General features: G+C 37.5%; 4 protein-coding genes and 2 long non-coding RNA genes across 8 annotated transcripts; 1 reads left to right on the forward strand and 5 right to left on the reverse strand.

The window, feature by feature from the left end:
• Nucleotides 1-9,025: 9,025 nt before the first annotated feature.
• On the reverse strand, nt 9,026-9,716 carry LOC103454393 (calcium-binding protein KRP1-like). Its single transcript, XM_008393991.4, has one exon. The coding sequence runs from the start codon at nt 9,524-9,526 to the stop codon at nt 9,167-9,169; it is 360 nt and encodes a 119-aa protein (XP_008392213.1). The 5' UTR covers nt 9,527-9,716; the 3' UTR covers nt 9,026-9,166.
• An 8,968-nt stretch (nt 9,717-18,684) lies between these two features.
• Nucleotides 18,685-20,845, reverse strand: LOC139189650 (uncharacterized). Its single transcript, XR_011573477.1, has 3 exons — nt 20,233-20,845; nt 19,891-20,016; nt 18,685-19,665 (listed from the first exon to the last, which is right to left on the reverse strand). It is a non-coding gene; the product is annotated as an uncharacterized lncRNA (long non-coding RNA).
• Nucleotides 20,846-36,649: 15,804 nt separating this feature from the next.
• On the forward strand, nt 36,650-41,559 carry LOC114819637 (BRCT domain-containing protein At4g02110-like). Of its 2 annotated transcripts, none has more exons than XM_029088972.2 (4): nt 36,650-36,985; nt 37,113-37,202; nt 37,347-37,451; nt 40,715-41,559. In XM_029088972.2, the coding sequence occupies exons 1-4, from the start codon at nt 36,902-36,904 to the stop codon at nt 40,772-40,774; spliced, it is 339 nt and encodes a 112-aa protein (XP_028944805.1). In that variant the 5' UTR covers nt 36,650-36,901; the 3' UTR covers nt 40,775-41,559. The 2 variants fall into 2 exon arrangements, with proteins under 2 accessions (XP_028944805.1, XP_028944806.1); XM_029088973.2 differs by having other exon boundaries at nt 36,660-36,985; nt 37,113-37,198.
• On the reverse strand, nt 39,380-40,515 carry LOC139189649 (uncharacterized). The gene is made up of 3 exons (XR_011573476.1): nt 40,314-40,515; nt 40,127-40,232; nt 39,380-39,503 (listed from the first exon to the last, which is right to left on the reverse strand). It is a non-coding gene; the product is annotated as an uncharacterized lncRNA (long non-coding RNA).
• Nucleotides 41,560-42,292: 733 nt separating the features above from the next.
• LOC114819636 (G-type lectin S-receptor-like serine/threonine-protein kinase At4g27290) lies at nt 42,293-45,888 on the reverse strand. Of its 2 annotated transcripts, none has more exons than XM_029088970.2 (7): nt 44,481-45,888; nt 44,090-44,164; nt 43,876-43,997; nt 43,601-43,811; nt 43,215-43,452; nt 42,971-43,121; nt 42,293-42,871 (listed from the first exon to the last, which is right to left on the reverse strand). In XM_029088970.2, exons 1-7 carry the CDS (start codon nt 45,751-45,753, stop codon nt 42,560-42,562), a joined length of 2,382 nt encoding a protein of 793 aa, XP_028944803.1. In that variant the 5' UTR covers nt 45,754-45,888; the 3' UTR covers nt 42,293-42,559. The 2 variants fall into 2 exon arrangements, with proteins under 2 accessions (XP_028944803.1, XP_028944802.1); XM_029088969.2 differs by having other exon boundaries at nt 44,090-44,218.
• Nucleotides 45,889-51,206: 5,318 nt separating this feature from the next.
• On the reverse strand, nt 51,207-52,442 carry LOC139189536 (S-locus-specific glycoprotein S13-like). Its single transcript, XM_070808506.1, has 2 exons — nt 52,436-52,442; nt 51,207-51,778 (listed from the first exon to the last, which is right to left on the reverse strand). Exons 1-2 carry the CDS (start codon nt 52,440-52,442, stop codon nt 51,207-51,209), a joined length of 579 nt encoding a protein of 192 aa, XP_070664607.1.
• Nucleotides 52,443-72,089: the final 19,647 nt, after the last annotated feature.

Raw genomic sequence — 72,089 nt, forward strand, 5'->3', positions numbered from 1 at the left:
AAAGGTGGGAAAAAGAGAGAGGGGGAAATGAAATAATATACTTTTAAAAGGCTTTTTAGCCAAAATAGTCCCTAAGATTTGCATAACTTCTCACTTTGGTCCCTGAGATTTCAAATCAATACAAGTGGTCCCTGAGATTGTCCACCATCCATCATTTTGGTCATTCTATTAAAAACTCCGTTAAGTGTTTCGGAGCTCTTGGCCAGAAGTTTGGGCAATTTTCAAAGCTTCATAACTCAATCGTTTCTTAACCAAATTCGACCCATAATATATCAAAATGAAGATAGGAAAGTGTAGAATAAGATTATATCTATTTGGAAGCCCAATGGTTGCCGGAGATGGTAGGAAAATAGCCTCAAAGTTGACTAGTTCGAGGGAAAACTGGAAAACTCGCTAGAAACTAGGTAAACTTTAAACGTTCATAACTTCTTCAATACTCAATGAAATTAAGTGATTCAAAAACAAAAATCATACTTCTCAACGAGACAAAGAGAATGGTATGTTTTGCATTGGCTAAATAGCCATGGTTTGGCCGCAAAATGGCTCGAAACTGGCTAACTCGAGACTAAGACAGCCACTTTCGAGCCGTTTTCAGGCCAAACCACGGCGAGTTAGCTGTTGAAAAAGGTACCACTCTCTTCGTCTCGTCGAGAAGTATGATTTTCGTATTGAATCACTTGATTTCCTTGAGTATTGAAGAAGTTATGAACGTTTAAAGTTTACCCAGTTTCCGGCAAGTTTTTCAATTTTCCCTTGGACCAGTCAAATTTGAGGCTATTTTCCGACCATCACCAGTAACCATTGGATTTCCAAATAGGTATAATCTTATTCTACACTTTCCTATCTTCATTTTGATATATTATGGGTCGAATTTGGTTAAGAAACTATTAAGTTACGAAGCTTTGAAAATTGCCCAAACTTCTGACCAAAAGCTCTGGGACACTTAACGGAGTTTTTAACAAAATGACCAAAATGATGAATGGTGGACAATTTCAGGGACCACTTCTAATGATTTGAAATCTCAAGGACCAAAATAAGGAATTATGCAAATCTCAATGACCATTTTGGCTAAAAAGCCTTTTTAAAAAGAAAATAATGATGCATGAGTAGGTAGAGACAGTGAGAGAGAGTCTTGTAAGGGACAAAGGAAAAAGTGATGGAGAATTATGATGTTTGATGGAAATGATGTCAAAAAACTTGTGGATTTTTAACCTATTAAAATATTGGCTAAATAGCCAAAATGGTCCCTGAGATATGCATAACTCATCACTTTGGTCCCTAACATTTCAAATCGATAAAAGTGGTCCCTAAGATTGTCCACCATCCATCATTTCGGTCATTCCGTTAAAAACTCTGTTAAGTGTCCCAGAGCTCTTGGCCGGAAGTTTGGGCAATTTTCAAAGCATCGTAACTTAATCGTTTCTTAACCAAATTCGACCCATAATATATCAAAATGAAGATAGGAAAGTGTAGAATAAGATTATACCTAATTGGAAGCCCAATGGCTGCCGTATATGGCCAGAACATAGCCTTAACGTTGACTGATCCGAGGAAAAACTCGTCGGAAACTGGGTAAACTTTAAACGTTCATAACTTCTTCAATACTCAACGAAATCAAGTGATTGAAAAATAAAAATCATACTTCTCAATGAGATGAAGAGAATGGTATCTTTTTAGATGGCTAAATCGTCGTGGTTTGGCCGAAAAATGGCTTGAAAGTGGCTAACTTGAGACCAAGACAGCCACTTTCGAGCCGTTTTCGGCCAAACCATGGCAAGTTAGCCATAAAAAAAGGTACCATTCTCTTTGTCTCATCAATAAGTATGATTTTCATTTTTGAATAACTTGATTTCATTGAATATTGAAGAAGTTATGAACGTTTAAAGTTTACACAGTTTCCGGCGAGTTTTCCAGTTTTTTTTCAAACCAGTCGATTTTGAGGCTATTTTCTGGCTATCTCCGGCAGCCATTGGGCTTTCAAATAGGTATAATCTTATTCTACACTTTCCTATCTTCATTTTGATATATTATGGGTCGAATTTGATTAAGAAACGATTGAGTTATGAAGCTTTGAAAATTGTTCAAACTTTTTCTCCCTAATACTTAATGGAGTTTTTAACAGAATGACCAAAATGATGGATGGTGGACAATCTCAGGGACCACTTTTATTGATTTGAACTGTTAGGGACCAAAGTGATGAGTTATGCAAATCTCAGGGACCATTTTGGCTACTTAGCCAATATTTTAATAGGTTAAAAATCCACACTTTTGTGACATCATTTCCATCAAACATCATAATTCTCCATCACTTTTTCCTTTGCCCCTCACATGACTCTCTCTCACTCTCTCTACCTACTCAGACATCATTATTTTCTTTTTGAAAAGGCTTTTTATACAAAATAGTCATTGAGATTTGCATAATTCCTCATTTTGGTCCTTGAGATTTCAAATCAATAGAAGTGGTCCCTGAAATTGTCCACCATTCATCATTTTGGTCATTCTGTTAAAAACTCCGTTAAGTGTCCCGGAGCTCTTGGTAAGAAGTTTGGGCAATTTTCAAAGCTTCGTAACTCAATCATTTCTTAACCAAATTCGACCCATAATATATCAAAATGAAGATAGGGAAGTGTAGAATAAGATTATACCTATTTGGAAACCCAATAGTTGCCGGCGATGGTCGGAAATAGCCTCAAAGTTGACTGGTCCGAGGGAAAACTGAAAAAAACTCGCCGGAAACTGGGTAAACTTTAAACGTTCATAACTTCTTCAATAGTCAATGAAATCAAGTGATTCAAAACGAAAATCATACTTCTCGATGAGATGAAGAGAATGGTACCTTTTCAACAGCTAACTTGCCGTGGTTTGGCCAGAAAACGGCTCGAAAGTGGCTGTCTTTGTCTTCAGCTAGCCGCTTTTGAGCCATTTTTCGACCAAACCATGGCAATTTAGCCATTGAAAAAGTTACCATTCTCTTTGTCTCATCGAGAAGTATGATTTTTGTTTTTGAATCACTTAATTTCGTTGAATATTGAAGAAGTTATAAACGTTTAAAGTTTACCTAGTTTCTAGCGAGTTTTCCAGTTTTCGTCATTTTAACAGTGTTTTTTAATAATAAATTTTTATTTTGTACATTTTTTTTAAATAATTAGTACCTCACAATAAGCTAGTAATAATGTAATTCAATCAATTGTTTATTAAATTTTTTTTTCTCTATTTTTAAACACATTCAAAACATCTTAAGAGACGTGTAATGCTGATTATAAAAAAAAAATCTTTCGCACGCAAATAATAATGTGATTAAATTAGTTGTTAAATGATTTTTTTTTTTTGAACAAACGAAATAATCTATACTAAAGGAGATAGTGTTGGCTTAGCCTCATAATGAACTAGTAATAATGTAATTCAACCAATTGTTTATTAAATATTATTTTCTCTATTCTTAATATAAATTCAATAGAGACCGATTTTATTATGTGGATTCAGTTGTTTTAATTAGTTTATGATGAGTTTCTTCTAGCATGATCTAAGATTATTCATTTACTTCAAATGTTTGATTTTTTTGTTTGTTAATTTACGCATATAAATATATTTAAAACATGTAAGACACGTGTAACATATCATGATTCAAAAAATGTCTTATGCACACACATAAAGGCTAGTGTCTACGCAAATGTAGAATTTGATAACACTCAGATATTCATAAATCATATAAAAAAATCTGTAAAGTATGCAATGATTTGATGTCAGCGAACGGCAATGCTTCCTTCCACTTTCTATGAGGGGGAGCCTTTTATTCAGGGGTCACATAATTGCTGAGACCGTTTAGTAGTTTGTCCTTTTTCCACTTTAGGGCATTATTTCGATTAAGCGGCAATAATATAAAGCCAAATTCCAATGAATAATTAGATAAAAAATACTCCTCAAATAAAAATAAAAAAATTTAAAAGCAACTCAAAATAATGCATTAAATGTCACAGTAATATTTTTGTCATTTAGTATTTTTTTTTTAATAATTAGTAACTCACAATAAACTAGCAATAATGAAATTCAATCAATTGTTAAGTAAATATTATTTTCTCTATTTTTAAACACGTTCAAAACATCCTCCGAGGCGGGTAATGACAGTTATAAAAAAGGTGTTTCATACGCAGATAATAGTGTGATTAAATTAGTTATCAAATTATTGGTTTTTTTTAATAAACGATATTATAAAACTAATGGAAAGGGCTTGCTAACGTTCCTGGAGAACGCCGTGAATTGTCGTGGTATGCTTCCACACTACAAAACGAAGTGTCATTAGCGAGGGTCAAATGTCGTCGAAAAAGGCATTTTGCCGTCGCAAATACTTATTTACGACGGGAAAAACCCTCACTGGGCTTCTTCGCAAATTGATCTATTGGAAATACTTTTTTTCTAACTAGCAGTGGGAATTAATTCATTTTCGACGCACAGGACTTGTCGTTAGTAGTTAGTTTTTTTATCGGAAATGAATTTTCAAAATGGCAAACTTATTTTATTTTCGACATGGAAATGTGGTCGTAAATAATTATAGAGTTGTCAAAATTACTTTTCAAACGAAGATAAATATTTTTTACAATGACATTTTTTTTTCCGACCAAACAATTATGTCAAAAAATCTTTTTTCAACAAAATAATTTTTATTTACGAGAGTGCACAATCATCACAATTACAATTACTGATCATATGAGGTTGTCGAAAATACGTAACAGCTTGACAGAAATAGGCACAAAAACATATTTGCGATGATCAAGCGTTGTCTAAAATATATACTTCCAATGGTGAAGCTTTGTCGGTAATACATATTTGCAATGGCAACCTTTGTTGGGAATATATATATTTTCGACAAAGAAGCCTCGTTGAAGATATATATTTTCAATGGTGAAGTTTCGTCAGTAATATATATTTCTGATGGTGAAGCTTTGTTGGAAATATATATTATTGACCATATTTAGTCGTCACAAATTTTTTCGTAACCAATATTTGGTTGAAAATGGGTATTTCCTATAGGATTGTTTTTGTTAGAAATGTGCACATTAACGAGAGAAATTTACAATCGAAAAAAGTTATTATTCTATTTATAATTAAATTATATATTGAAATTAAAATATGATAAAAATAAGTATATAATCGTTACTAATAAATTAACCAAACCATTGTATTAAATTTCTCAACATCCAAACGAAATTATTCATAAAATTATTAAAAAAAAAGAAAATAGACAATACTTAAATTGGCAAAAAAAAAAAAAAAACAAACAAACAAACAATACCTCACGAATAAAACTTAACAAGTTCAGATATTTGGTAATATCAAAATGAAAGTATGATTCACTACTGATCTTTATGTTGAGCATCTGACAAACTTTCAACATTCTCATGTCAAACAAACAACAAAGAGAGTACTTCAGTAAAGAAATAATATATTATTCAACAGTAAGACAAATAATAAAAATGAAATAAAACAATTTACCATAGAAGCAGATAGTCCTGAGTGCGCATAATTATTTGAGTTGTTTGGCATCAGTCTTTCAACTAATTCTTGCAAAGAGTTCAACTTATCTGTTAAAGTGTTGACTTGGTCCTTCAATTGCTCATGGATTTCTTCAAGTTCTATGCAACTTTGGCTATTTGGGGGACATGCATCTTTAGATCCCCACACTACCTTGTCTAAAACTGAGGTGCGACAAATTATAGATCTTCAGGGCATTCTTAGAGGATGCCGGATGTTTTTACTGATCTAGCAAAGGTGACAAGATCACATATACCTGCTGCAAACGCATCTGCAAGGATAAACATACCTCATGTATGTCGTAATACCGCCTGGGAAGGCCAGACCGTCCCCGAAGATGGGGAGGCCACAACTTCCACGTGGCCTTGTACATTGGCGGCTAGCCAATCATCTGCTCCAACCCTGAAGCATGGAAGACCCCCTGGTTCAAAGGATTCACAACCCCGGATGAGGAAAACGACACCAACTAGTGACCATAGTTTGAATCCGATCATCATTCACTCATGTGTTCCAACGCATGAGGTTATTCTAGATTACGGTGATATCTTCGATGAGACAACTCAACCTCCCAAAAATCACGAGATTTCGATCCACTACGCAATATTGGCTAAGGTTTGGAATCGGAATGAGATGATTGTCGACGATGCATTTGCTTACACAGTAGCTACTGACATCATGCTTAATGATGACATTGAACCATGTTCCGTTGATGAATGTCGACGTAGAACAGATTGGTCAAACTAAAAAAGCAATCCAGGTCGAACTCGATTCACTTACGAGACTTAAGGTATTTGGACCTATAGCTCCTACTCCACCACATGTGAAGCCCATGAGCTACAAGTGGGTTTTCGTGAAGAAGCATAATGAGAAGAATGAAATAGTGCGATACAAAGCACGCCTCATAAAGTAAGGCTTCTCTTAGTGCCCTGGGATTCATTACGAGGAGATGTATTTCTTCATAATGGACATCATAACGTTTCGCTATCTAATCAGTTTGGTAGTCTCCGAAAAACTGAATATGCAACTTATGGACATGGTAACCGTTTATCTATGGGGATCTAGATATGGAAATCTACATGAAAGTTCCAGAAGGACTTCCATTGACTGGTTCAAATAGTTCTAGACCACTGAACACTCTCTCGATTAGATTGAGGAGATCACTCTACGGATTGAAACAATCCAGACGGATGTGGTATAACCGTTTGAGTGAATATTTGACAAGTCAGGGTTATGTGAACAAGAAATTATGCCCATGCGTGTTCATAAAGAAGTCACATTCCAGATTTACAATCGTTGCAGTTTATGTTGACGACATGAACCTCATCGAACTCCTGCAGAGCTTGAGGAAATTGTCGTTCACTTGAAATCGGAATTTGAGATGAAAGATCTTGGGAAAACTCGATATTGTCTCGGCTTGGAGATTGAGCATTGTTCGGATGAAATCCTAGTACATCAATCGAACTACACCCAAATGGTGTTGCAACATTTTAATGAGGATAAAGCGAACTACACCTAAAAGGTGTAGCAACGTTGAGCATTGTTCGGATGAAATCCTAGTACATCAATCGAACTACAAGCAAACGGTGTTGCAACCACGGATTTGAGTTTGTTCTACACCCACAAATCCTCGAGAGGAGCCGCTTCCCCCCTTGGTTCTCGGGTTGATTCCCGCCTTATTGGTTATGCAGATGTTGGATATCTGTCTAACACACATAGGGCACATTCTTAAACGAGCTATGTCTTTACCGTTAGAGACATCGCTATATCTTGGAGGTCTACCAAGAAAACACTAGTTGCGACTTCTTTGAACCATGCTGAGATTCTCGCCCTGCACAAAGCATTGCGTGAGTGCTTTTGGTTGAGAGTAGTCATGGAACATATTTGAAGCACTAGTGGTCTTACTTCCATCGTTGACCTTCCCATAACAATCTTTAAAGACAATGCAGCATGTATTAAACAGTTAAAAAAGGGATACATCAAGGGAGACAACACCAAGCACATAGCGCCACAGTTCTTTTTATTCTCACCAGTAACAACAGCATTAGAACATTGAAGTTTAGCAAATATGTTCCCAGGATAACCTGGCCGATCTCTTTACCAAGTTGTTGCCTAAGTCTACTTTTCAGAAGCTCGTGCAAGAGAATCGGTATGTGTAAATTATCTGAGTTGAATCACTTGTAGTTCTCTTATTTGGAAGTTATGTCTAAATCAGGGGGAGTATCCAGAAACATACTCACTTGATCTTAATATACTATTTTTCCTACGATTAGGAACATTTTTCTCACTAGGTTTTTGCTACGTAACGAGGTTTGAACAAGGCACCCATCCTGGGATGATCATACTCATTTGAGTTTGCTACTTTTGTCCTATTTGACTTTTGTTTTAGACAGTATGTATACTCTCAGTTTTCTCTTTAGTCTATGGATTTTTCTCCCACAATGGGTTTTACCATATCAAGGTTTTGTGAGTTTTACTACCAATGCATACTTTCTTTTAAATTTGAGACTCGCATTCGCCCGTTCTGCCACTGACTTCATCAATTGTTCTGCCATATCTATTGAAGATCTGATGCGATGTTTTTTTTTAGTATTTACACACTCAAGGATGAGTGTTGTAGTCATGTTTAGAATAGAAATGTGATTGTGTAAATCCTAGTGTATCTAGAGATATCTTTGAATATTTCCTTTAGTAGTTAATATTCTATTAGAGTTGTAATCATAAAGGGTAAAGATTTAATATATCATACTACTATAAATAAAGGTACAATAGGATGATACAACACACTTCACAATTAAATTTATCTCTTCTCTCTTATTGTCGTTGGTCTCCCCCTGTCTATTTACTTAGAATAGTTCAGTTAAATAGGTCTATAACAAAAAATATTTTTTCTAAAAATATGTTAATAGTACAATCATTTTATAAGAAACACCTCGGCGGCGTTTGTTGCGCTGGACTATCTCGGACTGGACTAGCTTCAAGGACTAAGCTGGACTGGCTTAGACTAGACTAAGCTGGACTAACTTAGTGAAGCGTTTGGTGCAGTGTTGGACTAAGAAGCTGGATAATAACAAATTCTAATATTATATTATTTAATATATAAATTATTAATATTTTATTATGATCTAGGTGACCGAAGATGACGAAGAGTCTATCGAGAATGGTTGTTGAGCATGACGAGGACGAGAGAGGATAGTCTTAGCTAGTCCCATGGTTATTGGGCGGTCTCGCTAAGACCACTTAGTGAAGGGTTTTGTCCATACTAGTCCCCTTTAGTCTCATTAATGTTAGTCCCAGCATTGAACAAACACAGTATTGGACTACCAGCTAATCCAGTCCAGTCTAGTTTAGTCCCACTTAATAAGAGCAAACAAACGCCCCCCTCAAGTATTCTAGAAGTCAAAAATATTTTCTCTAAAACTCAATCATTTTAAAAGGAAGTCCAAACCAGTGATCGATCAAAACAACTGAAGTAAATCACCCGAGATACAAGAGCAAGTATGTGTCAACTGTCAATTGCATTTCTGTATTTTTATTTCCCAGGTAATTTCATAGGGCCTATAACAATCACCGAAAATAAAAATACAAAAAACCCAAATCAGAAATCAGTATTTATGTGTAAAAGAATAAAAACCCAAAATCAATAATAATGTTTAAACTCTTGTTGAAGAGCGTCTTCAAGCCAGACTTTGGACTCGTCCATAAGCTCAGGACTCAATCTAAACATGAGAACGCAGAACTCCATCTGATTGAGAGCGCCATCGCCGTCGAAATCACCTTCGTCCAACATGGACCGTAGATCGTCGTCGCTCAGATCCTGCAACCCCAGAAGAGCAGAGTTCCTCTTGAGACTCTCGAAGGTGATGACCCCCTTGTTGGAATCCATTAACAAATTGAATCCATTACAGAGCTCGCCTATTAAACCGTCCCCACCAAGCTTGTCGGCCATGGTGGGTAACAAATCTTGGAAACTGGATTGTGGGGTTTGCTGGGAAGCCATTGACAATTTGGAGGAGAGAGAGAGAGAGAGATGATGATGATGAGTGAGTGAGTGAAAGGGTATGTTTGTTGGTGGGGAAAGAGATAAGTGGGAGAGTTTATAAAGGAAGAGGGTGGGGGTGGCAGGGTTTTCCAAGAAAGAGAGACCATGCGAGACAACTCAGTTACAGATAATGGGGAGTCAGTCGGTCTGTTTTGTTGAAGCTGCCATTGGGTTTCTGAGAAGGTGATGACGAGGGGTAGGATTGTCAAAGCGCGTTTAAGGAGCGGATGAGTGGACTGATGGTCTTTGGTCAAGAGGAAGGTGCTCAAGGGTAAATGCGTCAACGTAGTAAGTTAAAGAAAGAACTTAGACTAATTTTTTTTTCTTAAATTAACTTTTTTTATAAAAAAAAAAATTATGTAGACCATCGTAATTTAATTTTATGAATATTTTAATTTAAAAATATTTAAATTCCGATAAATACACATGACAATTAATAAATATATAAATATATTTTTTTACTGTTAGATTTGATTATATTCGATCTAAGCCATTGGATTCAATAAATATATAAATATAAAACTAAAAAAAAACATTTGATCTTGGACTGTTGGATTAGTCAACGGTCCAATTACCACAGTCGTTGGATGAAGAAAAGTAGCCATTGGCTACAGACAACTTCTGACAAGCCGAGGGACACGCCCACGTGGGTAAGGTTCGCCTCGGCTGCATCTCTGCGAGTCTACGCGTGGAGCAAGTCGGGTTGGGCATCTGGCCTTCACAGCCCAGGTTTCAGTCACACAGGCTGGGGTCCACTCCAATTTGTGGCCTAAACTTGGGCTGGTATTTGACCCCCAGATCAGTTTTAGGTTTTAGGTTAATTTTAAGCCATGGGTTGGAGAGTGGGTCTTAATACCCTTGCGGAAGTCGCCGACGAATTTATATATGGTATTATATAGTCTCCAACGCCTGTGAATATCCAATGTGGCGTTTCTATTCATACGCTCTTTGTTTAAACTCTCGTCCCTGTATTATTGTAATAGTTTCGAATTTTCTCTCATCTTTTTTCCTTTCATATAGTAAAAATTAAATTAAATTATATATATATAGTCCCAACAATTAATCATAAAACTAGAAACCTTAGATATTGAGTATACCAAGATGGAAGGATTTGAGTGAACCGTTTGGTTAAGAGTAGTGACTTTCTGTGAAATCCCATCGTTGGATTTCACTATTTAAAATTACGTATCTCGTATTTCGTATTCATATTCGTAGTTTCGACGCTTTCATATTTACAGCGTATATTTTTTTTCAATAAGTAAAAGGACAAAATTACCCCTATTGTATTAAACGGAATTCTTCATGGACGTATTTGATCCTTTCATGATTTTCTAAATTTCTTTACATATTTGGATAGTACTCGTCGATACGAACGCGTAGGCGCAAACAGAATATAATTTAGAGTTATAACGAAGAAGTTATAAATGAGCAAAGGAAAGGGCGAAATGATCATTTGACCATTATCTGGAAGGCTCCAAATTTTCTCGAGCAAGGATCTGTGAAGCCACGTGTATGGCTATGATGGAAAAGAAATGAGAGAAAATGAGGATGTGGCTAATCAGAAAAGGGAGGAAGAGAGAGGAAAGAGAAGTGACCAATGGGGGAAAAAAGAAAGGAGGGGAAGGGAAACAAGCAAGAGGCATGGAATCACCCCAACCCATTACACCTGCAACCCGACACGATTTCGGTGACTTTTCCCGATGGTTTTCCGTCCATTTTCGGCATTTTACAACCTTCCACCCCTACCAAACACCTACCCAACCTCCCCTCTTTGATTTCCACCAAAAACCATAGTCAATTTGGCTCCAATTCTTGGAAATCGAACCCAGGAATTTGATGGGTGTACGGCGGTGATCCACCCATTTCCGAAAGGTTTTCTGTCAACCATCACCACCCTCAAGTGTCTTTGGAGTCCAGGAACAAAGTCCAATCAACATTGGAGATGATGGAGTTGGGTTTGACGTCGAATTGAATTGCACTCAATTTCTAGGGTTCAGACGAATCAATGAGGCTTTCAGGCATTTCCCGGGCAAATTGGACTTCGGCCCAGGTATTAAAGTTGTTCTCATTTGATAATTTTTAGAGTAGATGAAATTTTTTAGCAAGTCTAGGAGGCGGCGCATGGTGGCGGCGCGGGTGCCGAGACCCGATATGCCCATCCAAGGCCAAATTTGATGCCCCAATTCCATATTTGACATCCATTTAGTGAAATCCCGATGTTTTAATATAGTTTCATAGTTGATTGCTTAGTTGGCCATCACTTGATAATAATATGAATTGACGATCCAACCGTTGGATCGACATAGAACTTTAATACGTAATATTTGAGGACAATAGGAACTTAGGGATTAGGAATTTGATGTACGGATATTCCCAAATTGGATTTCTAAGTTTGTAAAATCAAATGTTGACCACCACTTAATCTTAGCAATTGGCGGAGATCCAACCGATGGATCATAATGAAGTTTTAGTATGTTGTTCTAGAAGCATAATGCGGACTTTAGGAAGTTACGAATCAGAAATCCGATGTGGGGATCTTCTGGATCAAATTACGTAAGGTTGTGGACCCTACCATTGACTGATGGTCGACTTTTGATCAACATGTCTCGAAACGTTCTAAATACTAAAATTAGTACTGTTAGATACTAAGGGAAGTCTAGTGGGCCTATTGGATAATGAGTGACTTTAAGATATGTAATATGGTTATTACCTTGATTTCGTATTTAGTATCCTTTGTGAATATTATTTGATTTTATAATGTGACTATTGAAATGTGATTGGTCATTGATCTAAGTTTATTAAACGTCATTTGACTCTTGTATTGACGATATTTGTGAAATGTGATCTGAAGCGCTTGTTGAATTGTTCCATGAAAAGTAATTTGACGTGCATAATTGAAATGTGATTTAAATTGCATGATTGGCCTAATGTGATGAAATGTGAGGGCTACTAGTGGACCATGAACCCATTGTCATGGGGTTTGTTGCTTCGAGACTTATTTCACATATCGTATCATTATTTCATTTCTCATTTCGTTGAGCCGTTTTAATTATGTACCTTGTGCTTTGTTCCATTTCTTGTTTCGTTGAGCTTTTGTATTTTGAGTACTTGTTTCATCTTGTTCTTCGAGTGTTGCTATATTCCTTGGACTTCCGCTCGGTTCCGTTGAGTAATCCAGAATTGGGTTTCCGTTGGGGTTTCCTTGAGTGGTCTAGGTCCCTGCTCTGTTTGGATTCCGTTGAATGGTCTGGAATTTCTCGTGATCCACGATTCCGTTGAATGGTCCAAAATCGTATCCAACTTGGATTTCATTGAGTGGTTCGATATGCATTATACTCCGCAATTCCGTTGAGTGGTCCGGAATTGTATCCACTCAGATTCTGTTGAGAGGTCCAGAATCCCTTTTACTCCCCGATTCCGTTGAGTGGTCCGGAACCCCCTTTGGTGTCTTGGTTCCGTTGAGTGGTCTGGAACCTGATGTTGATTGATTTCGTTAAATGGTCCGAAATCGCATCATTTGACTTGTTGGTTCCTTGGATTTGATTTCATCTTCAAAGATGTAGGTTTCGGCCGAACTATGTCGCTCTAACCCTGCATTTCGGTGTATGGTATATGTTATTGATTGATGTGATTGTGGAATGATGTTGGTTGTGGTTGTTGTCATTATGATTAGACTCATTGACCAATATGGCTAGAAATTTATGTTGCGCTTAGTCGAATGTTCCTCGAGATGTTGCATGCCTGTTGTGTGATATTTTGTTGAGACACATGGATTTATGTGGTGATTGTTCGAGTGTAGTGAATGACAAACTATGAATGGCTTGATCCCTATTTAGGGTAGGTAGGCAATCTAACAACAAGGTTAGATGCAACCACAAAGTGTACGAAAAATTATTACGCAATTGGACCTTGAGTTGTGCTTTGCACATATTCCAGAGGCGGGGTATGTTAGATATACATGTAATTGGTGATGTCACGTGTCGATCCTAGACGTATGTCGGGATCGAGGCGTGACACTTTCATACTTCCAATTTATTTTCATCACTGTTCTAAAAATATCAAGCTGCATTAGTTGCTGGTCACAACCCCAATTTATTCCTAGGCATTTGAAAATTAAGAAAGTACGCCTAGACCTGCTTAGGAATCCGCCTAGCTTACCTAGGTGCCCGTCTAGTGCGTCTAAACTCGCTTAGGCACTCACCTAGATCGCGACTCTCACTTAGACAAAAAATCGTTAACTTTTATTTTGCACTTTAAGTTTTCAATAAATGTAAGAAAGTTATTGAATACATGGATGAACGCTTATTATATGATTGTTTCTCGGTGTTTTCAATATGTTTTAATATTTTATAACTATATATCATTTTATTTTGCAATTTATGTATCTCACTACAATTATATATGTTTTTTAAGTATAAATAGACACTTCTTTTTATAATAATATAATAAATTTACTTAAATCCGTATAGTCCGCCTAAGCCCCGCCTAGCCACCTAGGCGCAAGGCCCCAATCCACCGCCCGACTAACATCGAGCTTCTTTTAGAACCTTAAGGTAGTAAACTGAGATTTACCCTATAATAAATTTACTTAAATTCGCCTAGTCCGCCTAAGTCCCCGCCTACCCGGCTAAGTGCTAGACCCTAGCCCAGCTCCCGACTAACGTCTAACATCTTTTAGAACCTTACTTCTCATAAGTCATAGCACTCTTCTCTTGTTTTTGTCTAGCTTCTTTTTTTTTTTTTTTTTTTTTCAATTCAATCCTAAAGGTTAAAGAAACTATAAAGGTGCAAAAGGAAACAATGAAAAGTGAAAACCAATTGATCTATTTTTTATTTTTTATTTATTTATTAAAAAGTATGTTAAAGCCCAAGCCCACCCATTTTTAAGCCAAGACCACTCCAAGTCAAGAGCTGGACTTTCCTTACACCAGCCTCTTCACTTCCATATGATTCCCCAAGACGAACATGCAAGCACCTCCAACTTATTGCATCACTCTCAACTCTTGATTAGATGTGTCTTTTGTGTTTGTATAAGAAATTCACCCCTACTTTCGACGTTTAGTATGTTTTGAAAATTTGAAAGAAACAATGAAAACTCTGCTGCATTTTTATGGAAAAAAAAATAGGTTCACAGTTCAAATGCTAAATCATGTCTCTGTCTCTGATGATGGCTTACTGATCATCCAAACCATCATATTATTATCTTCTTAGTTGATGGTCCTTTGTGGCTTATGGATGTATTGCTAAGGATTTTGTTAGTTGTATAACATTGGTACAGTGAAATGATGCTATATTTATGGCTAAAGCATTTTCAAAGGAGTAGTTCATTGGCCTCTCCTTAAAACTACAAAAAAAATTGACTCAGTCTTAATGTTGAAAATATTTTGCGAATTTGAACAAATTATCACTTGTTTATTGTAGGCCTCGATGCCTAATGAATGAGATATTGAACTCCAGTGCATAAGAGAGCTCCATTATGCTCATCTAATGTTGATCTTAGGGGTTTGTAGAGTTGGAGTCTAGTAGCGTTCTATTCTACTTGTAAGTGAAAGTTTTCAAATTCGGCTGACATGAACGACACATATGATTATCCTAACTTGAAAGAAGTCACTAATGAACATAACCACGACTATCTTCTGTGAACTGGCACAATATATACTTGGTCCAACATCGATTGGTAATGGATTTTTTTTAAGTTCCAATGCTGGTTAGGATGACATAATAGGGGAAAGAAAAAGGCAGATTGTGTAGGCTTGTTGGGATGTCATTTCGTGTCTTCATGTATGCAGTCAAACACTCTCAACTGATAAATCAATCCAGTTTTCTCTGCACATGGAAATTGACTAGCTACCATTTCTGTTCATGTTCATACAAGTTAAGGTGGCTTTTGGATTAGAAATTATTTTCGAACTAGTCAGAAAACCATTTCTGATCAATGTTCATACAAGTGAAGGTGGCTTTTGGATCAGAAATTATTTTCGAACGAGTCAGAAAACATGGAGATTGACTACCTAGTATTTCTGTTTAATGTTTTCTTTTTCTATTTTTTGTTGGAAATTTTTTATTTTTCTTTAAATTGAGTTTGTAATGCTTTAAAACAGTTTATTATTATTATTATTATTATTATTATTATTATTATTATTATTATTATTATTTTACATTTGGGAATGATATGGCAATAAGTAAGGCCTGTTTTTGCCGTATTAGGGATTTAACAGATTTTAACTAACATAAAATAAAGTGAATAAAATTTTGAGTTTTAGAGGACAAAGTGACACGATTTAAGTTTCGGGACAAAGTGGGTTGAAGTTGAGTTTCAATGGTGGTTTATGATGATTGTGCGTTATTCGGGAAATAATAATTAATTTGAAAATACATTAGATGTTTTTTTTTTTGTACATTTCTCAATCTACCTCCCCTTGCACTGAGGCCAATCTCTCTCCCTCTCTAAGTAATCTAAGCATTGATCTATTAGTTCCGAACACTTGCTTTCGTTCCATAGTAACCATGCTTGGTTTCAGTTGCAAAATTATATATCTTTATGTTGGAAAATATTAGTACTTTAGGTATTATATTATTTGGGTTTTCTTATAAGTTTAGTTTGGGCCTAGTTTGTTAGTATTAGGGTTAAGTATGTTCGCTATAAATATAATTAGGGGTGGGCACGGGCCGGGCCCAAATTTGAAGGAACCAGACCGGACCTATTTGTAAAACAAAGGGACAAGGTGGGGCGGGTTTTGGATTTTTCAAAATGGGATCTGGACCTAACCCAGCCCATTGCAACGGGCCAGTTCCTACAGGTCCCCACAGGTCCAAATCTTCACTCATGCCTAAGTTTGGTCTTCGTCATCCTGTTTGTTCCCCTCCCCAATGTCTTCGTCATCCTGTTGTTTTTAGATCTAGTTGGTGACTCTCTTCGAAGAGTGGGTTAATGAGTCAGACTTCTCAGCCAAATAGTGTTCGCATATCATCTTCGTCATCTGCCATTAACCATAAGACAAGATGGTTTCTTCATCAGATTATGAACACAAAGCATTTCCTTCATAACAAAATCCAGTGACTCAACTGATTTTGGTCTTATCAACATAAGACTACATGGGCTATAAGGAAAGAGAATCACCTTCAAAATCATCAAAATCGAAGTCAATCTCATCCTCATCCTCTTCATCGGACCCTTCAGTGGCTGGAGTTGCACCTTTCTATGGAGGGAGAAAAAGCAAGCAAAATGGAAAAGTGACGGGGAAAGTGCAAGGAAAAAGAAGGGAATAGAGAGCCAATAAAGAAAGAAAATGAGCTCATTTTTTAGGTTTGTGGAGACAGAGAAAAGAGACAACCAAAGGAGACAGAAAATGAGCTTTTGAGATGGGTGTGTCAGAGATTGAACGGCTGAGAATTGGGAGAAAAGTCTAGATTACCACACCAAATATCTGATAATTTTGTGAGAATTGGGAGAAACGGGTCCAACCGGGGCCTTGTTTCTTAAGGCTTTTGCAGCCGCCCTGTCCCAATAATTTTGTGAAACCACCCTGGCCCACCTCGTTTGTCTTTACAAATTTTAAACCCGCCCTGTACTCATCCTGCAGGCCTAAGGCCTGTTTGCTCACCCCTAAAATAATGTTTCGTATCTCTGAAGAATAAGTTAGACACAATGTAGTCTCTTGGGGTATAGAGTCGTCATGCTAATCTTTCTTTATGTTAATAAAATCATATTAGTTTAAAGTTACTTTGTTCATTCATTAGTTACGCACTGTGATATTCAACTTGCTATCAGAGCAGGTTTCGTCATTCGAGATTTAATCTGCTTATGTTCATATTGTCTGTTTGTTGTCATTAGGCTTTTGTTTAAATAATAATAAAAAATAATAATAATATTGTGATGTATAAGTCCTGCCACCGTAGCCTCGTCGCACCGGAGTCGATGCCTAGAGTTTGAAGATTGACCAGCCTGCACTTGCATCTGCCTGAACAATACCCACCATCATTTGCTCATCAGATCATCACCACACTGCTTTCGCATCCACCACCACTGCTACTCGACAACCACTTGTTTGACGAAGCCCAAACCCCAAAAACAAACAACTCGAATCGAGTTCGTCTTTGATCTGACTTAACCACTACTGATGTACCTTGGCCGCTGCTGCTACTCTACATCACTTTTACTATCCGCACCCAGGTCTATACCCACTGCCATCTTCCATAAACCCCTCTGCTTGAAGAAACTACCGCTGCTCCTGCACCCATCATCCATGTCACACCGGAGAAGAAGGAATGCTTTGGTTGATTTAGAAATAAAAAAGAAGAAATAGAAAATATAAAGTAGGAAAAGAAAACAGAAAAATAGAAAAGGTAAAAATTGGGTTTGGACCCCACGATTTGTTGGGCTGTTGTGATTCTTTTAAAGGCTTTTTTGGGCCTTGTTGATTGAAGCTCCTATAGGGCTTGGTTGGTTTTGAGGCCTACACGAGTTGTTGGCCTTTTTAGAGTTGTTTTGTGACCGTCCCTCAAGTGCTTGGACTTGTGACCACTTGAGTGATAAGACTTTGTTTTTGTTCGTTGCTATAATTGAGATATGGAAATCTCGTCCGTTTAGTGACAGGTTCTTTCCATACTCTCAACACTGGCCAGTATGAATCAAAATCAGTTTGCCAGCCAGAATCAAAATGCCTGAATCGAAACCAATTCACTGGTTTGCCAGTTCGCCAGTTCAGTCAAGTCAAGTCAAGTCCAGTCAAGTCAAGTTTGTATGCTTGCTAGTCCGCCTAACAGAGCCAGTCCACATCTGCTTATTTGCAAACCCATGTCATATACCACCATGAGTTTGACGGAGGGTGTTGGAAAATATTAGTATTTTAGGTATTATATTGTTTGGGTTTTCTTACAAGTTTAGTTTGGGTCTAGCCTGTTAGTATTAGGGTTAGGTTTGTTCGCTATAAATATAAAGTTTCATATCTCTGAAGAATAAGTTAGACACAATGTAGTTTCTTGGGTTATGGAGTCGTCATGCCAATCTTTCTTTACGTCAATAAAATCATATTAGTTTATAGTTACTTTGTTTGTTTGTTACTTGCGCACTCTGATATTCAATACACATGGAAAACTATAGTTTGTACAGGCTCAACATTTGGAAAACACACATTAGTATGTAATGCTTACATGTCCAAGAACATTGTGATTGTGGATGGTGAAACCCTCTGTTCTTTCTGCCACTTATTATCTCCAACAAAAGAACACCGAAACTAAACACATCAGATTTCACCGAAAACTTCCCATCAATTACGTACTTATGAGACATATATCCGTTGCACGTAAACAACACAACGTTAGTAGTTTATAACTAGAAATGAAGAAATTCATGACATGTGTTGGTATAATTCACTATGTCCCAATTATGTGTTTTGTATTTGCTTCAGTGTGATTGCGTCCGAAAATCCTTGCTATGCCAAAGTCAGATATTTTGGGGTTCAACTCATTGTCAAGTAAGATATTCTTAGTCTGGAATCTTGGTGGAGGTAGAGAAGTCCTCGTGCGATTCCCATGATAATGTCTAATTGCTTTTCCCAGTTTAACAACACCTTTCTATTTTGATCTGCAAAAGTCTTCCACCATATTTAATTAAATTGGATGACACAAACAGAGCTTAAATAGAACGGAATAAATATTAACAATTCTGGAAGATATAGGGCAGAATCTCAGACCGAAAATGAAGCAGTCCAAGCTATTGTTGGGCATGTACTCATAAATCTGCATCCATTCATCTCCTTCGATGCAGCAGCCCAAAAGTTTAACAAGATCCCATTGTTGAAGATTGGCTATCATCGTAACTTCGTTTTTAAACTCTTCCGTTCCTTGGCCAGAATCTTTTGAGAGTCTCTTTACAGCTACGAATTCTTCTTGGGTTAAGTTGGCTTGAATATTAAGTATAGTCTATTAGCTTAAATTCGTAGCCAACATCGTAAAGTATTGCATTGTTACCTTGTAAACTGGACCAAAACCACGCTCTCCTAGTTTGTTTGTGTGGGAAAAGTGATTGGTGGCGGCTGCAATTGTATCAAAATCAAACAGTGGCAACTCCAAGTTCTCCTGTCTGTCTCCTGAAGCTGTAAAATGAAAAAACAGAAAGAAAACAAAGGGAAGAATGTAAAGGACACATAAATATTCAAATAGTCTTTTTGTCAATGCATTAGAGTTCCTCTGGCGGAGAAGCGTCACAGGATATGAACATGATAATTTTCATATATTCTTTCAGGGCACAATGCATTGAAGCATCTCTTTTCAATAATGTGTCGATAAATATAACAGCAGGGAGCATCTGCATGTTTTACCTCTTTTATTTCTTCTCTTCAGAATTATACACCAGGAATAGCCCAAACCCAGAAAAAGTAGCAAACAAACCACTGATATGACTGAAGGGAGTACTACTTTTTTATCCTTCTTCTGACTCGTTTTCCCTGAAGATCATACAAGATGTAAACGTTAAACCACACATTTTCAATTTTCTGATTTTAGCACTTCTTCATGTGTTTAGGCCTTAAATTGAAGCATAACAAAGTTGCCCGATTTTGACCTGTTCAATTTGTTCCCTGCAACATCCAATTCAAAAGAAATGGATCTTGCTCTTGATCAATATTAGGAGCTAACATTAATGAAGCAAAGTATTGACTTACCTAGCTCTGAAAATGGTCTATATATCTTGCTCTTGATCACTATCTTCTTCAACGAACTCGCGCAGATCAATTAGGTCGCCAAACCACATCAGACAGCGATTGCCTTCATTTTTGATATCTGAGTTAGCATAAGGCATACAAGAACAATTCTTTAAGCACTCTGCCTTGCATTCATTGGTGCTAGTTCTATTATTGACCCAAAAATCCAACTGGTCCAGAAGTTTCACTTTTTCAATTTTCGGAAACCTTTCTCCCTTTGGACAATTCAGTGGTGTCTCCCTCCCGCACCGACGTGTCCAATAAGCACCCCCCATTCGCTGGTTGATGTCGGAAAAAACTCCGGCAAGCACTGACGAATGGGTGATTTGTTAATCTTGCAAATGCCATTTGCTCCACACTGTACATAATTATTGCATGCATCATTCTGTAAAGTATACACAACAGCCCATTCAGTGCTTCCTTTATTGACAAGTAACCGCTGGATCTCGCCCGATACAGTAAGCTTTAACCTTGCGATGGTAGAATTATTGGCAACCTCATTTGCATAGTATAACTCATTGGAATTGTACACATAAATTGGATTCACAACCATTCTTAACGTGTGGAATTTGGTTTCAAATTTATTTTCGTATATTATGTTTGAGATTACAACCAACACACTTTTGTAGAAGCAGCAAAGGAAACAACAAATAGACAACATCCCTTAAATTAAGGGATATTACACCAAGAAGTCAACTATAATCTAGAGTTGTCGAAAAACTAAGGAACATTACTTGACTGCTCAAAGATGAGTAGAAACTCTTACTCAAAACTCTTAGTATTTAAATCACAAAGCTTTGTGCATATAATAAAAACCTTTCATATTATCAATCACACTGTAAAGATCATCCATGCAAACAATGAATTAAAACTAAGGTCGTTTAGTCAATCTATTCTAGCAAATATATAGACGGTTTGTAATGCTTTTACCAATTCTGTTCATTTGTTTTTATACAGTTCGATGACTAAACAACCTTAGTTTTAATTGATTTTTGCATAGCGGATCTTTATAGGGTGATTTATATTATGAACGATTCTGATTATAAACACGAAGTTCTATAAATTGGTAATGAACAATTTTGAGTAGGAGTTCCTACTCATCCTTTGAGTAGCCAAGTATTATTCAAAACTAAGCCCTAGAGACCCTAAAGTCTACAGAAAGCATTTAAGGGAAAAACGCCACCCTAGAACAAAGCTAAGCTACGTTGGCTATGTATGCTACATGATGCTCAACATGGCTACATATGTTGCATGATGTTCAACACTTCCCCTCAAGCTGGATCCAAAGGATTAATGGATCCAAGCTTGTCAAAGAGACTTAAAAAATGAGTGGCTGCTAAAGCCTTGGTAAACAAGCCTGCCAATGATCATGACTTCAAGTGAAAACTGTGTGAATAACCTTGGACTGGACTTGAGCCCTCACATAGTGACAATCCACTTTGATATGTTTGGTGCGCTCATGAAAAACTGGGTTTGATGCAATATGCATCGTAGCCTGATTGTCACACATGAGAGGTATGGACGCAATGTTCAGGAACCCCAACTTAAGAAGAAGACTCTTGAGCCAAATAAGCTCATAGGCTGTTGAAGCCATTACCCTATACTTAGCTTTAGCACTGGATCAAGCGATAACTTGTTGTTTCTTGCTTTTCCATGTGACAAGGTTTCCACCAATAAAAGTACAATAGCCAGTGGTTGACTTTCGATCAAGGGCATTGCCAGCCCAATCCGCTTCGGTGTAGCCTTGAATAAGGGTGGAACCATTATTTTGCATCACAATACCATGCCCAACAAACCCTTTAAGATATATGAGAATTCTCTTAACAACATGAAGATGTTTAACGATTGGTGCACACATGAATTGGCTAACTAAACTCACAACAAAGATAATATATGGCCAAGTAATTGTAAGATAAATGAGCTTACCAACTAATCGTTGGTAGTAACTAACATTACTCAAAGCATCACCTTCCATATCCATCTTAAGCTTGCAATCCAATGGAGTATTGGTAGGCTTGCAATCAAGCATCTCAGCTTCTTGAAGAAGATCCAAGATGTATTTTCATTGATTTAAAAACAATCCCTTGTGTAATGTAGCCATCTCAATGCCTAGGAAATACTTCAACTGGCCAAGGTCTTTGATGGCAATTTTTTTTATGAAAATACTGCTTAAGACAAGTGATTTCATCCATTTTGTCACCAATGATGATAAGATCATTAACATATATTAGAACTACCAATCTTCCTACTGACCCATGTCGAATGAAGATAGATAAGTTGGCATTTCTCTTTGAGAACCTACCTCTCTAAGAATGAGCTTAACTTGGCGTACCATGCTCGGGGAGACTGTTTCAAGCCATTGATGGCTTTGTGAAGCTTACACACAAGACCATCATAAGATGCTTGAGGATGTCCAGGAGGCAATTTCATGTATACCTCTTCTTCAAGTTCCCTATGAAGGAAGGCATTTTTTACATCCATTTAAGACAAGGACCACCCTTGATTTACAGCCATTAAGAGTAGTACACGAACAATGTTCATCTTTGCCACACAAGCAAAGGTCTCCTTATAATTTACCCTATATGTTTGGGTAAAGACGCGAGCCACCAATTGTGATTTATGTCTCTCAACGGTTCCATTAGAATGAAATTTGAGTTTGTAAAGCCATTGGCTTCCAACTGCCTTTTTTCCAGGAGGAAGCTGAACGATACTCGAAGTATTGTTTTTACTTAAAGCATGTAACTCTTCATCCATGGCCCATCATCATTCACGCTAAAGAGTGGCTTCTTGAAAGGTTTTAAGCTTAGTGTGGCTTGAGATAGAGCTAAGAAAATGTTGATGAGAGGTAGAGAAACGATGGTATGCAACAGAATCAGTGATAAGATGCTTGACAGTATATGTGACATAATCAAGCAATTTAGGTGGGGGTTGACGTGCCCTAGGAAGGTTCATTCTTATTGAAGGCATGTATGTCTCTTAAGAATTCAGCGAAGGTGATGTAGCATTGTCACAAGATTATGGCGTCGTGCTATCAAAAGAATGGACATATTGAGGTGATTGTTGCTAGGAAGCAGGTGTAAGATCATGGTTTGTGCCAACAAGCTCAGAATCCATGCCAACATAGGAGTGGGGTAAGGGAAAAAGATCATCCCAAGTTTCCCCCTCAAATGAACCAGTGCATTTCTTGTTGAAAAAAGGAATGGTTTCTTCGAACTTATGAGTAGCATGATTAAAGCACTTATATCCCCTTTGTGTTGAAGAATATCCCAAAAACATGCACTTGATTGACCAGGGATTTAACTTATCATGTTATGGAGCTTGAATATGCACAAAACACGTACATCCAAAAACCCTTAAATGTGACAAGTCTATGGAACAGTTTTTTAAGACTTTATATGGGGATTTTAATCCAAAACTCGACTAGGAAGTCTATTAATCAAATAAGTGGTAGTGAGAACTCCTTGAGACCAAAACTTCTTGGGAATATTTGTATGAAGCATGATTGAACGTGTCTTCTCAAGAAGATCCTTATTTTTTCTCTCAGCTACCCCATTTTGTACCAACACAAACAGTTTGATGAAAAATGCCATGTGTGCTCAAATATTGTGACATGATGTTAGATATATATTCGGTGCCATTATCCGATCTTAAGGTTAGAATCAAAATGGTTGGTAACATGATTATTAAAATCCTTGAACATGGTAACAATCTCACTTCTGAATTTTAAGAGATATAGCAAAGTAATTGTTGTAAAATCATGAACAAATGTCACAAAATACTTATAACCATCAAATGATTCATTAATTGGACACCAAACATCTGAATGTATAATTTCAAAAGGTATACTAGCCCTAGACAAAGAGGAATTAAATGGTAGTCTAGCAAACTTGGAGAAATTGCAAGTGTCACTCTTGATATTAGTATGACTTAAACTGGGTAAAAGTTTCAAACAAAACAGGTTGGGAAGGATGGGCTAGGCGTTGATGCCACAAAATGGAATCCTGAGGATGACTTGGACTTGTACTTGTACTAACTTGAAGGCTTTTTATTGAGATAACTTCATTGGCATGTAGTAAAGGCCATTTAGAAAGAAACCTTCACCAACCATCTTCCCGATAACTATATCCTGAAAAAATCACATTATGAGGTGAGAAAATAGCAAGGCAACTGAGACTTGGGAAGACATTTTTTGCAAATCATGCAAGTTTGTAGGTTGATTACACATATGATCAATGGCACTATAATTTATTATCCAACAGTCACACAAAAGGTTGTTATTTAGAGTAGTAGAAAAGGCATTTAAGATGCCTAGAGAGTCTTCATGTGTGATGTTCTCTACCTCTGCTAAAAAAACCAACAAACTTCCCCAGGAGTGCAGTGTGATGCTTAGCTCCAGTTCTCACTATCTCTTCACTCTGACCTTTCCAGTTCTTATGTTGAAGATAAAATGCAAAATCATTTATCAGTGCAGTGGGATTTGACGTGAAATCCAGCATTCCACTAGTGTGAGTTTGGACTGTATGGTTTGTGGAAGAGGTTGCTACAAGGTTGGCTACGTGGCTACCTTTGTACGCAGGTCCTAGAGTTACCTTGAAGAATCCCTTGCCATTCTTGTTGAACTTGGGTTTCAACTCGAGATGGAGTACCCAACTCCGATCTTTGGTATGCCCAATTTTAAGGTACCCGATACCAATATAGTGATCAAATCTCATATCAAGTATCTTGCCTTTGTAGATTCTTGATTCAGATACCTTGTGATTTGAGGTGTACGCTCAAGCATCTCGCATGCTGGTTTTAGAGTCTAAACCCATAACTCTTCTCCTAACTTCTTCACGTTGTATGGTAGCACACACAATGGAGAAGGAAGGCAGCTCCAAGTTCATCAAGATATGGCTTCTCAAGTCTTCATTCTATGTGCTTAGACTTGCTAGTAGTTGGAAGATTTTATCTTACTCAGTTTTCCTTAATGGTAAGGTCACCTAGATGCTGGACAAATGACTTATCTTCTTGTTGCGATGTCTCTTTTAAGCTGAAAGACCCTAGCAAAGTTGTTCTAATTGACATATCTCCTTCACCTTATCTTATAGGTGTTCTGATAATTCTGAATAGCTGAAAATTTCAGCAATTTTTCTTTCCATAGAGTTAAGTAGCCACAACCTAACCAATTGATCTTTGCAAAGCCATAATTCATGGAAATGAGCTTTCAAGAACTGGGGTGACTCCATTGATGAAGCTAAGCTTAGCTCTTCCTCTAAGAGCTAAGAATAACTAAGGTGATAGCTCTTGACCATGGGAGATAATTGAACTCGTTTAACAAAACTGAGTTGAGTCTTTGATTTGGGTTGATGTTAACCTTAGAGAATGTAAGAGGTGAGGCAAGTGTGCTCTCAGCCTCTTGATTAACTAAATTGTCTTCCACCATATTTGTTGGTTGAGAATAGTGAAAGACCACAACAAATAAAGGTTGCAGAGACAAGCCTAAGAAAGACACTGCTCTGATACCATGTGGAATTTGGTTTCCAATGTTTGAGATTACAACCAACACACTTTTGTAGAAGTAGCAAAGGAAACAACAAATATACAGCATCCCTTAATTTAAGGGATATTACACCAAGAAGTCAACTATAATCTAGAGTTGTGGAAAAAACTATGACCTAGAGACCCTAAAGTCTACATAAAGCATTTAAGGGTAGAACACCACCCTAGAACAAAGCTAAGCTAGGTTGGATGTGTATGCTGCATGATGCTCAACATGGCTACGTATACTGCATGATGTTCAACATAACGTAAGGGTTAAACCATGAGTACCTGTGAATTGAATAGTGTTTCAAGGTCCAGTGCGAAACTTTTTCTTCGATCCTTCTGAAATAACCAACTGAGGCAACAAAACATTGTCCATCCCATAAGTATATTCTCCAGGAAAAGGGTCGCTAGTATTTTTCCAAGAAGTCAAGAATTTGTTGAGGCCTGTTCCGAAGTTTCATCCCAACTTACTTCTTAGCAACAAAGTAATTAAAATTAAGTTTAGGGTTTCAATATGTTCACTTTATTCTTCTCCCTTTCGGAGGCTATATATAGACAACTACATCTCTTGTCGTACAAGTAATGGTTAATGACTTCTAATCAAATTAGGAAATACAATAATAATAATAAAATAATTATATTCCTAATCAAACTAGGGCTCACGCCAACACTCCCCCTCAAGTTAGTGCATAAATATCCCCTAAGCCTAACTTGTCGAGTGATCTTGAAATCTTCTAGCAGAAACAGCATGAGTTATAATATCTACCAACTGTTCTTCTATTTTCACAAACAGAAAGTCAACTAACTTAACATCTAGCTTTTTATTTATGAAATGTATGTCACAATACAACAGTACAGACCCTTTTGGTTTGAACCCTATCTTAGTGAGTAGAATCCGAAGCCAAAGGAGCTCGCACATATTATATGCCATTCCTCTGTACTCAGCCTCGGTCAAAGACCTTGCCACCACATTTTGCTTCTTACTTTTCCAGGTCACAAGACTACTAGCTACAAACGTAAAATATCCTGACGTAGATTGTCGATCAGTAATATTTCCAGCCAAGTCTACATCAGTATATCCTTTCACCTCCATGTGTCCATGCTTTCTATAAATTAACCCTTTTCTATGAGCCCCTTTCAAGTAACTGAAAATCCTCATTATAGCCGTCATGTGATCCTCACTGGGTGTATGCATGAACTGACTTACCACACTTACCGCATAGGCAATATCATGTCGACAAGTAAATCAATCTTCCAACTAACCTTTGATACCTTTCTTTATTTGTCGAGACTTGATCTTGATATATCGCAAGATGAAGACTCTGCCCAATTGGTGTATCTGCCGGTTTACACGCCAGCATACCAGTTTTTTATAACAAGTCTGCACATACTTACGTTGTGATAAGTATATGCCTTCTCGAGACCTAACAACTTCAATTCCTAGGAAGTATTTAAGTCCTCCTAGATCTTTCATCTCGAATTCAGAAGACAAGTACTTTTGTAGTCGTTCAATTTCCTCTGTGACAATCATATCATCCACATATATAATAAGTAAGGTCATTTTACCATCCTTACACTTGATGAACAAAGTATGATCTGAGTTCCCTTGTCGATATCCATACTTCTTCATAGCTTGAGTGAATTGCTCAAACCAAGCTCATAACGACTGTTTTAACCTATACAATGCCTTCTGAAGTCTGCATACTTTTCCATTGGAATTCTCAATGCCATATCTTGTGGAAAATCCATATATACCTCGTCCTCTAAATCCCCATGTAAAATCACATTTTCACATCAAATTGTCTCAGTGGCTAATCAAGGTTAGCAGTAAGAGATAACAGAACTTTGATTGTATTCATCTTTGCAACCAGAGCAAATGTTTTCTGGTAATCAACGCCAAAGTTGTGTATACCCTTTGGCTACCAATCTTGCCTTGTATCTATCGGTTAACCCATCCACCTTAAGTTTGATGGTAAATACCCATTTGCATCCCACATATTTCTTTCCCTTGGGAAGTGTCATCACACTCCATGTTTTGTTCTTTTGTAACGCCTCCATCTCAGTTTGCATTGCCTCTATCCACTTTGGACTTCTCAAGGCTTCTTCTACTTTGGTAGGTATTTTAATTGTTTCCATTTGTTGAACAAGTGCATAATATTTTGGCGAGAGTCGATTAATGGAGACATAGAGTACCTGTCTAGTGGCTTTCCTTAATTTTGTTTGGGAGGTAATACATAAATTGGTTTAATAGTTTCTAAGTGAGTACTTACATTGGAAAGGATATCCATAGGATCATTGACGAGTACTTGAGGCGGTTGAAAGGGGTTGTTAAACTAACTAGAGTAGACAAAATTATGTTAGTTGGGTCTGACATCATCTATCACTTTCTTCTACCACACAACAGCAGTTGGCCTTACTGTCTCAGCCTGATCACCCAGCCTTCTTAGGCTTGCATTTTCTGGCCTTGCTGTCTCTGCCTGATCACTCAGCCCACTTAGGCTTGCCTTTTCTTATGTGATGCCACCTTTAACATTCTCACGCCCATATAGGCCTTCACTGCTACCATTTATAGCATCTTCATCACGCCCAGATGGGTCTTCATTACTATGTACAACATAATTATCATGCCCAAATAAGCTTTTAGCAGCTGAATTATCATGCCCAAATGGGCTTTTAGTGTTATTTTGTTCACGTCCACTTGGGTTTGCAATGCTACTAGTTATTCTATCAAAGACGACAAGGATGACATACATCCATCCATAATCTTCACCTTCAGTCATCTCCCCTGATGATTATTGTGGAGCCAAAAATAATCACAAGGCAACACGTGGATTTTTGGATAAAAGAGGACAAAAATACCCTTGAGGTACAATGGGACTCCTACGCCCAAGCATCAGGCAATCATCCTTCAACTAAACCAAAAATGCCCAAAATAGGTAACAATTCAAAATCTATCTCATCAAATCCCTTCTATAAGGTAACTCCCAAAACCTATTTCATTCCATATATCTTTTACCTCATTTTCCCTTTTGTAGCTAATCAATTAGCTATTTATTCACTCTATAACCTCCCAAAAACATTCCTTTTATTATGTTAATTAGCCAATTAATATATTTATTCCTAATCAATATATTAATTTGCTAATTAAATCACCAAATAACACCCAAAATACACATAAAGGGTCGGCCACTCTTTCTCCAAAGAGGACCGGCCATGCCCTATAAATATTACCCACTTTTCTCTAAAAACCTAGGTCTTCACTCTTGCTAAAATTCTCCAAAACTCTCAAACACTTTTCTCTCTAAATTCTAACTTTGGCATCGGAGGTTCTTCGGCCAAACCCCCCCCCCCCCACTCATTGTGGGTGCGTGTGGCTCATGACCTTGACCTAAGGTGTTATTTGTTTTGTAGGTGCAATTTTGTCCAAGATCAAGAAGGTGGAAATTTGCATCCACAATTATGGTTGGGGGGGGGGGAGGGAGTTCTTCTTCGGAAAAGGTCACATCTATGGTGACGTATATATGTCTAGTTGAGGGATGATAACCATTTTTGCTGAGGACTGAAGCCAATGAAAACACATAGCACTGCACAGTGATCGAGCTTGTTTCTTTGATTTTTGTGAAGATGGACATATGCCACACAACCAAAAACCCGGGGTTTGAGATGAAGAGTGGAAATGAGCAAAACATGATCAGCAAGCACGACCAAGGGCATTTGAAAAGATAGGACACCTGATGGCATTCGGTTTGTGAGATAAATAGCAGAGGTAACTGCATCTGCCTAGTATGTCTTGGGTGCACAACTACCAATAAGAAGAGCACGGGTAATCTCAAAGATATGCCGATTTTTTTGTTCGATAACTCCATGTTGCTGAGGGATTTGAGGACACGTAGTTTCATGAAGAATGCCTTTTTCCGTAAAAAAAAACTGAGAAAGATCTTGATTAAGATACTCACCACTGTTGTCTAACCGAAGCACTTTAACAGGGAGGGAATATTGAGTATTGACCATGTGATAAAACTTTTTGAAGATACCACCCACATCTCTTTCATTTTTCATAAGATACAACCAAGTCATTTTAGTGCAATCATCAACAAATGTTACAAACCAACGCACACGATGCTGAGTAGTAACCGGAGATGGCCCCCACACATCAGAATGAATTAACTCAAACAGAATTGTTCTCTTATTCAAACTTGGAGAATAAAATGCTCGATGACTTTTAGCTAATGTGCAAATATTACACTTTAATGAAGAATCTAGAATATTACCAAATAATGACTGAATCAATTTTCGTAGATAACCAAAAGAGGCATGACCAAGACAACGATGCCACAACTGAACAGTCTTCAACCTTTCATTATTACAAACTTGAACTTACCTTATGCAACATCATCAACATAGTACAACCCTCTCCTGTTAGTACCACGCTCAATGATCGTTTGGGTCTGGATATCTTGAAGTAAACAGAACGATGGAAACATTAACACAACACAGTCTAATTGCTTAGTGACATGTCCAACATATAACAAATGGCTAGAGAGTGAGGGAACAAGTAAGCAATTGTGTAGGGAGAGAGTATAAGTGATTGCTATCGAACTCGCCCTCGTAACTAGAGCAATACCGCCATTAGCAGTGACAATACTTTCCCGTGGTTGTGGTGTTGTCGAATTAAAAAGAGTACAATCATAAGTCATATGATCAGTGGCTCCAAAGTCAATGATCCAACCTGTATCAAGATTAACGGATGCAATTAAAGCTGAGCCTGTGTTACCCGGATCGTCGAAGTGTGCATCGTAATTAATTAAATTTAAAAGGGAGAAATCTGAGCCCAAATTTGCCGAGGCTGAATTAAAAACAGGGCTGCTATATGTGGATAGCCCAAATGGGCCTGCACCAGGCTTACTATTCCTGTCCGTACCATATTGTTACGTTTTTTTATATTAGGCTTTAGGCTCTGCAAGCCCAGCCCATTGGAGATTACTGCCGCATGGCTTGAAAAGTTGGTGATTCACCTAAAGCTAGCATTTAGCCAGAGGCCCATTTCATATATGTTGACGATAGGGATGGCAATTCTAACCGTTAAACCCGATAACAGTATAACCGCCCGAATGGAATGGATTTGGGTATATTCTGGATATGGGGAAAAACCATTTATATTATTTTGGATATGGTTATAGAGGTTCCCAAACCGTATCCATAATCGAATACGACCCGATTAGTAAATAATATAATTTATATATAACATAATAGTATAATATATATATATATATATGTATATATGTATTTGTATATCCATTATTCACAGTGTTTGTACCATACTTAGGGCCTCCGTATTTAAATCTCGTACAAATACTCGAGGGACTTAAATGTAATTATGTAATAAAGGAATGGGCAAATATGTAATCAGTGAGGAGCCCTTATTCTATAAAAGGACTCATCACCCTCACAATTAGAGAAGGCCAACTCTTAGGCCTGAAGCCCCCTCACCTTATCACATCCCTTCTCACATTACAGAGGTTCTCTCCCTCACAATCCTTTCAGAGAAATACAATATCAGTGTGGACGTAGCCCAAACATTGGGGTGAACCACGATACATCTTCTGTTATTTACTTTCTTGCAGATTCACGGTCAGATTTACGTTGTTCTAAAACCCCTCTAGTTTTGTGCATCAACATTTGGCGCTGTCTGTGGGAATCGACACGAAAAACTATGTCGGTTCTCTTTCATTTTTTCATCTCACCATCGTGAAACCTTCATAACATCACCACTGTCCACCGTGGATCTGCAAAACCCAAGTGACCAAGTCTTCTTTCTCAGTTTCCCTATATCTCCACATCCTCGGCAGATCAGAGCTAAAAGCTCAAAGGCTCAAAGCTAAAAGCTAAGATTTTTATATATGCCCGTGGCAGCTAGGGCTTTGTTTAGCAACTCAAACCGTGCGTGGGCTCCGGCTAGGTCCGAGTTCAGCAATGTACAGTGGCTCCAACGACGGCGAAGGCATGAGGCCGCGCAGAGGAAGATCCTTCCTGCCTCCTCCATGCTTTGGGTCCGCAATCACCATCGCTTCATCGGATCCGGCGCCGGACTCAGATTCGAAGCCCTCATGGAGCTTGAAACAAAAAGAATCTTGCTTCATATTTTCAAAGAGAAGAACAAAAAAGTGCTGAAGCTGGCACAATCCTAAGTTTCTACAAGAAGAAACCTGAAGAATGATCTTTTAGTCAGAGGGTCCAGAGGCTAGCAAAATATCATTTTTTTAAATAAGCAATCAGATCTTTTGCTAAATGCGGATGATCTAGATGCTATATGGGTTTGCTTAAGGGAAAATTGTGTGATTGATGATGCAACTGGTGCAGAAAAGATGAACTATGAAGACTTTTGCCACATTGCCTCTGTATGTACGGAACAGATAGGGCCTAAATGTCGTCGTTTTTTCAGCCTTTCAAACTTCATGAAATTTGAGAAAGATGAACAAGGAAGAATTGCCATTCTGCCATTTTACCTTTATGTGATGAGAACGATGGGTATACCAGATTCACTATCACCTTCTCCCAATACGTCTCTGTCCACAACCCTGATTGCGCCGCCTTCAGCCACTAGAACAGCACTCTCCAGGTTATCTACTCCAGCAGCCAAGTTGGGTTCATGTTCATACCCGCCAGTAAGATCGAAGCAGGTTAAACCCAATTCATGGCCGTCCCCTTCACTGCCCAGTCGTTCCCTGTCTCCGATCCCAATCGAGCTTCTAGGATGGTCCAGAACCCACCGGGCCCCACTTTCGGAGATGGGTTGAGTGGGTTGAAAGGCACCGGCACCGGACTTGTTGGTTCCACAATGCAGATTAAGTCACGGTTGGAGATGGGGAGTCGGATTTGGGTCATGCACTTTCTCACCCACCATGTGGAGGTAAAATCTAGGTGTGAAGTGTACATTACTGTGAGTGATGGATCTATGTTGATTTTTCACTATTAGCTGTTGCTTTCCTTTTATTTACTTGGCGATTGTAAATTCATAAAGTTGAGGCCTTTAGTTAGAAGTCTGGTGGGTAGTGAACCGTGAAAAGAGGGAAAGTCCTGCCGACAGAAAAATCAGAAAATGAACGAGAAGAGCACATGGGTCATGCACTTTCTTACTCACCATGTGGAGGCAAAATCTAGTTTGGTTGGCAGTAAGCCTTGAAAAGAGGGAAAGTCTTGCTAACAGAAAAATCAGAGAATGAACGAGGAGAGCACATGGGAAACAAAAACGAAAGCAACAAAGGTGCAGAGGAAAGGCAAAACCAATCAAGTGAGCTGCGGGAAACAAAAGCAAAAGCAAGGAATAAACACCCACACTGCAAAAGTAAGGAATAAACACCCCACCAGAATGATGAGATTTACTTTTCTTGTTTTTGAATGATATAATTTATTTTTCATATCTTTCGGAGACATCTGTATAAACCCCATCAGAGGGTAATAATAATAAAAATAAAAAATAAAAAACAACAAAACGGCAAGCCCAAAATAATGGGCTGGAAGGTTATGTGGAGGGCAAAGGCCCATATGCCTAAAAGACCATGTCGCTATTATCACCAACCAGGTGATCAAAAGTACGCACAGTACTCCAAAATTATTCGGCACCTTGCCGCTATTATCACCAATCAGGTGATGCCGCTATTATCACTAACCAGGTGATCAAAAATACGTCCAGTACTCCAAAATTATTCGGCACCCTGCCGCTATTATCATCAACCAGGTGATCAAAAGTACGTCCAGTACTTCAAAATTATACATGAGCATTACTCATGTCAATCATACATAAACATTCATGAACAACACTCATGTCAATCATACATAAACATTCATGATCGTCATTCATGTCGACATTCATGAGCATCACTCATGTCAACATCCATAAGCATTACTCATGTCAATCAACATAAACATTCATGAGCATCACTCATGTCAATTAGCTTCAAAAGCTTCATTTACAGAGCTCTAGCTTGAAAAGCTTCATTTACAAAAGCTCCAGCTTCAAAAGCTTCATTTACAGAGCTTCAACTTCAAAAGCTTCGTTTACAGAGCTCTAGCTTCAAAAGCTTCATTTACAGAGTTCCATCTTCGAAAGCTTCATTTACAGAGCTCTAGCTTCAAAAGCTTCATTTACAAAAGCTCTAGCTTCAAAAGCTTCATTTACAAAGCTCCAGCTTCAAAAGCTTCCTTTACAGAGCTCCAGCTTCAAAAGCTTCATTTACAGAGCTTTATCTTCAAAAGTTTCATTTACAAAAGCTCCAACTTCGAAAGCTTCATTTACAGAGCTCTAGCTTCAAAGCTTCACTTGCAAAGCTTCACCTACAAAGCTTTAGTGCAAGGTATACAAATACCGCCTCTGAACAACCGCCACTTCGGCCTATATATGAATTCAATTTGAAGTCTCCAGCCAACAGACTCTATTGACTAAAGACTTGGGGGACTACATTATGTACCATTTATTGGGCCTCAATTGGGCCTCATGAAAAATACTTAGGGGACTTAGCCCATTATTTATGTATTGAGGAGCGAACCCTTATTCTATAAAAGGGACTCCCTCACTTTCATTAGAGAGCACCCATTATTCATGTCTTGAGGAGTGAGCCCTTATTCTATAAAATTGACTCCCTCACCTTCATTAGAGAGCATCGCCGCCAGCTGAGCAACCGCATCGCCGCGAGCATCACTCATAACCCATTATTCATGTACTGAGGAGCAGACCCTTATTTTATAAAAGGGACTCCCTCACCTTCATTAGAGAGCATCGCCGCCTACTAAGCAACCGCCTCACCGTGAGCATCAACTCTAGCCCATCATTTATGTATTGAGAAGCGAGCCCTTATTCTATAAATAGGACTCACTCACCTTCAACGACACAAGCCGAGCCAACCAAGGCAATATAAGCCACAAGCCGAGCAGCCTCACAACATATGCTACTTCTAGTTTATCATCATTTCAGATTAAGCACCGCCTCATATCGAGTATCAGTCATAGACGACATCTAGTTACTTCGGCCCACACATGGACTGAATTTCAAGTCTTCAACCAAAAGACTCTCTTAATTGAAGACTTGGGGGACTACTATTTGTACCATACTTAGGGCCTTTGTATATAGATCTCGTACAAATACTCGGGGGACTTAAATGTAATTATGTAATAAAGGAAGGGGCAAATATGTAATAAGTGAGGAGCTCTTATTCTATAAAAGGACTCCTCACCCTCACAATTAAAGGAGGCCAACTCTTAGGCCTGAAGCCCCTCACCCTCTCACATCCCTTCTCACATTACAGAGGTCCTCTCCCTCACAATCCTCTTAGAGAAATACAATATCAGTGTGGACGTAGCCCAAACATTGGGGTGAACCACGATACATCTTGTGTTATTTACTTTCTTGCAGATTCACGATCGGATTTACGTTGTTTCAAGACCCCTCCGGTTTTGTGCATCAACACACAGAACCATTACCTTGAGAATACAAAAGTTGCATTTTGTAGGAAAGTAAATTTTTGAATCAAAATCAATGTGAACTCAATGGTTCTTATGTGAGATATCAAAGACAAGCCAACATCATCAATGTTTTAATTTTTATACTCAACAAGATCCATTCATTGGATCATTTTATACATCAAATGTTTAATGACGAAGTTAATATCTATTAACTTATAATGTCTTAACTGAATGAATATATTTTTTGTATTGACGAAGATGGATATACCCGTTAACCGATGGGGAATCCGTTATCCGGTGAGTATGGTTATGGATAATACCCGTTAACCGATGGGGAATCCGTTATCTGGTGAGTATGGTTATGGATAATACCCGATGGTTAATTTGCGGTTATGGATATGGTTAATTTTCGTGGTTATGGGGATGGATTTAGCATTTCCGTCCCCAAACCGAACCGTTGCCATCCCTAGTTGACGACTCTAGTCTCTGGGAGGTTTAGATCATCTCCAACAAGGACTAGGATTCTCTCCCCTTCTTTTTCTATCTCCTTCCATTTCCTCTTACATTCTCTATTTTATCTTTCTTCTTCTATAAAAAAATAATATAAGATGTTGACGTGGTTTAACCGTGACCATTCAAGTAGGAGGGGAGGGAAAGAGAGAGAAAAAAAGAAGGAAGAGAATCCTAGTTCCTCCAGCAACACTATATAACTTTGTTAATTTAGCTAAAGGATAGTGTGTATAAAAGTATTACAAGCTAATTGTAGTGCACTCGTATGTACTAGACGCAAACATTGAAGGAGAAGCCTACTTTACAAGTACAATATTTAAATTATAACAAGCGAGTCATTTCTCTTTTCTTTTTTTTCTAAATCTAGCAAGTAATTGTTTATTTCGCTTATTTACCGAACCAAATAGCGAGCAGATTTGCTGCTTTTGTTTTTCACTACATTTTCCGTTTGACTAGTAAAAAAATTTCTTCTAACTAGTCTGTTGGAGACACTTTTATTGGTGACGTGCGTTTAAGATGTATCGTGCCACTATTCCACATGGCGCACTCGCACCATTTAGACATCCCGCCACTGCCAACGGAATTCTCTCTGGATCCTTCTGGTGAGGACTTGGAGATCCGTGAATCGTGTCTATTCATCGTACATCGGATGATCAGTTTTTATCAAGTACTGTTTGTGTCTAATTTTAAATAAAAATATTTAAAATCATTTTTGACCACATAATTTACGATGAACAAACATGATTTATCGATCTCCAAAATCCTCACAAAGAAGATCCGGATTCCCGCCACTGCACCTAAAATCAAAAAATGAAACAAAAATTCCCTCCCATTTACCAATTATAAAAAAAAAAATTATTATTAATAATTCTCATTATTTTTCCCCAAACAGTGAGTCGGCCTCTCAGTCTTCCTCCACAAGTTTTAGGCATTGAGCAACCGGATGAGATGAGATTGCAGAAGCCGCGGAGGCGGAGCACTATCTGTTAGTTTTACACCCTCACCTCACCTCTTGAATCGCACCTTCTTCCTTTTTCTCTTTAGCTTTTATTTCTGGAGAATCTTGGGTTGGGTTTAGGTATTTAACTGCTGAGAGAGGCCCAGAGAGAGCGAGAGAGTTGAAAGGATTCAAATTTCAATGACGGAGGGAAGTTCACCGGCCAAGACGTTTGTAGGCGTCCGTTTCCTTCTTTTGGGATTCGACCCCTTTGACAAGCACCAGGTCCTCCTTCCTCCCTTCCCTTTGTCTCTTACAGTCTTGGGAATTACAAATATCTGAAATTTCCATGTGTATGATACTATGATGTGGTAGCCTTGCTTAGTTTTGTGTTAATTGATGAATCGCGCAGGTTCGATCTAAGCTTGTAGATTGCGGCGGAGAGGATGTTGCCCACTATTCCCCCAATTGCACCCACGTCATTGTGGATAAAATTGTGTATGTAAGTCGCTTTTTTCTTCTAATTGCTTCTCCAAGCTTCAATTTTGATGCTTTAATAAGTTCATGCTATGTCTTGTTTTCTGTGATTATCGTAGAATTATTGAAATAGAATGGTGTATTATCTGCATTTTTGTACATTTTGTAGGATGATCCCGTATGTGTTGCTGCTCGAAATGACGCCAAGACTCTTGTCACCGCTTTATGGGTTCATCATAGTTTTGATGTCGAACTCCCCATTGATCCCACTTGGGTGAGTTTTTTTCCCCTTTCTCAATCCTACTTGTCTTATCATTTTCCAGTTTTGATCCTTTCTTTTCTTTTGGGATCTGGCCTCCTAAACGTGTCCTCATTCCCAGTGAAGTTTGCCATTTATTCATTTAATTAATACATGATAAACGAACCTTGTTTATTGAAACCCCCAAGGTTTTAATAATGAAAACTACTAGCCTAATAAATGATAGGTTTCTATGAAAACCCTAGCATGCCATAAACATCTCAAATGACATATCGTGGAAACCAAAGCATCAAGAGTCTCACAGATCATCTCGTAAGCGCGGTGTGCTACCAGTAAGATCACTGAATAATAACACTTCCGGCCCAATGCCTGCACCTAAGTCTCTGTGCCTGTAGCCAGAGATAACTTCCTCCTGGCCCAATGCCTGTCTCCGTGTCCCTCAGCCTTTCGCTAGGGATTATTTCTCCCGGCCTAACTGCCAACACCAGATCCTCACCCCAGGCAGCATAGTGTCCACTAGGTACGCACAAATAGTTACACCTTTAAAAAATAACCACTTCATAGTATAAAGTCATTCATCGTCTATACTATAAGGGGGTTTCGAAAACATGTTCTAGCATCCTATCGTCATCCATCGGATAGTCTACCAGTTCATGATTTTTATAGAAAATACTATATATTAAAAATATGGGTAAAATACAAAAAATTACCTCAACTAATGGTGTCACGACACTTTTGTACCTCATCTTTTAAAATTGACAATGTCATACCTCATCTTACGAATTTGTGCCAATGTTATACCTTCTGTTAGGGTTGGCGTGAATTTCTTAGTTAAATGCTGACGTGGCTTGATCCGAGACCCATTCTATTAAAAAATTATTAAAAACTAAAAAAATTTATTTCATATTTTTTAAATATTAAAATAATAAAAAAAAGTTAAAAAAAAAAAAAAAAAACCTAAGGTCAGTTCGTCCTTCCCCTCTCTCTCTCTCTCTCTCTCTCTCTCCCCCATCTTCCTGCAACCTAGAAAGAAGAAGAGGAGGAGGAAGGAAAAAAAAAAAAAAAAACCCTAACCTAACCTAGTTCTCCCCCCCTCGCCAACAAACCCAGAAAGGAGGAAGAAGAAGAGGAAGAAGAAGAAGAAGAAGAAGAGAGAAGAAAAAAAAAACCCAGTTCGTCCGTCCCCTGCCGCACCCACCCTCTTCCCTCCACACCCATTCCCCTCATTTTCTCCGCGCCCAAGTTCTCAACCTTCGAAATAGGCCTGGCAAAGGTTTCTTGATTCCACCTCAACCGGATCTGGGTTTTTTTTTTTTTTTTTTTTTTTTGGGTTGCATGTAGTGGGTGTGAGGTTGGGTGCAAAGGTGGGGAGGTTGGGTGTGGGGAGCGGGTGGGGGGAGAAGAGGGGGGTGGGGAGGGGGGAAATCAAATTGGTTTTTTTTTTTCTCTTTTTTTTTTTTTCTGGGTTGCAGTTGCAGGAAGGGGGAAGAAGATGATGATGGGGAGAAGAGGGAGAATGGGGAGGGGACAAATTGACTGAGTGTGGTTTTTTTTTTTTAATCTTTTCTTTATTATTTTAATATTTAAAAAATATTAAATATTTTTTTTTATAATTTTTAATAGAAAATGGGCCCCAGATCAAGCCACGTCAGCATTTAACTGAGAAATTCACGCAAACCCTAACGGAAGGTATAACATTAGCACAAAATCGTAAGATGAGATATGACATTGTCAATTCTAAAAGATGAGGTATGAAAGTGTCGTGACACTAATAGTTGAGGTAGTTTTTTGTACTTTACCCAAAAATATAGCTCAAAATAGGCCTACAATTAATTCCTCACCAAAAACACGAGGCGAAAATCAACATATTCAATAAACATGCTTAACATAAAATCAAATCATAAACTCATAAGGCATGCTATTCATTTATGCAATTGAACTATAAAATCATGTAATTTTAGAAGGGGTCCATCCACATTACTTAGCTTTTAGAAGGGGTCCATTCACAGTACTTAGCCGTTAAAAACTGCGCCACTAGCGAAGATAGAAACATCACAATAATTGCCCCTAAGCACATAAATAGCACATTTAATCAAACTCTACTCAAACGATTTAATTTGGGAAAACAGACATCGAGAACGGATTCAGGACGTTGAAATTAGTCTAGGAGGGGTCTCGTACAAAAACTGAAAGTCAACGGTCAACTGTCAACGTTGACCAGGTCAAAGGTCAACCGGGTCAACGGGTCAGTCAATTGGGTTAGACTAGGTTAACGGGTTTTGGGCTTGGATCCGAATTAGGGCTTAGGTCCAAAAGCCCAAGGGTTTAGAGATTGGGCTTAAAGCCTTTATCAGAAAATGGCCCAAGGGGCCCTATTTGATTTAAAACAAATTAAATAAAAGAAAATGGGTTTTGGGTTGGGCCAACTGCCAGAGGTTCTAGAGAACATGGCCCGAAGGCCTTTTGAGCTTTTAAATCAATTAAAATTAAAATAAAAAGGGAACGGGTTGGGTTATTGGAATGGTTCACAACGGGCCTAAAGCCCGTGGGTTTTGAAAACAGCTTGAAGGCCTGATCTCGTCGGGAACGAACACCGGAGCTTCTATAGCTCCAACCGACTGAAAACGAGGGTCCTAGACTCCAATCTAGGTGCCAAACGAAAGCACAAGGTGAGAGGAGAAGCATACTACCTTTGGTTCACCGTAGAACGGTCGGAGGTGACCGGAAAATCCTTTGACACCCACGGTTTCCCAGGAAATGGGTGTGCCTTCCCCCGAGTCGATTTCGTTCTAAAACCTTGTAATTTAATGAGATAAACTTAATAAATCTCATCTAAACTTCACACTAGAACGAAAAGAAAGGTAAAATCGAACTTACCTAACCACAAAATCGAAGGAATCTCGCCGAAGAGTTTCGGGGTTCGCTGTCCTCATAGCCACAGGAAAGAGAGAGAGAGAGAGAGAGAGAGAGAGAGAGAGAGAGGAGGTTTGATGATGATGATGGGTTTCCTCGAGCAGGTATGCAATTGCATGTGTGCGTGTGTGGTCACAGGGAAGAGATGAGAGAGATGAGGGTTTCGAGAGAGAGAGGAAAGGGAGTGTGCAGAGAAAGAGAGAAGAAAGAAGGGGTTATGGGGTAGGAGACAGAGAGAGAACATGAGGGTTGATAGGGTGCTGCCATATGGCAGCTCAATTGGGTAAAGGAATATGGACTAAATTGATAATTTCGTAAACTCTCTTATGTTTTAAAAATTCTGATATCATTTGGCATCTATTCAGATTGTTTCAACCAAAGAAAAGAGATTCTCCACCACTATGAATTGTTTATTTGTTGGATGATGCACTCAAGGCAAGCGCGGAATCTGCGGAGGGAATTATTGTTTGGTTGTCTGCCAATGATGGAACATGGCTTCGTTGCCACCGTCTCTTGCTTCAAGACACATGGCTTTAGGTTTCTTAGGTATCCTGTGTGTTGACCTTCCTTCAAAATCAAGTCTAGAGGAAAAATTGGTTTCTGTTAGCGGTGTCTCTTGCTTCGAGGAGACTATTCTTTAGAATCGAGACTATTCTTTAAAAATTGGTTTCTACAAAAGCTGCCCAACAGGATCCTCTCCTACTTGGGAAGAACTCGACGACCAAATAGTGTTGTTCATTTGGTCTAAGAGGAGCAGGCTTCCGTTTTCTGATATTGTCAAGGATCTATTTGAATCTGCCGGAGGATTTTCTCTGTCGGCCACCCATACAACAATATCTGGAAAATTCTTGTACCATGTTCCTAAATACCGAAAACTGCCAGCAGAGAAGAGGCCAAATTCGACGCTTGCGCAGGAAGAAACCAAGTTATTCGTGCCGGTGATAGATTGTAATGGAGAAATGGTATCAACTGCCGTGGAGAGTTCTAAGACTAGAAAATGAAGTAGAGAAGTAAGGAGGATGAAAGGAAAGGGCTTCATTCTGTGTTGTTTGGCCAGAAAATGGGAAGTATTGGAACTTAATGTTTGGCCTTTGCGGCCGGCTTCTCTCCTTGATAATTTAGACTTATATTTCAGGATACCATGTAGAATTATGAGAATTGTTGATATCGCAAGATACATATATATACAAGTATATAACTTGAGGCATAAGAACTACTAGCATTTCATTTCCCATGCCATTCCACTTTGAATGATTCTTTAGAAAAAAGATAGTTGATAAATTCTCAAACTGTTCTTATGTATTAAAGTGCCCTTTTGTCGTTACTTAGTTCTACGGTCTGATGGTATTTCTCTTCACTTGGAAGTAAGAGGTCTTAGGTCCAAATCTCATGAATGACGAATTTGATACCAATTTAGGCTGCCATTGTATGGCTTAGTCGAACTCCCTTATCATAAAAACAAAAAAAGAATAACTTGTATTAAATGGTTCTACGTCTAGTTGTACTGAGGTCTGTTGCATAAAAATCATACACTTGTTGATTGCACTGGTGATCAAGTGGGGAAGTATCAATGTGTGCCGCAACCCGCTTTATGTAACTTTGACAATTATGACAAGGATTGAAGCAACATGAATGTCTTGCATCATTGGCGACAACACTCACCAATCACACCCTAATCGGCCCTTAATTCCGGTTTCCGGGCCCGTATTGACTACTAGCATTTCAACTTCAACTGATGTGAAGACGACCCTTCAATCACTAGTAACCTAGTATGAGTTTCCAACTAAGGAGTCCCCAACTCCAAGTTGTTGAACATAGATGATGTCTTCTCCTACCAGGCCATGTCGCTTGACATGTATAACTCTCATGCCTGCTGCAAGCTCCTGGTTAGTTTGAAATATGGAGGAAATACTTGTCAAAACGAAAAATTGCAGAGAAAATAGTGCAATCGAATTATTTTTCAGTCTTAGAATTGAATTATTTGACATTACAAGCAATCCTTTAACTATATGATAAAATGTGCAACTGAATTATTTGGCCCCACTCTTACAGTTCTGATAAACAATACTAAGTATGAATAAAATTTCAGATTTTATATTTCTCAATCAACCTCTCACTCAGGTGAGTCTTTCTGTTACTGACTAAACGCAAATGAATCAGCATCCATGTCAAAATACCAGGAAGTACGAATCCATGTTTACATGTGTCAATCATCTAGCTTCCACTGTTGTAAGGGTGCTTGTGCTTCCTGTCTGACTTCTACCTTTGCCGGCTAAGGTATCTTCGAAGTCCATGGAACTTCTTTCTGTGAAGAAACCAGGCTCCTTCGGTTGTGGCAATATCGCCGCCTCGTTGCTTAACATTAGAAACACCGATGACATTACTGGTCTGTCTTTTGGAAGCTTTTGAACGCATAGTAGACCCACTTGAATGCATCTTAGCACCTCAAACTCAACATATGAGTACTCTAAGCATTGATCTACTACTTCCAAGCCCTTGTTTTTGTTCCACAGTAGCCATGCCTGGAATAATTGAAAATTAAATTGATTTAGTAAAACACATGAAAAAATGAAGGTTCGAAATTAGCAAGACACAAATATAATTAAGCATAAAATACTTACATGTCCCAAAAGACTGTGATTGTGATCTGCATGATGAAATCCTCTGTTCTTTCTGCCACTAATTATCTCTAACAAAAGCACTCCGAAACTGAAAACATCAGATTTCACTGAAAACTTCCCATCAATTGCGTACTCTGGAGACATGTATCCGCTGCATGCAAAAACACATTCCTTAGGTACCATTGAAGACATATCCCTTCTGTTAGAGAAATGAAGATTCATGGTCTATGTTAGTGTAACTCACTATGTTCCAATTACACGTTTTGTTTTCGCTTCAGTTTGATTGCGTTCGAAAATCCTTGCTATTCCGAAATCAGAAATTTTGGGGTTCAGCTCGTGGTCAAGTAAGATGTTGTTGCTCTTGAGATCCCGGTGAATGATTCTTACTCTTGAGTCTTGGTGGAGGTAGAGAAGTCCTCGTGCGATTCCCATGATAATGTCATATCGCTTTTGCCAATTCAGAAGCATCTTTTGGTTTTGATCTGCACATGAATTAATTTTTGTTCAAGTTTCCTCCTCTATGATATAAAGAGAGCTGCATAGGACTGTTTAGTTCCATAAACTGCACTACAAAGTAGTAAAATCAAATTTTAGGTACATAATTAATCCAAAAGAAGGAGAGTGTTAGACCGAAAATAAAGCAGTCCAAGCTTTTGTTTGGCAAGTACTCATAGATAAGCATCCTTTCTTCTCCTTCAATGCAGCATCCCAAAAGTTTCACAAGATTCCAGTGTTGAAGATTGGCTATCATCGTAACTTCATTTTTAAACTCCTCGATACCTTGCCCAGAATCTTTTGAGAGTCTCTTGACTGCTATTAGTTCATCTTGTCTTAGGCTCCCCTGAAAATTTATAGGAAAATATTTAGTTCAGTTCGTATAAGTAGGTCAGCTATAACGTTGTTACCTTGTAAACTGGACCGAACCCTCCCTCTCCGAGTTTGTTTCTGAACGAGAAGTTATTGGTGGCAGTTGCGATTTCCTCAAAATCAAAGAGTGGCAATTCCAAGTCCTTAGGAGATGTTGAGCCTTTCAAATAGAAAAAACAAGAGGAAGAAAAGATTATGATATAAAGCAACATCAACGGATGAATTTGAAATCTAAAGTATATGCATGCTTACCACTTTTCTTTCTTCTCTTCTTCCGAATTATTAGGCGCAAAAAGCAAGTAAATCCCAAGAAAAGAAGCACAGAAACTGCAGATATGACCGAGATCAGCACTACTCGTTTATCCTTCTGAGTGGAATTACCTAAAGATCATGTAGTAAATAACATTGAGAAATTAAATTACAGATTATGCTGACTTATTCAGTAAATCTCACAAATTATTCTCTTTTGGTCTAGTTTGGTGTATTACAACTAGCCATGCTTAAATTGATGCCTAAACAAGGATTTTTTTAACTAAATATAGCATTGTGACATACAAATTGTAAGCAATAAATCTTTGTACTTTATAAAATAGGGCTGCAGAACCTAGCTAGATAACATTGTTAATGAAAACTGATCATTTACCTAGTTCGGACGATGGCATTCGAATATATATGTGTTCCGGGCTAGCTTCTTCAATGGACTCTCGCATATCAATTAGGTCGCCAAACCACATAAGGCAGCCACTCCCTCCATTCCTGACATCTGAATTAGTATAAGCTACACAAGAACAATTCTTTAAGCAGTCTGCCTCACATTGTTTCACACTCATGCTCATGTTCAACTGAAAATCCAACAGGTCCGGCAATTTCACATTTGGAACTTTCAAAAACCCATCATCCTTCTGGCAATTCAGTGATGTTTCCCTTATGCACCCACTTGTCCAGTTAAGCACCTCCCATTCGTTCTGCGACTTTGGAACATAACCCTGCAAGCACTCACAAGGGGGTGAATTGGAAATTTTGCAAAAACCATTTGCTCCGCACTCCCTGTAATTATCACACCTATCATTTTGGAGAGTATACATAACAGACCATTCAGTGCTCCCTCTGTTGAGCACCACCCGCTGGGCTAAACCCGACTCAGTAAGCTTTACTCCTGTCATAATATCAGTAGCCATGTACATGTAATATAACTCATTGGTATCATAGACAAAGATCGGTTTCACAATGAGCTCGTTTGAAGAACTTGGAAAGCCAGTAAATCGAAGACCATTCCAAGGCCCCGTGCGGTACAATTTCTCTGTTCCTTTGGCAACAACGAGTTGAGGCAATCCAAGAGGATCGATCCCATAAGTATATTCTCCAGGAGATGGATCACTAGCGTTTTTCCAAGAAGTCAAGAATCTGTTAAGACCTGTTCTGAAGTTCCACCCAATCTTCATTTTTGGTAACGAAGTGTCTGATGGGAAATCAAAACTTTGCCATACATAACTTTCGGAATCTGTTGCAGCCTTGTCTCGAACAACGAGATTTCCAGTCTCCAAAAGCTGTGCAACAGGATTTTCTGCTATTTGGGAAGACATGGTGGACCAAATTGTGTTGTTCATTTGGTCGAAAAGAGCCATAGTTCCATTTTTGGTTAATGTCAAGGCTCCATGTGAATCTGGAAGGGGGTTTTCTCTGTTGGCAACCCATACAACAATATGTGGTAAGTTCTTAAACCATATTCCTAAGTACCAGGCTTTAGAATTACCCACCTGGAAGAGTCCTAATTCGAAGCTTTGGCCTGAAGAAACTAAGGTATTAGAGCCATTGATGGATTGTGAAGCAGATATGGTATCAGTTGCTGTGGACAATCGTAAGACTAAAAATGGGAGTAGAGAGGCAAAGAAGATGAAAAAGGGAAGGCCCTTCATCTTTGTTGTTTGTCAAGAAGAGGGAAGGAGACTGATTACTTTGTACCTTGCAGGTTTTTTATTGACAAACGATTGGGTAATTACACTAGATTCATCAAAACCTCGGAAAGGGAGATTCAAACTTAAATGAGGAGAAGTACATTGTTCTACCCAACTTAACTAAACCTAAACCCGCCCTTACGGACTTTCCTTGAAGCAGCCTTTCAATTGTCTGTTGATGTGTTCAACTTCCTTGTCACATTATTTTCAGGGTGTCCATCATTCAAAAAATATCCGATCACATATTAATTTTCAAACAAAGTCTTTGTATTGACAGTATAATTGGCAAGGAAAATGCAGAAGATAGAATATTGGAAAAAGATAATATATATTGCATATTTATATACATGGTCAGAGCAATTTATAGAAAATATAGTTTGAGATATATTATTTAAAAGATGTGTGGGACTTTATCTTGCTGGCATAGATCATAAGACTTAAATAATCTCTCACGTCTTCATAATACTCGTATTTTTTGTCTATTTATACGAAGCTGGTTTCGTTGTAGCTCCTTTACACACGAAATCTTATATTCAATTTCTTCATCCTTCACATGGTTGTATAAAAAATAAAAATAAAACGTTTGCGTTATGTGTTGTTTTCTTTTTTACCAAGTCTTGTTGGCTTGGAGAACAAAATTGTGTCCTCCATTTTATACGGAACTGCATTAGAATGCCACTTGTCTTGTATATGTAAGTATTTACCCATCTATTTGACTCTTTCCAAAACTCAGCTACCTTGAAATATTTGACCGTTTTCCCAAAATTTCACAATAAATCACTACATTATCAACTATGATAGCAACTCCAGCTCCTTCTTTATCAAACCACATAATCCAAAACCAGAAAGAAGAAGCAAACTCAACTTACTCGTGCGCAATACGATTACAAGATCTAGCAGACACTTATCGAGACAAGTTTTCTATTAGTCATACAAGTTGCCCACTAACTGTTCAGCGGCTTGGTTAGAAGTTAGGTTTCTTCTTGCGCGACAAGTTTTCTATTAGTCATACAATCCATTAGGCATTTTTCAGTGCTTATAGCCTGATAGTGGCATGCTCACCACAATAACTAATCACTCAAGGTTCTTGATGCTTCAATTATCTAGCAACCATGGTCGAAAGAGTAATAGTATTTCGGGTATGGCTTCTTCCTTCTCCCATTAAGGGATCAATGCCCATCGAACTTCCTTTTACGAATAATCCAGGCTCCTTTGGTTGGGGCAATGTTGGTTCCTCATTGCTTAACATGAGAAGCACAGATGATATTGCTGGTCTGTCTTCCAGAAGCTTTTGAATGCATACTAGACACACTTTAATGCATCTTAATTAAGACCTCAAACCAAATACGGAGCTAGAAATTTCTTTTAGTGAGGGCAATCCGAAAATCAATTAAGAAAACCTTATTATAGTATGGCTTATAACCAATATGAAAATATGGATGATTTCAAATGATAATGTATTACAATTCCAATGTTACAAATATTTCAGTGTAGTAGTGGAAAGTGGCAAAGTGATAAGAAAAATATTAATACATAATTATGCAAGAGTGAGGTTTTTCGGTTTGAATGACAGAACAAGAGCACTTTTGCTCATATAATATTTGATATGGAGTATACGCAGTATGAAAGTATGTTGGATACTAGGTACATATATTTTCTTCAAAAATAACGCGTGTATATTATATAATTATAGTACAACTTAACAAACAAATCACTTGAGATGCCCCCAGTGAGCCTTTGTTGGCTCCGTCCTTACCTCAAACTCAATGTATGAGTCCTCCAAGCATTCATCTATTACTTCCAAACCCTTGTTTTTGTTCCACAGTAGCCATGTGATAGGATTTTTACCACTTGCAAGAGTACAAGGTTATCGTAGTATAGCAGCTCAAGCAAGGTCGTTTTTCATAAGGATTGATTGAATCATTTGTATTTAAACTAATTCTTAATTAACTATTTAAAACAAAATTTGGAAAATATTGGTTTTGGATTTTAAAATAACAACAACGAATTTTAATAAAAAAATAATTAAAGAAACCAATTTGAAAGGGAACAATCTTAGAAAATAATGATAAAATGACACTAGGGTTCCGCCATCACTTTAACAATCTTATATAGTTTTACCAATTAATTATGAATTACACATGCAACTTTGAAGGTTAGGTTTTCCTTATGCATATTCTACTTGTGGCATTCAAGTAAACATGCAAAATGTATGTGGCATTCAGATCAAATATAAACATGCATGACTCATTACACTTCGTGAAAACCCTTTGAAAAACCATGCAACCCCTAAGATGTAGCATTCATCCGAGGTGAAATTACAACTACAATACTTAATCCTCTGGTGGCATTCCGACTGAATTGCATCCAATTACTTATCTAAACATCTAAATGGTCGTGAATCATTAAGATATAGAGACAGTTTAAACACAGTTATTAATAATTCAAAGCATGCATGTATAATATCATAAGCAATTAAATAAAAACTACATATTCATGTTAAGGCTCAAGGCATCGCCCTAACAAACGGAAATTAGTTACGAACAACCATAAAACAAAAGGAATTGAAATTAAAAAAAGGATAGAAAACACCTTGAAATACAAATCTTCAAAACCTAACTAAGTTCTCCAAATTGATGCGTAGCCTTATTTATACTACTAAAAAATAAAATTCTACCTAGAAAATGACTTCTAAAACCTAAGAAACATAATAGAATAAGATAACTAGGAATAAAATGTTTCCTATTTAAACAGAAATTTGGACGGCAGAGAAAATCCATCTTTTGACCAACCAAATCAACTCTGATTTGGTCCAAAAATGTCTATTTTTAAATCTTGAGACCTCCCTAACAAATCCTCAGAAAGAATCTTCCTCAAAATATGCTATCTTAACCTTCAAAATACCCAAAACGTCCGAAAAAGTTAATATGGGACAGATGCGCGTTAGGCCTTCTTTTCTTCGCCACGGTCAAACGGCTTGATAGAAAAATCTGGAACTTTGATACAATCATCTTGAAAGGCTCACGAACATCTTCCGATTGGAATCACTCCAAAATTCATCCGTTTGATCACTCTTTTTCTCCAGATGAAGTCGAATGTCCTACATTGAAAATACATAACAAAGTATCAAAGTTCTCACAAAATAACTAATAAATTAATACTAAGATAAGGGTAAAATATATAGTATAATATCGCCTCATCCCTGGAACAATTGCAGATCATACGAGTTTAGTCCTACGCATGAAAAGCTATCTAGAGGTCCAAAATTACCAGACACATATAGCATAATCACAAAAAATACCTACATGCCCGAGAAGACTGTAATGATGAGTCGGATGATGAACCTCAGCGGTTTCTTCTGCCACTTACATCTCTAACAAAAGCACTCTGAAACTGAAAGACATCTACTGTTTGGAAATTGAATGTTTGAAATATGGATGGTACCTTTCAACTATACTTACAGCAAGGTGTAACATCAATTCAGAAAACAATAGTGATGTTGAAGGGAAGATATTTCATAGATGTTTGAAATAATTGAAGGTTGAATAGAGTTATATGATTGCTTTGACAGAAAGAACAAGAAAAGTAGCTTGTGTACTAGTGCTAATAATTGAGTTATATGATTGCTTTCATATAATGGAAAACAATAGAAAAACATAGAAACATTAGTTCTCGAAAACCAGAAATCGTTTTCTGCCAAGACTTTGAGCGGTTAGATTATGTTTGGTACACCGTGTAACACTATAGGATCGTCTTTAGTCTTCTCTTCCAATTGGCATAACGGCATAGATCCTATAACTGACAAGATAATATAATTAAATTCATAATATACATGCATTGGTTAAGCAGCATCATAATGCTCTAGCCTTCTCTATCGACCTTCCACCGTTGGGCTTATTTCATTTTGTGTATGCGATTGCTCCCCTCTTGTCCTTGTATCTAGATCAGTGGAACATCTTTCCATGAAGAAACCAGGCTGTTCAGGCCAAGGCAACCTTGCTCCCTCGTTTGCCAACAAGAAAACTATAGACGACATTGTTGGGCCGCTCGGCTAGGAATGTCTGAACAATAAACCCATATGAATGCATCTAAGTACTTGAGATTCAATGCAGGATTCTTCCAAGTATTTGTGCAATATTTCCAAGGATTTTTCTTCATTCCATAGCAACCATGCCTACAAAATTTCAATAACAATGCTTAACTAATCCTGCTAAAGAGAAATGACGTGTAGTACTATATATATAGCTCTTCGCGCTTACATGTCCCACGAGGTTATGGTTGTGATCAAGGTGAGAAAACCTCCTGTTTAAGTTGCCAATCTCTAACAAAAGCACACCGAAGCCAAAGACATCTGATTTTACAGAAAACTTCCCATGAACTGCATACTCTGGGGAAGTATAGCCACTGCATTAGAAATTTGTATATAAGTTTGTTTATTTGATTAGTGAATATCAATGTACATTAGCTGAAGATGTATATCCACTGTACATTAGCCCTCTTGTGATTCCCATGATAATGTTAAAGCGCGTGTCCCATCCCAATAAAGCACTTCTTGTATCATCTGCAAATCAATTTCAGCCCTTGTGAATCTTGGATGCATGGAGGGTTCAAGCTGAAGCATAAAGAATCTAGAGATTAAGTGCCGAAGATTCAAGATGCTCACTGAAGATGAAAAGATCCATGCTTGACATGTACTCTTAGATTAGCATACATTCATCACCATGAATACAGCAGCCCAAAAGTGAAACAAGATTCCGGTGTTGAAGTTTTGCAATCAAAACTACTACATTCTGGAACTCTTCTAGACCCTGACATGGGTGTGATACCCGCTTCACTTTTATTTCTTGTCCTGAAAAGCTGCCCTGTATTTGATCATATTGAACATGCATTTTTGTTATAATCAGGTGAACGTCAAAACATACGCCTTCTTGTTTACTGTACATAACAAATTGTAACCTTGTAAACAGGGCCCTACATTCCTTGAGATTCATACACTCGTTGAGTGAAAATTCTAACATGTCAGGCAATTTCACCCCTACAAGCAGTAAACATCCCTCTCCGCTGTGGCAGTCCAATGGTGTCCATCTCATGCATCCACTGGTTCCATTAGAAAGTTCCCATTCTTCTTGAAACCTCGGAGTGAACCCTTGTGACACATATGGGATGCCTATTTCTACAAATACAATTAGCACCACAATATCCATAATTGTCACATGAATCATCTGGTAATGAAAATATGACATCCCATCCTGTGCTTCCCCAACATTCAACACAAGGCGTTGCAAAGAACCGAATTGATCTAACCTTAATTGTGAGGCAGCTACATTATAATACCACTCATGTTCATGTAATTCCATAACTGTATTGAAAATTGAATCCGCTGGTGCAGGAAGACCACTGAATCGAACTCCATTTCATGGCCTTGTTTGGTACTTTATGGCTGATGCTCCCATGACAACAACTAGTTGTGGTAACCCCTTCATGTCAATTTTGTAAGAGAAGTCACTGGTGGATGGATCATCAATGCTTTTCCGTGATGTCAAATGTCGCTCTGATCCGGTGTTTATGTTCCAGCTTATCTTCATACTTAGTAACAATGTGTCAAATGGATTATCAAAACTCTGCCACACATAAGTTCCAGCACTACTTGTATTTTCCTTCAAAACAAGATTTCCGGAATCTAAAAGCTGTGTAACTCGCGTCTTTGGTGTTGTTGATACATTTGAAGACCAAATACTGCTCGCATTTCGATTGAGAAGAACAAGATTTCCATTGGTGCCAATCGCGAGTTTCCCATATAAATCAGTCAGTGGACTGTTTCTTGTTGCAGTCCACAAAACTTTGCTAGGTATGTTAATGTACCATATTCCCAAGTGCCTATTCATGGGGTTTCCCAGCAGAGAAAAGAAGCCTAGTTCAAATCTTCCACCCAACGAAGTTAAAGTCTCAGAATCATTGGCAGGCTGGCTAGAGGTTGTGGTATGAGCTGCAATAGTCAAATTCAATTATTCAATAAGATTAATGACAAGCAAACAAGGGAGGACAAGAAGGCATTGGAATGAAGCATTTCCAAAAAAGGATCTCAATGACTTTTCATTTCCATGAACGAGGATTATTAAACGCGCCATCAGGTAACAGAAAGAAAGAAGGGCCTCATCATTGACTTACTGGCTATTGACTGGCCAAAAATTGAAGAAGGTAAGGTTCCACAGCAAAATTAATTGGCAATAGGAGAAGAAGCTCAGTTACTTATAAGCACATACAAGGTCCTTATTTTCTGATGTTGGTGTGGGATCAAGACTCTCAAGAAAAATATTAAAGTAGTTATAGAATAGATGATCCATGTCAAGCGTTTACATGGTTCTATGTGGTTTTTCAAATAAAAAAATGTTATCCTTACCATTTATTTGTACCATTATTTATTCAACTCTCTAATAGAGATGAGATCCACATGTATTTATGGGCTCTATCTCCATTAGAAAGATAATACAAATAGATGGTAAATATAACACTACTCATTTCAAATTGCGAAATAATTTATAATTTGCATAAAGTATCAGGTTGTGGTGTGGACTACAAAAATTAAAGAGAAATTGCCTAAAATGACCAATATTCTTAATCTTTAGACTAAAATAGGACAAACCAGCCATGCACACCATGCACAAAAGTGAAATGACGAAAATACCCACATATAAATTGTAAAAACTCACAGATGATGACGTTATTTTTCTAATTTCGAAGAGAGAGTTGTGAGCTCTAGGTTTTGGGGTTGCTTAGATTTGTGAACATATCATGTGCATATCATGTGCATATCGTGTACATGTCACTGAAAATAGATGATTTTTAATGGAATTTCTAGAATTTAGGTTCAGGTCAAAGATTTGTAAACTACAGATCTTTTAACGATTCCAGAATTGAGCCCTCACATATCACCTAACACCGTTAATTGCACGATGCTCATCTACAACAAAACGACGTTGTTACATGTATCATCCACAATTTCATTTTCGACCTCGACAGCGACGACGCCACCGTGACCAGCATCGAGTTCTTTTACTTTTCCCAAAACCTGATTTCCCAAAATGGAGGCAAAATACTCACCACATTCCTCAAAGGTTTGCTCCAAAACTCTCACGCTCGAAGATTCCCTCCAAATATTGCATCAAGAACCCTAATTTCTCACAATAGAAACAAAAATTCCAAATTAAAAAAATTGAAAGCTCCGATCTTTGCCGCAAAACTCAAATTGCTCACATTTTGCAATCTAAATTAATCATTGCCACGACGCTCGAAGATTCCCAGGCATTGATGCCGAGGTGGAGGCATCCGAATAGCTTGCGACGTTGGAGTTGTGGCGCGGAAGAAGACGTGTGCAGTGCATGCACGGAATCCATTCGACGAAATGCCAAACCAGAATCCGCGAGAGAGAGACGTGCTGGGTTGAAATTTCTCTCCCTACTCTCTGTTTCTCTCTCCACAAAATAAGAAATGAGAATTGAAATTTTTGGGTAACCCTTTTATATGGGAGGGCAATTTGGTAATTATAAATTAACAAAAACATATTTATGTTATATTGTTGTGCATGTCATGTGTATATCCAAAAAAATCCTATTTTAATCACAAGATTACAAGATGAGTCATTTTTGTCTATTTTCCAAAATTAAAAACAATATAATGAAAGTTAAGTTTGAGATCGTACCGTATATATCAATCAAATATCGTAATATATACTCTATACATATACTTTGATGCTTGTTAAAAATTTAAAATAGACAACTTGATTTTGAATATCGGATGTTGATCAGGACTAAACCAGAATAATCATGAAAAATGTCATCAGCATCACGATCCTTTTATCATTTTTATTATCCTGGTTGTTTTGTGATGGAAGACTAATACCGTTTTAAAAAATAAAAACAAGAAATTAAGGTAAAGCCTTGCATGGGGGAGTGGGGACCTTCTAAGATCGGCCATCTTTCAATGTATGTTAACTCAATAAATTAGTTATTACGCGCAAAATCAAGAGAAAAAAGAGACTCATGAGCTATTAAAGAACTGTAGTTTCTTTTTTATTGCAAAAGAAAAAAAAAACTTAGTTGAACAAAGAAAATGTCTCCTAATTATTGATAAAGGCGAAATTGACAAGTCTTAGGCCACTTAATAATATTATGGTGTAGTAATATTTCTCTTCACTTGTAAGTGAGAGGTCTTCGCAGTTTCGATTATCGTCAAACGCGAATTTGAACCACATTATTGTTAACTCATTCTGAGGTAAGCTCACCTCCTCTCCCTCAGTATAAATAATATCGTTTGTTCAAAAAAAAATTTAAAAAAAGTGTCCTAATTAATTACAAGCTTAAGTGGGATATTCAATATTATCAAGCAACACAAACAACATTTGTAGGAAAATCTTTTCAACAACACAACCTGTTCGTGGCAGGAATTTCCGCTGGGGATGTTTCCTGGCCGACGAGCACACAGCTTCCCTGGAGGTTGGCGCCGGTTGAGGGCTGCTGTCGGGCTTCTGCTTCGTTTCTGGGCGTTGTCGGGCAAGTCTCGTCGGGCAAGACTCTTCGGGCAAGGCTGAAAGAGAAGGACAGAGTTAACTTTGAGAGGTGCCTTTGTGGGGCCTTAGGTATAGGCCTTGAGGCTCACAATCAAGGTTAACATTTAGGTGCTCAGGCGTGCCACTGCCATCTTTAGCATGGCAGATGTAAAATGGTTGTCGTTCTTTCATTGTATATATATATATATATGTATCCAAGAAACCGTGTTTAGTTATAACAGGTGCCTTTGTGGGGCCTTAAACGTAGGCCTTGAGGCTTCCCATACATAACTAAACCAGTACTCGAACGCATCATATGTATTCTTGTGATTGTAGGAGTCTTCTAACTATTATATTTCTGATTACCCGAATCCAAGGAATAGAACGAACCCAAATGGGTGCCTTTGTGGGGCCTTAGGTGTAGGCCTTGAGGCTTCCCATCAGAGTTCATTCTTATGCTTAGACTCTTAAGATCGCTGAATAGGATGAATCCAAATGGATGCCTTTGTGGGGCCTTAAGTGTAGGCCTTGAGGCTTTCCATTAGAGTCCATCCCATGCTTAAGCGTTCTATGATAATCATGATATAATAGAAAGAAAACTAGAAGGTAGGTCGATTACTTGCGCCCCAAGTAACTTCGGACTTCTCGTTTATCAAGGATTGTCGTGGATGGGTTAAGTCCACATAAAGTTCTTTTTTATGCCTTGAGGCCAAGGACTTTTAAACTAATCAGATTTACATGCCTGCGGGCTTAGGACTTGGATCTAATTTAAGCATTGAAGATATATTTAAATCAGATCCAAGTGTTGAGAAAGCTTTGTCATCGTGATTTTGCTAGAGACAACTTGTATATAACTAAAAACATACAACATATCGCTAGACTTTAAAGAAAGAAAAGACAAAGACAGAACAAAGCAGGTCGGGCAAGATTAAACCTTATCAATTAAGGCTGATCGTCTTGCAGGTCCCTATCTTTGTGGTTCTGTCAAAGGTCTGAAAGTTTAGGTGGAGAGGGGAAAGGAGAATACAAAAGGGTGAATCGATACTACAACAAGTTTGAACAAGGTAGTAGAGCTATTACAAAGTTTAGGAGAAAAGATTATCCCGAGGGGGATGAAAGCTTGGGCTGACTACAGCTTCGTTTGAAGGCAAATCTGGCTTTTTGAGCAGAGTTTGTGCTTTTGTTTGTTTGATTGAGTGTCCTTATTCCTGTCTTCTCTTCCTCCTTTTATAGACTACTCGGTTTGGCTCCTGTAGCAACAGCTTTGCCTGAATGCGGTCTGAGGGTGATGACTCATCAGCTTTATTACATGTAATGTCACCATAAAGTACTTTATGGGCTGTGCAGTCTGATCAGTCTCCCCACTTGGTCCTTGGGTAGGTAGGCAAGTGGCCTTTGTGAATTGTATCAAGTCAGAAAAGGCCCTTTCCTGCCTTCCCAAGTCTCGGCTGGGCTTTGATCTTCTATTCCTCCAGGCCTCCTTTTGGGCCGACTCCATCCTTGGGCCTAAAGTTCAGTTTTTAACCCAAACACAACCAAAGTTTTAAGCGAAACAAAAAAACCTTTCAAAAAATAAACATTTGTAGGAATATGATTGCAGGTTCCATTAAAAAAGGAAGTGATATTAATGTCACCAAGTCTTGGGTGACCGATCGGGGCTGAACAAAGTCAGAAGGTGCAGATAAAGCAATCAAGTTACTCAGAGTGCTCGACATCAATTAATAGGCGACCGGTTGCGCTTTTGCTATAAGGAATTTTTCTATTTTCGGGTTTCCTAGTTTTCTAGGGTTTTATCTTTCCTATATATATTTCAGATTTTATGGAGCTGTACGTGGGAAGATTGGAGCGAGTTTATCGGTAGTCCTACAGGAGAGACGACGGAGGCATCAACGAGGCTTTGAGCGTGAGAAAGATTAAATAACCTTTTTTTTTTTTTTTTGCAAGAGAGAGATTAAGACCTAGCTAGGGTTCCTATAGAATTCGTGTTCATATATTTACTTTAGGACCCATATTATTGTTTGGGTTTCAATGATAGAGAGCTATAGGATTCTTACACTACTACAATATTAGCTTTACGTGTCGGATGATCCTGACGGTTAATAAGTCATTCTGACGGATAAAAGATATCCGACACATAATTTATTTACTGTCGGATTAAAGTTACTTTCTGTCGGATATATTTGACATAAATTCTTGGCGGATTTAACCGCCATAAAATTATTATAACCCTCAGTATGTTTGAATTCTTTTTTTTTTAATATTTTTAACATATTCTTGCGGTTTCTAAGTTGATGGTGGCGGTTATAACCGACAAAAATTTACTATTTTATTATTTTAAAATGTTACATTCATTAAAAATAAATAAATAAATAAATAAACAAATTTTTTTAATTTTTTTTTCACTCACGAACCTGTTACCTAATCTCTGAATGTTTATTTTTTTTTTTGCGATTTTCTACACATGCTATCTCAAAGTATATACGAACTTGTTACATTCGTAGAATGCATATCCTATCAAATTGATAGCTTTAACAAACACTTAAGAGTTAATGTTATACTTCCATTAAGTATAAAAAATTATCCACTAGTGTAAATATTTTAAATTGAAGATCGAATTCATTAAATGCATTCTTATAGGGTTGAGCAGTGTAGCTGTAAAAAATCATCAAAATCGGAGCTAAAATAACCGTTAAATTGTGATTTTTTGTTTATAACCATCGAAATTTTTTGTTTCGTTACTTAATCTCTGAATGTTTGTTTTTTACGATTTTTTATGTATACAATCTCAGAGTGTGTAAAAATAAGTTTGATGGTTGGATCGTTGAAAAAAGTTTCATAGAATGCATATTGCATCAAAAATGTAGATTAAACAAACACTTAGAGTTAATGTTATACTTCCCCATCAAGTATAAAATAAGATTTTGTGGTATCCACTAGTGTAAATATTTTAAATTGAAGATCGAATTCTTTCAATGCATTCTTATAGGGTCAAGGAGTGTAGCTGTAAAAAATCATCAAAATCAGAGCTAAAATAACCGTTAAATTTTGATTTTTCGTTTATAACCATCAAAAACTTTTGTTTTGTTACCTAATCTTTGAATGTTTGTTTTTTGTGATTTTTTTACGTATGTGATCTCAGAGTATGTACAAACAAATTTGACAGTTAGATCATTGAAAAAAGTTTCGTAGAAATTGTATCGCGTCAAAATAGTAGATTAAAAAAACACTTAAGAGTTAATGTTATACTTCCATTAAGTATAAAATAAGATTTTGTGGTATCCACTAGTGTAAATTTTAAATTGAAGATCAAATTTATTCATTGCATTCTTATAGGGTGGATGAGTGTAGCTGTAAAAAATCATTAAAATCGGAGCTAAAGTAACCGTTAAATTGTAATTTTTCGTTTATAACCGTCGAAAACTTTTGTTATGTTACCTAATCTCTTAATGTTTGTTTTTTGTGATTTTTTACGTATGTGATCTCGGAGTGTGTATAAATAAGTTTGACGGTTTGATCGTTGAAAAACGCTTCGTAGAATGCGTATCACATTAAAACAGTAGATTAAACAAACACTCTAGTTAATGTTATACTTCCATTAAGTATAAAATAAGATTTGTGGTATCCACTAGTATAAATATTTTAAATTGAAGATCAAATTTATTCATTACATTCTTATAGGGTCAAGCAGTGTAGCTGTAAAAAATCATTAAAATCGGAGCTAAAATAACCGTTAAATTGTGAATTTTCGTTTATAACCGTTGAAAACTTTTGTTCCGTTACGCAATCTCTGAATGTTTGATTTTTACAATTTTTTACGTATGCAATCTCAGAGTGTGTACAAATAAATTTGACGGTTGGATCGTTGAAAAATGTTTCGTAAAATGCATATCGAGTCAAAACGGTAGAGTAAACAAACACTTAGAGTTAATGTTATACTTCCCCATCAAGTATAAAATATGGTATCCACTAGTGTAAATATTTTAAATTGAAAATCAAATTTATTCATTACATTCTTATAGGGTCGAGGAGTGTAGTTGTAAAAAATCATTAAAATCGAAGCTAAAATAACCGTTAAATTGTGAATTTTCGTTTATAACCGTCGAAATTTTTTGTTCCGTTACGTAATATATGAATGTTTGTTTTTTACAATTTTTTACGTATGCGCTCTTGTAGTATCTACAAACAAGTTTGACGGTTAGATCATGGAAACTAGTTTCGTAGAATGCATAAATTTGCCTAAATTTTGAAGTGAGAAAAGTAATTTGTGCTAAATTTTTATTTATGTTTTTCAAGTATTGATTAGACAATATTTAGTTTGTGTGATGACATTTTCATTGTACAATTCTCTTTTTGTTTCTTTATCGCATATTTTACATGGATTATTATCTATTAAACCAAAAGTGTAAAAATTATCTATTAAACCAAACAATTATTTATTTAATTTTTAAAAACATATTCTATTTAATTACATATTATTTATTTATTTATTAAACCAAACAATTATTATTTTATTTTTTTAAATCGTAACAAAATTTCGGGGGGAATTTAAAATTTTGGGGGAAAATTTAAAATTTTCAGAGGGAATTTTGCCACCATTTTTTTTCTGTCGATTATAACCGACAGTAATAAAAATTTTATGTTGCTTTTTATTTTTAAAAAAATGTTTCTGTCGGTTTTAACCAACAGTAATGAAAATAACCTAAATTTAAAAAACTCCTCAATCTTCCCCGCACCGCTGCTTCTCCCTTCCCCCTTTTCTTCACTCGACTCCACTCTTGTCATCCTCCTCTATACCTACCTTTATAACAACTACACCATAAACCCCTCTTCTCATTCTCTCTCTTCTTTAGCTCCATCTCACTCTCCGTTCTTCCCCTTCTTCTTGGTCTGTGAAATCATCAAATCTCTAAGGTATTTTCACAGCCCCTAATTTCTCTCAAATTTTCGATTTTAATTACCGAATCTTTGAATTTTTTTTTAATTACCGAAGCTATGAAGCTTGACACTAGCGGTCTCGAAGCATGTAGAAGCAGAGTCGCGCCTCTGTCTCTTCCAGATCGACCTCCTCGACTACAACTCCATGCTCGCTGCCGTAAATGGCTGCTCCGGCGTCTTCCACCTCTCCTCTCCCTGCATCGTCGATCAAGTCCATGACCTCAAGGTTCGCGCCAGTACACATTATCAAATTCCTTCTAATTTTGATTATATTTGATTAATTATGCGTATTTTGAAAAAGTGGTGCTATTTTTTGTTTAATCTGCAGAATGAGCTTCTGTAGCCAGCGATCAAAGGAACGCTCAATGTTCTGACGGCGTTTCGGCTCCTCTGTCATTCGAGGTTCCTATCACCAATGATGTGAATTCCAATGTGCTTTTTGTACTCTTTTTTCGTGGTCCTTAGTCTTTTGTGTGGTACGGTTTGGCTGATTTATGGTTTTTTTTTCTTCTTTTCCTACTATTTCAGTTTGATGGATTTCAGAAGGAAGCTATCCAGATGGTGAAGCCGGCCAAAGGAACAACCTCGCTTGCGTTCATCTTCAAAGATGGCGTCATGGTGGCGGCCGATTCCCGGGCTAGTATGGGCGGTTATACCTGTAAGTTGCTTTATAATGTTTATCCTATTGCTTGCATATATGAAGTAGTTGTATGCTTTGCGCCATGAAGTTTTTGTCGAAGTAATTTGTAGTGATGCTTAAAACTTTTTAGTACCATGAAGGAGGGAGATAAGCTTTCTCTGTGCTCTCTGAAACTACAAGTAGTGGTTGGATGGTGAATGCAGGAGATATGGAAAATGTAGAAAGTGATTTATATTTTTTTATTATGAATTAATTCATGTCGGTTTTAGCCGACAAAAAATGCTAATATTTAATGATTATTAATTCTTGTCTGTCGGTTTTATCCGACAGGAATTACTATTATTTATTCTTTGTTAATTCATTTCTGTCAGTTGCAACCGACAGAAATGCGCTTATTTATTTATTATTAATATATTATCTGTCGGTTATATCCGACACAATTTCTGTCAGTTTTAGAATATTTTATGTCGGAAAATTCATTTCCTGACGCAGGCAATTCTGTCGCTTATTATATCCGTCACTGCATCCATTTTCTGTCGGATTTTGCTTAAAATCCGACAATAATATATATTTTTTGTCGGTTTTCAAAACGCCATTGATAACTGGTTTTGTAGTAGTGTTAACATCTTATCAAAATTCCAATAAGGAAAATGCTTGGAAGATGAAGTTTTTTTACCATATTTTATAGAAACATCAATTACCACATCATGTGATCTACAAAATATACTTCAAGTAAATGACCTCTCTAGCATCACTCGTGATAATAAGTCAAATACTTAGTATAGTACTCTTAAACTATACGTACGATTGATATACTCAAATGAGGGTGGTGTTGAAGGGTTAAAATATACATATTAAGACTTATGCTGTACTCTAAGTCTAACAAAGTAAAGGATGAAGGAAGTTGCATAGAAATTTCCCTTTTGTTGGACTGATGCTACCAAATCAATGTGGACGTTGCCTCATCCACTGATCACCATGTATTAAATTTAAATTTGTAATTTTTAACAACAAAGATAAACTATAAAATAATTATAGCATGAGATCAGCATAGTGTAATTGTGACATCAAGATTACAAATGTTAATGTATATGTGGCTCGATCATGAAGTTTGAAAAGGGTGTGAAGCTAGAGAAGGCTCAAATGGGAGATCCAGCACAATAATCTAAGATCTAAAGTAGGTACCAAGTTCAAATCATATACTAGGATGTTGAGTTTTGATGATTGGGCATTTTCTGCCTGGGTTTTCGAGTTATCTGTTTGTAAAGGAATTGTATTTTCTCACGGATAAACACTTACGTAGAAGTGGTGAAGAAGAAGGTGTGCGTTTAAGCATTGCTCCTTTAGGCTTTATCTGGTTTCTGGTTTATCCAAAGCCATTCCAAACATGGCATCATCAACATGCAACGGCTTCTTGTTTGGTCGGACTTTTTTTTGCAAGCGTCTAACCAAATTCAAGTTGACCTAATTTTTTTTGTTGGAGAGTGGGTTATGGAAGGTACTCCAAAACGAGGCAAAGCTCCACTACTAACCATAAACTCCCCTACCTAAATTATAAGGCAGTAAGTGGGGTACTCATTTGCATTTACTTACACTTCCCATCACCATCCAATCTGTGGTTTGCCTCATCTGCCTATATTTAAGTTAACCTTTTTTCCTTTTCTATTTTAAAGAAATCACGTGGCGCAAAACTCAAGCAACCGCAACATCAATATATATTTACTAGCATTCATGCATGCGCTCACGCGTTTGCAGAAGACATTTTTTAAATCACGGCATGCTATGTGTAACTTACACGTTTTAAATGTATTTATATGCGTGAATTGACAAAATGAAAGTCAAATATTTGAAGTGGATGAATAATCTTAGATCATGCTAGAAAAAAAAAAACCCTCACAAACCAATCAAAGCGGCTAAATTCACATAATAAAATTGGTCTTTCAATTTCCATCTACATTCTATTGAATTTACATTAAGAATAGAGAGAATAATATTTAATAAACAACTGGTTGAAACACATTATTGCTAGTCCATTGTGAGGCTGCCCTCCCCCCTCTCCCTTAGTATAGATATTCTTAAAAAAAAAACAATCATTTGACAACTAATTTAATCACATTGTTAAGCATGTTCGAAAAGCCTTTTTATAACCAGCAGAAGTTTTGAACATGTTTAAAAATAGAGAAAATAATATTTAATCAACAATTGATTGAATCATATTATTACTAGCCTATTGTGAGATACTAACTAAAAAAACCTATACAAAAAGAATTAATTATTAAAAAACACTATTAAATGACAAAAATACCCTTTCATTATTTGGTGCATTATTTTGGGTTGCTTTTGAAATTTTTTTCTTTGGGATCATTTTTGTCCAAAAATTTTTAGTGAAGTTTGTGACCCCAAAAAAAGTTGTTAGCTTTATAAATAAAGATTAAAAAAAAAGGATAAAGAGACAAATTAATTAAAGTGTTCAGAAGTTAAAATTCAATTGTTGAACTAATAAAAGCAAACATCTAAGATATCGAAAATATTAACAAAATAGTGAACCACTAAAAGATATCGATGACATAATCATTAGTTCAGATTTTGAATTATTGAAAATTACCGTTTCGGCCAATTTCCCAAGAAAAAAAAATTCCTAGTTAGTACAAACAGCCTTTGGCTTGGCCACGACGCTCCCACTAAATCAGCCAGAAGAAGGAAACAACAGCAGCATCACTCCTAAATTTAAGGCAGCTAGGTAGAGTTTTTTTTTTTAACAAAAAATATTATATAAACTAAGAGGAGATAAAAGGTTATTAGCCTCACAATGAGTTAACAATAATGTGGTTCAAATTCGTCTTTAGCAATAGTCGAACTTAGAACCTCCCACTTACAAGTTAAGAATAATGCTACTAAACCGTAATACTAAGTGGTAGCTAAATAGAGTATTTAAAAGCAATTTATTTAAAATTTTTAAAGCACGAATTTAGTATGGTTAATCTGTAATTTCCCCTCCTAAATGAGCTAAAGTTTATAACTTTATAAACTTGGGCCAATAATTAAGCATAAAATCCCCAAGATCCCATGCAGCTTCCAGGAAGGAGATGAGTTCATCACAGAAGCAACAAAAAAAGAAGCAAATAAAGAAGTTGCTGCTAACAGTTAAAAGGAGCTACCTAGAAAGTCACAATCATAATTTATTAATATTATTCTCCTTAAATATTCGCACCTCAGCTCATCACTCCTCAGTCCTCACTCACTCGTTAATAAATAGCCCCCCTCCGGCCTCCATATTCTCCATCATACATATCTCTCAATTAGGTTACAAATAAAGCTTTCGATCATTTTAGTTTTGAATACTAATTGTTCTATTAATCATGACAGCATTCGATCATCATTCTCAAAACATGATGACTGCAGTTGAATTTGTGGACTACTTTCCATCCATGATTGCAAGGTTGGGAGACGAAGGGTTTATAGGGGAGCTTTGCAACGGCTTTCGATTGCTGATGGACGTGGAGAAGGGGCTCATCACTTTTGAGAGCTTGAAGAGTAACTGCCTTCTGCTGGGATTGCATGACATGGGAGATGATGAGCTTGTGTGGATGTTGATGGAGGGTGATTTAGATGGAGATGGAGCTCTCAGTCAGATGGAGTTTTGTATTCTCATGTTTAGGTTAAGTCCAGGTCTAATGGATGGATCTAAGGAATTGTGGATGGAAGACTACGATCATCGTCGTGTAAATGATCATCAAATACATGTAGGCTTCCAATGATCAATGTATTGTCTTCTTGTCTGTCTTTGGTGCATCTTCTTTAATTAATAATGACTTTGATCATGTTGTATCAATGGTTGTACGTACTTTGTAATTTGTGAATTTGAAGATATCAATCTTTGTACGAGAAAAGTTGGGAAGTTAGCAATTTTAATTCATTATTATGTTATATATGGTATTTTGCTATTTTATGTATTAGGATTTTCTAATAGAATAAGATTCAGCGTTTGCAATTCGTTTTTCTTCTTTTCTCATCCTCTGATTTGTGTAACATATATATGTCTAGTTCAAGCACTCATATGCTATATGTACTTTTAAGTACTTTCTCCTTGATTTAATTACATATTGCGATGTCAGTATTAATGCTTGCTGGTTCAATCCCAATTAGTTGACATGCATGGGAAGCAATGGTGCTATAATACTTACGCGTAGTTGAAGATCATTATCCGGCCTTTAGCACAACTCTTGAAGCTTCCTGAACATCAAAAGCTAATAAGGTGTTAATTTACCCACGAAGTTCAAATGAGTACCCTAGTCAGTTGGATTCTGGCTTTTATAGTTGTGTGTGGTGCCTTCTATCCACACACCCACATGGAAAAAAAAGAGTAATTCTTATATTTCATTGGTAGCTACAACTATGTCAGAATGCTGGAAATGGTGTTGTAATATTAGGTGACATGTCCACTGAAAATAATGCATGTAAAGTAGACCTGGTACCAAGTCATTTTATTTATTTGGTCCGTGTTGATATATCATAAACTGTATTTTTAACATGTCACTGTTAACGAATCACCAAGCTAACAAATGATGAAGAATGATCAACCCTAACCGCTTGGTAACAGTATGTTAAGGGACGAGCCGCTAACAAAAAAAAATTGATTAAAACTCTTTTAAATCCATGATTTAAACTTATAATCTAGAGACCAAGATAAAGTATTTATTGAAATAAGGGATGGGTCCGTGACACCATTTCTTTACATAACTTTTGAAACAAGTTTTTGTGGAGCTCGCTTCGTAATGTATTGTAACGATCCGAACTGTTTATCTTTTAGAACATCATTCATAGATTATCCTTGTAAAAAATTAGACAAATTCAAAATTATTAAGACATTCATTTGTGGTGTAGAAAATGGACGAATATGGTTCTATAAAGAAACCCTAAACACTTAATCCAATAGTCATATGATTTTAGATTTGGGTTTTTGGTAGACTTGATATTTGAGGATAGACCTAAAAGATAAACTGTTGAGATCGTTGAAATACATTAATTACGAAGTGGGCGGCACAAAAACCTAGGTAAAAAAAGTAGTGACACATGTCCATTGGAATCTAATATGCATAATACAACACAATACATCTCTAAACTAAAAAAAACACATGAATACATCTTGAACAACTCCATGGAAAAAAAAAAATTGAAAAACAACTCCAATGCAAGAAAATTAAACGTGACACCATCTTCTTTCAACCATAAACTTGCCGGATGGAAGTGTAACACCCTCTCGACGACAGGGAAATTGACTCTTATTGAGGCTTCTCTTTCTGGGCATGCCGGATCATGTTTTTTCTTGTTTTCCTTGTTCTCCTAAGTTGAACCCCATTGCTCGGAAAGATGTTTGTACCCCAAAAGATAAAGGTGGCCTGGGAATCAGATCCAATAGCATTTTAACCAGGCAGCCATTGCTAAGCTAGGATGGAAAGTTCTTACTGATCATTCTGATTGGTCAAATCGTCAAAGCTAAATATTTGAGGAATGGCAACTTCTTTTTGTGTCGAAAGAAAACTAATCACTCGCTTTCTTGGCGAGGTGTTCTTGACACCAGAAATATTCATTACAGAGGAATTAGATGGATTGTGGTCAACGGTCACTCTATTAATTTTAGGGGTTTTAATTGGATGCTTCCTTATCCTCTGGCTAATCTTGTCCCTCATGATCAAAGTTCTCAGCTGGAATGGTCCCTTACTGTGGACAAATTTTTCTGTAATCATTCTTGGAATGTTAGTAAGCTTCGAATGGTTCTCCCTTCTCATATTGCATGTCAACAAAGTGATAGCAGTTCCTCTTTCCTTTATCTGACATCAGTGACATGGATGGTGAATTTCTTTGGGGCCCCTCACCAAATGGCATGGAAAATATTATATAAAGTCCGCTTCTGATATGCAGTCAGTTCATCTCCCTCCCCATCAACAAGTTAGCATGCTCAAAAGGATTTGGAGGCTTATTCCTCCGAAGGTTAAGACTTTTTCTTAGCTTTCAGCGCACCAAAGTCTTATTACCAGAGGAAGACTTCACAGGTTTATTCCTCAAATGAATCCTAGGAAGAAAAGTTAGGTTTCACCACAACCATTGGCAATATCAGGAAATAGTCCAACTTACTTATAAGTCCATCTAAGGTCCTTCCTCCCATCAATATGGGATTCATTATCAATATGCCCCCTGTGACGAATTTTTAAGCCTAACATGTGGATAACACAAACAGGGTGATATAGAGCGCATGTGGCTATTGAGCTTCATATGTAAAACAACCAGCTGTGATATCATGAAGAAGGTCTCACCATAAAACTATGAAAATATGATGAGCGACCTAACTTATTTATAAGTCCATGCAAGGTACCTTCTTCCACTAATCTGGAATTCACTTTCAACATCTTACATGTGCTCTTTGTTCCGAGGAGGTGGAGGATATGGATATTTGTATGTGGACTGCTCTTTCGCTAGACAAGTTTGGCACCAAGATGTTTTCAATTGCACCTCCTTATGCTGGGACAGGTTTGCTTTAATGATTATCCACTTTAAACGGTAAGGACAACTCTTCTAGACTCGTTCATATCATGGTAAAGTTCTTATCTATTGCCAGCTCTGGGATACGAGAAATCAATGCACTATTAGAAATTATCACTTGCCCGACGACATTTTGCTTGACTAAATTTAGTTCGTCGGGTAAATATACTTTATCCAACGAAATAATGCTTTGTCAGGCAAACCTGGTCACCATTTTTGTTTCTTAAAAGGTTTTTGCCCGACGATATCATTCTATGGGCAACGTTTCCTTCGTCGGGTATATATATAGTTTTCGCGCCAACGGAAAAACTTGGCGCATAATATGCCATCTTTTGTGCAGCAAACAATTCAGGTTTCATTGCACATAGGTATATTTTATGATTCAGGGTTTAAGGTTTAGGGTTGATCATTCGTCGGGCAAAGGTGAGGGACATTTTAATATTTTTAATTCCTTCGGTGATTTTCACAGTCTACAAAATTAATTTCAACAATCCAACCATCAAATTTGTTTGTATATACTCCGAGATCAATTAAGCTAAAAATCAACAAAAAAAACTTTCAGGGATTAGATAACGGGACGAAATCCTTTAACGGTAAGAAACGAAAAACCACAGATTTAACGGTTATTTTAACTCTGATTGTGATGATTTTTTACAACTACACTTCACGACTCTAGAAGAATAAAATGAACAAACATATTCTTCAATTTAAAATATTTCCACTAGTAGTGACTCCTGTTTATACCATATTTAGAGCCTCGTATTTAGATCTCGTATAAATACTCGAGGGACTTAAATGTAATTATGTACTAAAGGAAGGGGCAAATATGTAATAAGTGAGGAGTCCTTATTCTATAAAAGGACCCCTCACCCTCACAATTGGGGGAGGCCAATTCCTAAGGCTCTTCACCCCCTCTCAACGCTCTCACTCTCAGAGCTCTCTTTCCCTCAGATAAATACATAATCAGTGTGGACGTAGCCCAAACCTTGGGGTGAACCACGATACATATTGTGTTATTTACATTACTTGCAGATTCACAGTCGGATTTACGTTGTTCCAAGACCTCCGATTTTGTGCATCAACATTTTGCGCCATCTGTGGGAATCGACACGAAAAGCTATGTTAGTTCTCTTCATTTTTTCATCTCACCACTGTGAGACCTCACCACACTCCACCTTGAATCTGCAAAAACCCAAGAACCCAAAGTTTTCCCATAAAACCCACGGAGCCACCTCATCTCTAACTCAGTCTCTCTCTGCAACTGCAAGACAAAATCATCCCATACCACCACCTCCACTAATAATATCTCTGACTCACTCACTCCAAAACTTACAACTCTGAACCAAAAAAAAATAATGGCAGTAACCATGGTGACCGCATCAACCATGATGGGGCTGGGCAGTTCCTCCCTCTCACCAAGCAGGACAAGCCTCTCTTCAGGCTTTGTGAAGCCTATTGTGGTTGACGACCCTCTGAGGCAAGTTAAGGCTTATGGAGGAAGGTTCACATGTAGCTTTCAGAGAGATTGGTTGTGGAGGGATCTGAATGTGATTGGGTTTGGGTTGATCTGATGGTTAGCTCCGTCGAGCATACCTTAATCGATGTTATACCAGAATCAGAGGAGAGAGAAATAATTTGGGATGATGGGCAACAGGGGGAGCAGAGAAGATGATGGAGGAGACGGGAAGGGTTTGTCGTGGAAGCTCCCAGTCCTCGGAACCCAGCAACTAGGGAAGGTAGGTCCCGCATTCGGCCTCGGCACTAGCTGCGACTTGGGTTTCGACATCGGCCTCCTTGGCTGCGCAAGATTTGGTCCTGGGATCTCTGGCTTGCAAGTTGTTCTGAGCCTTGGCGCTGGATGTGGGGTCTGCTTAGGATTCGGCGTCGCGATTCAGAAAGAATGAGAGAAAGAGGTGAAGAGGGTTCGAAGCTACTCAGCAGATCGTGAAGTCATTGATGTACCATGACTACTTCAATGAGCTTTACCGGTTAAAGACATACCTTGAAGTCATTGATGAAATTTACAACTAAGTAGACCATGTCGAGCTGTACAAGTTCTTCACTGTCGACCCCAACGCCAACTTTTTTGCACTAAAAAAAACTCCCGTGAACTCCCCCGCCTCACTGTCGACCTCTGAGACACCGCCTGCACGGGAGTACCTTCTTCTTGTTCCTGGCCCGTCACCTTCCTCCGCACCATCAGCTACAGTGCCAAAAGCAACAAAAAGAATGTCTCCAAAGTCTCTTTTTCTTTACAGAAAAGAATGTTTCCAAAGCACCAGAAAAGCTCTCTCTTTTCTTTCACAGATTCCCCAAAGTCTATTTTCCTTTACAGAAAAGAAAAATGGGGAGTGAGAATGGAACCAGGCTGTCAAGTGGGTTTGCAAGTTACAAAGCAACAAGGGTGGACAGATAAGGAACGGGGAGATCAAGAAAGCATAAAGAAAAGAGAAAACGAAAGCAAAAAAGCAAAAGCAAAAAAAAGGAATAAACACTCCACCAGAATAATGTGGTTTACTTTCCTTATTTTTTAATGATGTAAAATGTTGTGTAGAAGGCGAAGGCCCATAAGCCCAAAATAGCTCTAACCAGACGATCAAAACTACGCCTAGTACTTCAAAATTATTTGGCAACCTGTTGCTATTGCCACCAACCAAGTGATGAAACGTATAACCCGTACTCTAATATCATAAGGCAATTAGCCATTCATGCCACCAACCAGGTGATGAAAGGTACAACTCGTACTCTCCTTCACGCCACCAACCAGGTGATCAAAAGTACGCTCAATACTCCAAATTATACATGAGCACTACTCATGTCATTCATACATAAACATTCATGAGCATCACTCATGACAATCATACATAAACATTCATAACCATCATTCATGTCAACATTCATGAGCATCACTCATGTTAACATTCATGAGCATCACTCATGTTAACATTCATGAGCATCACTCATGACAACATCCATGAGCATCACTCTTGTAAATCAAACATTCATGAGTATCACTCATGTCAATCAGCCTTCAGTGCAGGGTATACAAATACCGCCTCCAAACAACCGCCATTTCGGCCCATACATGGATTCAATTTGAAGTCTCCAGCCAACAGACTCTATTGACTGAAGACTTAGGGGACTACATTATGTACCATATATTGGGCATGTACCATATATTGGGCATCAACTGGGCCTCATGAAAAATACTTAGGGAACTTAGCCCATCACTTATGTATTGAGGAGCGAGCCCTTATTCTATAAAAGGGACTCCCTCACCTTCAACGCCACAAGCCGAGCCAACCAAGGCAACATAAGCCACGAGCCGAGCAACCTCGCAGCGTGTGCTACTTCTAGTTAAGCATCATTTCAGATTGAGCACCACCTCATATCGAGCATCAGTTCAAGACAATATCTAGTTACTTCAGCCCACACATGGACTGAATTTCAAGTCTCCAGCCAAAAGACTCTCTTGACTGAAGACTTAGGGGACTACTGTTTATACCATATTTAGGGCCTCGTATTTAGACCTCGTATAAATACTCGAGGGACTTAACTGTAATTATGTACTAAAGGAAGGGGCAAATATGTAATAAGTGAGGAGTCCTTATTCTATAAAAGGACCCCTCACCCTCACAATTGGGGGAGGCCAATTCCTAAGGCTCCTCACCCCCTCTCAACGCTCTCACTCTCAGAGCTCTCTCTCCCTCAGATAAATACATAATCAATGTGGACGTAGCCCAAACCTTGGGGTGAACCACGATACATCTTGTGTTATTTACATTACTTGCAGATTCACGGTCAGATTTACGTTGTTCCAAGACCTCCGGTTTTGTGCATCAACAACTCCAAAATCTAACGTTCTACATAATGGAAGTATATAATAAACTCTAAATGTTTGTTGAATCTATTGTTTAGATGGGATACATAGTCTACGGAAATAATTTCAACTATTCAACCATCAAACGTGTTTGTATTTACTTTGAGATAGGATATGCCAAAAATCACCAAAAATAAACTTTCGGGAATTAGGTAACAGGACGAAATCCTTCGACAGTTAGAGTGGGTACAGGGGTGGTGGGTGGGTGGGTGTGGGGTATGGGTTGAAGTTTTTTAGGAAATTTGTGCAATGTTTGAAATATTTTAGGAAAGAAATGAAATTTTTAGGAGAGAAATTAAATTTGTGGAAAAAAACTAAATTTGTAGGAAAAAATTAAATTTGTACAAACGAAATTAAATTTGTAAGAACGAAATTAAATTTGTTGGAACAAAAGAATTTTATGAAAGAATGTCATGTTATGAAATAATAATTGAAAATTACTATATCTTTATTATGTTATTTTGTTTACTTATTTAACCTACTTTTATACTTATACATTTGTTTATTTTGTCGATTTCATACCAATTTCTCCATCGATATGTAGCACCTAGGCACGAAAGAGTATATAAACCAGGTGTGGACTGAGGGGTACAAGGAGTGGAAAGACAAGCTGCACATGTACAACAATACTTGTGCATCTCTTGTTGAAGCTCCAACCATCCACCCCTAGAGTTTACGAATACGATTGACTAGTGGGAGTGGTTGTGACATCATTTTTAGAGCTTGAAATTTCTAGTAAGTTTTTTTTTTTAATTTATTTCCAATTTTCTTTTCTTTTGTTTTAATTTAAGTGTTTTCAGTTTAATTAATCTTTTTAATTTATAGCAAAAATCGACAACAAATAAGGCTAATCGGGAAGCGTACCTTCATCACTCTGGTTCTCGGCCCTCCACTTTCCTGGTCGAGGAATAGCGTGATTGCCCAAAAGTTGAGGCTTAGGGGGGGATAAGCATGTCAATTATGGCAACCAAGTGGCTAACAATATTTGTGAAAGTATTCCATTCAAAATTTTTTGTAGGCTTCTACATTGCATAAGAATGACTAGTACCTCGTCAACCTCTCTAGTAGCAATCAGACACACTAATGGAGGAGCTAACACTTGATCCATAGGTGTCGGTGTAGTTACGGCTAGACATGGTTGGGCAACAGAAAGACAAAGAACTCTACGACCTAGAAGCGGGGAGGGTTTAAGACCTCGGGAAATCTTCTTCATATAGCTCTCAGCCTTTCAAGAGGGACGTCTTCTAGACTGCAGCAGTTGGAGATTGAGCTAGCAAACCTGCGATAGTGAGAAGAAGAAGCTCGGGAAGAAGCACACTAGCGAGAAGAAGCTCGAGAAGTAGCGACACACCAGTGAGATGAAGGCCTTCTGCAGTACATTGCTGGGATGGCCCAAGCAGTGGCAGCCTCTGGCATTCATCTTCCTAATCCTCCGATTGACCTTCAATTGCCATCCCACCAGCTACCCTAGTAGTAGTAGTTAGTTTAGGATTTTTTATATACACTAACACGAATATTTTATTTTTAATTTAATTAAATAATTTATTTAATATTGCATTTTCATATTAATATTATTTTTAATATAATTTAAATTACGATTTTTTTATTAAAAAATTTTAAAAAGTTTGACTGGCAAAATATTTTAAATTTTATTTATTTATCGAAACCCAACGGAACAATGGCTTCGAGCAAGAATGATTTGTCAGCTGTACTTGACCAACGCACTTTACTCGATAAAATATTCTCATCGGGTAAAC

This window comes from Malus domestica, chromosome 11, assembly GCF_042453785.1.
Source record: "Malus domestica chromosome 11, GDT2T_hap1".
Lineage (NCBI taxonomy): Eukaryota > Viridiplantae > Streptophyta > Magnoliopsida > Rosales > Rosaceae > Malus > Malus domestica.

What these genes read in the sequence shown, in the direction of transcription:
- LOC114819636 (XM_029088969.2), bottom strand. Translation starts at nt 45,753, where the DNA reads ATGAAGGGCCTTCCCTTTTTCATCTTCTTTGCCTCTCTACTCCCATTT. An exon ending in GGTTCGGTCCAGTTTACAAG is followed by an intron (nt 43,812 to 43,875) that starts GTAACAACGTTA and finishes ATAAATTTTCAG; the next exon opens with GGGAGCCTAAGACAAGATGA. An exon ending in CTTGGACTGCTTTATTTTCG is followed by an intron (nt 43,453 to 43,600) that starts GTCTAACACTCT and finishes ATTCATGTGCAG; the next exon opens with ATCAAAACCAAAAGATGCTT.
- LOC114819637 (XM_029088972.2), top strand. Translation starts at nt 36,902, where the DNA reads ATGACGGAGGGAAGTTCACCGGCCAAGACGTTTGTAGGCGTCCGTTTC. An exon ending in ACCCCTTTGACAAGCACCAG is followed by an intron (nt 36,986 to 37,112) that starts GTCCTCCTTCCT and finishes TGAATCGCGCAG; the next exon opens with GTTCGATCTAAGCTTGTAGA. An exon ending in TTGTGGATAAAATTGTGTAT is followed by an intron (nt 37,203 to 37,346) that starts GTAAGTCGCTTT and finishes TACATTTTGTAG; the next exon opens with GATGATCCCGTATGTGTTGC.
- LOC103454393 (XM_008393991.4), bottom strand. Translation starts at nt 9,526, where the DNA reads ATGGCTTCCCAGCAAACCCCACAATCCAGTTTCCAAGATTTGTTACCC.